At 32.0% G+C, this 72,089-nt stretch overlaps 4 protein-coding genes across 5 annotated transcripts; 2 read left to right on the plus strand and 2 right to left on the minus strand.

The window, feature by feature from the left end:
• The first annotated feature begins 8,245 nt into the window (after nucleotides 1–8,245).
• On the plus strand, nucleotides 8,246–50,587 carry LOC120122255 (WRKY transcription factor 72B-like). Its single transcript, XM_039141431.1, has 10 exons — nucleotides 8,246–8,458; nucleotides 8,609–8,724; nucleotides 21,563–21,626; nucleotides 21,779–21,865; nucleotides 24,128–24,202; nucleotides 24,865–25,449; nucleotides 25,540–26,580; nucleotides 28,096–28,105; nucleotides 48,176–48,187; nucleotides 50,576–50,587. Exons 1-7 carry the CDS (start codon nucleotides 8,246–8,248, stop codon nucleotides 26,575–26,577), a joined length of 2,178 nt encoding a protein of 725 aa, XP_038997362.1. The 3' UTR covers nucleotides 26,578–26,580; nucleotides 28,096–28,105; nucleotides 48,176–48,187; nucleotides 50,576–50,587.
• LOC120122003 (RINT1-like protein MAG2) lies at nucleotides 38,824–52,716 on the plus strand. 2 transcript variants are annotated; one of them, XM_039141266.1, is made up of 5 exons: nucleotides 38,824–39,205; nucleotides 39,315–39,392; nucleotides 40,807–40,910; nucleotides 41,002–42,914; nucleotides 52,678–52,716. In XM_039141266.1, coding segments are annotated over exons 1-5 (2,391 nt in total). In that variant the 5' UTR covers nucleotides 38,824–38,910; the 3' UTR covers nucleotides 52,679–52,716. The 2 variants fall into 2 exon arrangements, with proteins under 2 accessions (XP_038997197.1, XP_038997198.1); XM_039141267.1 differs by lacking the exon at nucleotides 52,678–52,716 and adding an exon at nucleotides 50,600–50,619.
• Nucleotides 52,717–65,301: 12,585 nt separating this feature from the next.
• Nucleotides 65,302–66,919, minus strand: LOC120122256 (HVA22-like protein a). Its single transcript, XM_039141432.1, has 5 exons — nucleotides 66,858–66,919; nucleotides 66,586–66,589; nucleotides 66,343–66,527; nucleotides 65,477–65,720; nucleotides 65,302–65,337 (listed from the first exon to the last, which is right to left on the minus strand). Exons 1-5 carry the CDS (start codon nucleotides 66,917–66,919, stop codon nucleotides 65,302–65,304), a joined length of 531 nt encoding a protein of 176 aa, XP_038997363.1.
• A 1,152-nt stretch (nucleotides 66,920–68,071) lies between these two features.
• LOC120121962 lies at nucleotides 68,072–72,005 on the minus strand. Its single transcript, XM_039141223.1, has 10 exons — nucleotides 71,855–72,005; nucleotides 71,240–71,406; nucleotides 71,099–71,163; nucleotides 70,680–70,720; nucleotides 70,372–70,460; nucleotides 70,174–70,281; nucleotides 69,995–70,072; nucleotides 69,726–69,791; nucleotides 69,233–69,313; nucleotides 68,072–68,340 (listed from the first exon to the last, which is right to left on the minus strand). The coding sequence occupies exons 1-10, from the start codon at nucleotides 71,988–71,990 to the stop codon at nucleotides 68,233–68,235; spliced, it is 939 nt and encodes a 312-aa protein (XP_038997154.1). The 5' UTR covers nucleotides 71,991–72,005; the 3' UTR covers nucleotides 68,072–68,232.
• Nucleotides 72,006–72,089: the final 84 nt, after the last annotated feature.

Below are 72,089 nucleotides of genomic sequence, written 5' to 3' on the forward strand. Positions count from 1 at the left end.
GCATCATTGTATGCCTCCGTTGATGGCACTTCAAAATTATATTTCCGGGAACCCATAACATTGATGTGCTTTTTAATCATTAGGTTTATTAAGGACAACAATGGTGTTCTTCTAGCGAAAGATCATGATATTAAGAGGTTTGGGGTAGTTACTTCTTTGGCTTATTTAATGAGGGTGCCTCTCCCTATAGAGATAGTACCGTTGATGGGTCAGCCGACCATCATACTACGGCAAATGACTGCCCTACAAGTAAGATTGGGTTTGAGGAAGTCAAAATGGCTCTTAGAAAGATGGGAAGGGACAAAGTTGCCGGTCCTGATCAAATTCCTATCACTGTGTGGTTGGCCCTAGGAGAAGAGGGAGTTAAGTGGTTGACCAACATCTTTAATATTATTTTAGAGACTGCCAAGATGCCAGAGGAGTGGAGAGAGTCCACGGTGATACCAATCTATAAGAATAAAGGAGATCCCCAACGTTGTGGTAACTACAGAGGTATTAAACTACTCAGTCATACCATGAAGCTATGGGAAAGGGTGATAGAGGCTAGGTTGAGACAAGTTACTAGGGTTTCGGAAAACCAATTTGGATTTATGTCAGGCAGGTCTACCACGGAGGCGATTCATCTACTTCGACGACTCATGGAGAAATATAGGGAAAAGTCTAGAGATCTTCACATGGCGTTTATTGACCTTGAGAAGGCTTATGATAGCGTTCCCCGAGATACGATTTGGAAGAATTTGGAAACGAGACGGATCCCAACTGCTTATATCCGAGCGATTCGTGATATGTATTGTAGATCTACTACACACGTCAGGACTACAATTGGCGACACCGAGGCTTTCCCGGTGGAAATGGGACTCCACCAGGGGTCGGCTCTTAGTCCTTACATCTTCGCCTTGATTATGGACGACATCTATTGTGCGACACCAGACGGTGTACCATGGTGTATGCTTTTCGCTGACGACATTGTCCTAGTTGCTGAAACAAAATCTGAGTTGAATAATAGACTGACTACCTGGAAGACTGCTTTGGAAGAAAAAGGTCTAAGGATCAATATTGAAAAGACAAAGTATTTATGTTCAAACTTCAGTGGGGACCAAAACGATGAAGATGTAGAAGTATGCATAGAAGGACACGTTCTCCCCTCAAAGGATTGTTTCAAGTACCTAGGGTCTATGATACATAAAGATGGGGGTGTAGATGATGATGTAACACACCGTATAAAGGCGGGATGGCTAAAGTGGAGGGCTGCTACTGGAGTTTTGTGTGACAAAAATGTGCCTCTAAAACTTAAGGGAAAATTTTATAGAATGGCAATAAGACCAGCGTTGTTGTATGGATCAGAATGTTGGGCAACCAAGAAGGATCATGTAAGGAGGATAGAGGCTGCAGAAATGAGAATGCTTCGATGGACATGCGGTAGGACTCTGTGGGATATGACAACAAACTCTACTATTAGGATGTCCTTGGGGGTGGTGCCTGTTTCTGAAAAAATGAGGGAGGGAAGACTACGGTGGTTTGGGCATGTCCTTAGGCGACTACCGTCAGATGCGGTCAGGAGGGTAGAGTCGATTACAGTCGACGGTGCCAGAAGGAGAGGACGACCAAGGCGGAAGTGGGAAGACTGCTTGAGATCTGATTTGATGGATTTAGCCCTTACCGAGGACATGACCTCTGATAGGAAAGTATGGAGACTAAAAAACTAGGGTAGTCGAGTAGTGTGGGTCACATCTCTAGGGTGTATCATCTCTGTCTTCTTTTAATGCCTTTGTAGTAATTTCCATAAATTCTACTTTTTATACATTTCTGGTATTGGTATTTATGAAGGCTTAGAACTGGGCTTGCTATCGTGGACTTCTGTGTAATATTCTCTTCACTTTTAAATTTAGTCGGGTCTTACGTTTCTGTCTATATGCAGAGATTTTTTCGCAAGGATTTATTTGCAGGGATTACTTCCCATTTCAAACGCGCATATAATATTAATGATATTTATGACTGCATATGAATACTGTTCAACTATGTATTTATGTATTTATTTATACATGCTTTGCATTTTATCTATATTTTTAATTTTTTGACTGCCGGAGGTCTTCCACAGAAGCTACTCTCAACCTGGCGTTGGGGGCAGCCTACTACCCTACCTCCCCCTTACCCCATTGAATATGGGAATTGGGTTTTGTTGATGTTGTTGTTGTTGTCTCAAGTGAGAAATAACATATTAACTTTATCATTACATCTTTCAATGTAACATGAAGAAAATAAAACTACCCACTCAAAAGGAAAGAAAAGTACAAATGAATCATATATAAATTATAATCCGGATCTAGTTTATAGTTTAATTATAATTTATAATATTTTTATATTTTTAACAGAACCCTATATTATAATCCGGATCTTATAAAGGGATTCAAACTTAAGGGGGAGTGTAAGCACTATAGCCATTAAACAGAACCCTATATTAAATTATAATTTATAATATTTTTATATGTTATCAGTAAATTGAGTTTTTTCAAAAAAATAAAAATAAAATCTAGATTTTTAAATTTTTAAGCTATATATATATATATAATCATTAAATTAATTTTTAATATAATTAATAATTAATAATTTTAATTTTATTTAATAATTATATAAAAATATATTTAAATATTATTAATTATGTTAAAAAAATTAAAATTATACTTTGATTATATATAGAATAAATCTGGTTTAAAATTTGAATTCAATCTTTGATGAAATTAATTTTTAAATTTAATTTAAAATATTAAATTATTTTTTATACATATTAAATTTAATTTTAAAATAATAAATTAATTATCATTTTAAAATATGAAATGTATATATTTATAAGTTATTAATTAAATTTGCTTATATAGTTTTAGTTCTTACATATTTAATGTTCTCTAGAAAATCAAGGTTTTATTCATTTTATTGTTTTTGTTATAACACAAGCTAAATATAATATGTTGTAAAACAAGAACCAAAATTGATCGTAGATCTAGTGGTAAGAGCATGCATAAACAACTTAGATGACCCAAGTTTGATCCCCTATGGTTGCTTATTTTCCTTTCAATTTGTTTTCTTTATATTTGATGGTCATCAGCGGCAAACAAAATATATAAAATGTTGTAAACTAATACCAAGTGAGGAGCTTAGCCTAGTGGTTTAGATATGCTTAGGAGAACTTTATGGCATTGGTTTGAATTCCCTCATCTATAGACTACACTTTAAAATATTTTGTATAAAATAAGATGGTGACACGTGTCACCACCTTATTGGATACAAAATAAAACAAATTAAATAGTTAATAAATTATATCTTTCAATATGACAGTGACACGTGTCATCGCCTAATTGGGGATTAAAAAAATTAAAATTATGATCAAATTGATAGAATGTATAACTATCGAGGATCAAATTTGTAATTATATCAATTTTATTAACTATCACGTCAGTACTTCCGTTCTATGTTAACGACAAGTGACTTGATTGAAAATATTGAAATAGTTAGGTGACCTAACTGACAAAAATTCAAAAATGATGGTCAAAATAAAGGGAGCTATAGTTAGGTGGTTTGATTGGTATACAAAAATAGTTAAGTGGTCTGGTGGAAAAAATTAGAAGATTGATAATCAAAATGAAAAAGAACAATAATTAAGTGATCATTGATATAATTTAACCGTTCAAAGAATATTGCATCAAGAACTTTAAACGAATTATTTATGATAGGTCTAACATTATGTGGAATGCTTCGACTTGAAGATAATCGAATCCAAAGGAGTGAGTTTTAATGGGAAAATCTATGTGTACTTACTATTTTACTCGTTCCATGTTTCTTTTATTCGAATTTTCATTGTTTTTTTCCCTTTATATTTTATTTTTTTATAAATTCAAAACTTTTATTTTGATCAAAATTTAAAACACAGTCATCTCGTGTATAAAATATATTCTTGCTCTTTCCCTCAGTACATAAAGCATTATCCTTGTAGTATGATCAGAATTGATTAATTTTACTCATGTGAGTAGATTTTTTGTTATAGATTTATCATCCAATATGAAAGATTGTCATTGATTAAGCTTTAGTTTAGGGGGATTATCAGAATAAAAAATGGACACTAAATATTATATATTTTTATGAAGGGAAATTACTCATCATTTCATGCCCGGATATCATCATAGAAGAATTGCCCTCATAGGGATATATGTTTGGAATTAACCATTTTATTTATAAAATTATCTGAAAACTATAATACATAACAATATGATTTTTATGTATTTTTGTATCATCTTTTCATTGTATGTTCCTAATATGCATCCCCTATTTGTAGAGCCGACATACGATACCTCGTTTTGCCTATTTAGCAGGGATGGACGGAAGGGGTGGGTGGAGGAAGTCGTCTCCCTGAAAATTTAAAATTATCATATATTTTAGATTTTTTTCTATATATTTTTAAAGAAAATTTTGTTTTCGCCTCCTCTAGAATTTTAGTTCGCCCCTCAACATGAAATTGTACGTTCGTTCCTGCTATTCATGGAAAATAATTGCATGCTAATGAACATTTACAAGCTATGTGCCTTATGATTTATGTTATAAAAGGTTGTTTTGTATATGCCAGTCGTAACATGAGACAAATATTATATCTTGATCACATATCAAAAGTTTATAAATCTGAACTCAAAAAAGTACATTATTTATTTGATTTTCAAAGAAAAAGACTTTTAAAAATAAATAAAAAATTATTTTTCTAGAGCCTGGAGTACGGTATCCATTTGATTAAAGATAAGAACATGATACAACAAAAGCATTTAAGAATCAAAATCAGACAAAGCAAAATCTTCAATGAAGGGCCAACAAGAATCTAGAAATTTAAAAATGATATTCAAAATTTTAATATTCATTTCTTAAAAATAATGGATATGTAAAAAAGTTTATTTTTCTTATTTTTTTCTTAATATGTTAAACTAAATTTACATTTTCCCCCTAAATATTATGATACACTTGACCTCTTGGGACTTAGTGCATCTGCCCTTAAAGGGCAACAACACTTTCATCACAGATGACGAGTATCATCATTCATGTCTAACATCCATCATTCTAGTTAAGTATTATTATTTTCTTATAATACCCGAATTCATCACAAATCGTCGTTCCTAGTAAAATGAATCATTATTTGTTAAATTTAAAATATCAGTTCAATTAAAAAATTTACTATGTCTTAAAGCCTCACGATTTTGTACAGAGTGACTTAGTCGCCCAAGTGATAATCGCATGTGACATTAATATCATAATCTGTACGATAAAGGGGCTTTCTTGGTTCAAAACGATTTGAAGCTACAAATTTATCATCCATAAACTTCGAGAGCAATTTTGTATATGTCATTTGAGTTTATTAATAGGAACCTTTTATTGTAAGATTTCTGCGTGTACTTGCTACTGGAGTAGGTGTTTAGATGTGAGAGCCTGGTTTAAAAGATGGTGATACATGCTAGTGATAATTTGTGTCAGATAGTAAGGGAAGTATAGCATTGAGGCTGGTAAAAATTTGAGTTGGTTCGGTGGAGCGATCTGTGGCTAAGCACATGGATTTCAGGCCATTTTTCTTTAACAGAAGCAACTTTGATTATTGTATTATTTTGATCTTCCATCTTTTCACTTTTTATGGCATTCTTAATATAAGCTCTCTCGATATCACCACGCTAACAAATTTTTTTGTGGCACTGCCTATCATTTTGTCATAAAAATAGGCTAGGGTGTTGACAAAAGCGACATTTGTTTTCTTCTCGCTGCACATATTCTTTAAAGCTTTCAGTGAGAATGTCCAAATGATGGCAGCCCAATTTAAAGAAGAAACTATTGGGAAGGGACGCAACCTGAAAATGTTATAAAAAGCATAACATTTTCGGTTGGGTGTAACCTAAAATGTTAACTTTTTATTAACATCTTTCGGTTGCACACCTTCTTCATAACATTTTTTGTTTACAACCGAAAATATTACATTATTCATAACATTTTTTGTTGAACCGAAAATGTTAAAATTTAACATTTTAAGTTGTACTCAACTTAAAATGCTATATAATTTTCGGTTGCGTCTATTCCTTGTTGTTCTTTAGCCTTAAATTAGACTTTCGTACATCATAACTTCCCGCTTTATTTTTTCTTTCATATTATGTAATGATAATCAATCGGTGCCATATTTGAAACATAATGTTGGTAATGCTTTAGACACTATCGCACATGGAGGTATTTATAGTGTTCATTCTTCCCTCCCTTGTGAAGTGATAGAAAACAACGGCCCATCTAGTGTAGTTATCTGTTCGGCTCGGCTTAGTTGACTCGTGGCTCGTGGAAATACATGTCTTCGACATGTCCGTGCGTGTTTTATCATTTTAGAGAAAAGTCGTAGGAATTTTCTAAGGAAAAAGAGAAGCATTATTTTCGGAATTCTGTCTTTTCTGAATATATGATGTATATAGATAGTATTTTAGCTATATACAAAATAAATTGGATAGTTGTTATGTTGCTTCAGTTATGAGGGGCTTAAATGTCGGTTAATTAGTTGTTGTAACAGCTATCTCTGAATCATGAACTTGGATAGCTTTGAAACCAGGTACATTCATTTATGACAGGCATAAAATTCAAAAATATTAAAATCAAAATTTAATCTGATTTTTACTTGGATGATTTTGTCCCTCAATCTAACCTATAAATATAGAAGCATTTTCAGCTTCCCAAATCATCCAACAACTAAAAAATTCTCTTAATTCCTCTCTAAGTCTTCTTAAGCTTTCTACATATTTTCCAGTACTACAGAATAGTTGTACCACCGCATCTATTCCGGTTTTTGGTGTACGGATTCTCGAAGCGACTATGTTAACCTCGGGGGATAATTCGTCTATCGCATCGATTACACACATCAGGATGAATTTATTTCTAAGGCAGTGGTTTCATCACGACACGATTTTGGTTTTCATTTTTTGATTTTAAGCAAAAGGGTAACTTTTGCCCCCGTAGTAGACTCAATTTATCACTTTTCCCCCATCATATTTTCGCATCAATTTAAGCCTCGAAGTTTCTCAATTGCATCATTCTATAACCCTACCCTAACTTAAAACCCTAAATCATAACACTATTATATCTAAACACTTAGGGTTTATAAATTAGGGATTTAAGTTAGGGGAAGGACATAGAATGATGCAATTAAATAACTTTGAGAGCTAAATTGATGTTAAAATATGATAGGGGTAAAAATGATAAATTTGGTCTACTATAGGGGCAAAGTTGATATTTAAGCCTTAATTTTATTTTTAATCTATACTGTCAGTCCTAACGGTGTACTTTTGCAGTATTTATTTATAACAATTTAGAAACAAATTCATTTACTGCAAAAAAAATGTCGACATCATTGAGCAAGATTATTCATGATTTGTCCAAGCTTGATACACAAGATGGGTCCAATTAGAGTAGATGGTCCCAACGAATCTTGATTTCTTTGAACAACTTGACTTAGATTATGTGTTGCTGAAGCCATCACCTACCACCCTAACGATGATTTTGTTGTAGAATATGCTACTGCAAATGGTGATAAAGCTCTACTGATGTCGCCATCTCCTTAGTCACATGTAAAACAAGCTCTTCGACATATTTCTTAAGGAAATAAGCGCTAAGACGATATGATACACATTTGAAAAAAGTACGGCTCTAATGATGCAAGTATCAAGAAATATGTCATTGATGAGTGGTTGAGATTCCAGATAACTGATGACAAATCGAATATAGATCAAGTATATTATTACAAAACTATGGTCTCCAATATTTGCTGAAGGAATGCAGATGTGTAAAGTGTTAGAAGACAACGTCCTGATCGAAAAGCTACCCAAGTCCTGGTTGACTACCACAACTCCCTCAAACATAAGAAGTGGGACATTTCACTTGAGGAGCTGATAGGCCACATGAAGATAGAGGAGGCTAATCATTTGAAAGATAAGGTTGCTAACTCATTTGGTTAATTATCCTTTAAAGCTAACTTGGTTGAGTCTGACGCTACCTCAGGATCTAAATTCAAAAAGATCTAAAAAAAAGAAATCAGAACAAAAAGAAAAAACTTCAGAAGGTCACCAACTTCAAAAAACCAAGAAATTCCAAAGTTGAAGGAAAATTCATCAAGTTCTATGTGTGTGGTCAAGTCGGTCACAAAGCATACCAATGTTAAAATCGTTCAGACCATTAGAACGAGAATAAACTACAGATGAATATTACAGGGAATAATGTTAATATCATCGCAGCGGTGGTTTCAAAGGTAAATTTGGTGGAGAAAAATGTTGAATGGGTCGTAGACACCGGTGCTTCAAGACATTTATATGCAAGGTATGAGTTTTTCACCAAGTTCGAGGATGAAGATGAAGGTGAACGTGTGTACATGGGGAACTCTAGCAGCTCTGAAGTGATAGGAAAAGGCAAGGTTTTATTCAAGCTAACTTCCGGAAAAACTTTAGCCTTAAGTAATGTTTTGTGTATACTTGTCTTACGTAAAAATTTAATAAGTGGAGGGATTTTTAATAAGACATGAATTAAGCTAGTTTTTTAGGCAGATAAACTTGTACTTTCACAGAATGGTGATTATATTGAGAAAGGTTTTCTAAATGGGGGTTTATTTGTCATTGAAATTCAGCTTAATGAGAATAAAGCTACCACATCTTCTTACAACGTTAAACCTCTTGATATGTGGCATGCAAGATTAGGACATGTGAATATTCACTCTTTAAAGAAGCTGATTAAAAATGAATATTCTTCCTAAATTAGATGAAACTTGCTTTAGAAAATGTGAAATTTGTGTAGAAGCCAAGCATACTAAACCTCCATTTATGACTGTTTATAAGAGAAATATTGAACTGTTAGAACTTATACATACTAATCTAGCATATACATATTGATCTAACAACTTTAGAAACACTGAGAGCAAAGGAGGAAAATATTATTACATCACTTTTGTAGATGATTATTCGAGATATACAAAAGTATATCTCCTTAGAACTAAAGATGAAGTTAAGAAATTATCTTTATTTATAAGGCAAAAGTTGATAATCAATTAGATATGAGAATTAAACGAGTTAGATCTGACAAAGGTGGTGAATACGAATCAAATTTCTTGAAAGAGGTGTGCGAGAGAAATGACATAATTCACGAAACTTTTTCTCCATATTTTTCTCAACAGAAAAGTATAGCGTAGAGGAAAAATAGAACTTTAAAAGAGATGATGAATTCATTGTTGATAAGTTCTAGATTATCTAATAACATGTGGAGAAGCCATTCTATCGTCAATCATATTTTGAACCGAGTACCTCACAAGAAATTAGATTATACTCCATACGAAATGTGAAAATGATACTCTCCAAATCTACAATACCTAAAAGTGTAGGGGTGTCTGGCTAAAGTGGGCTTTCCGAACTTTAAGAAGTCCACCAACGGTCCTAAATCCATTGATCTAGGGTATGTTGTTTTTCTTTGAAGATATTTTTCCTCTAAAGAAGCCTAGATTAAATATAGAAACACAAATATAAAAAATACCATTCACTTCTTCTAGTGTACTGCTAGGACTTCTCAAGAGATTGAATTTGATTCTAGAAGAAGTACGAGACAAATAGTTGAAATCTCTTTTGGACCAGATTTTAAACTTCCTTTATTTATGAGATAAATGATTTAGACTCCATATCTAATCCTATAGCTCAGATCTTTCTATTAGATGAGGATCCTAAGACTTATGAGGAAGATATAAGATCTATTGATGCTAGTTTCTGGAAAAACGTTAAATGATAAATTAGAATAAATAATGTCCAATCATACTTGGGAATTAGTGAACTTGCCTAGATGATTTAAACCTATCAGCAATAAATAGGTTTTTAAGAAGAAACTCAAACCAAATGGTTCAATCAGAGGTACAAGTCAAGGCTAGTTGCCAAAGGGTTCACTCAAAAATTTGGTTTAGACTTCTTTGATACCTACACTCACATAACGAAAATCTCAATGATTCATGCATTATTTGCACTAGCCTCTATTCATAAGTTGCAAGTACATCAAATGGATGTAAAGACTATATTTTTAATGGAGATCTAGATGAGGAGATCTTTATAGAGCAACCTCCAGGCTTTAAGGCACCTGATATAAAAGAAAAAGTGTGTAAACTTAGAAAGTCTCTTTATGGCCTTAATCAAGCTCCTAAAAAATGGTATGAGAAATTTCACAAAACTATCCTTAGTTTTGGTTTTGTTGTTAAAGGTTCGGATGCATACGCGCATTCGACAATGTTCGGTACCGATTGTGTCATCATAAGTTTATATGTTGATGACATTTTGATTTTCAGTACTAACATTGAGTCCATTAACAATAAAAAAAGGTTTCTTATATACTAAATTTGAGATGATTGATTTTGGAGAAGTCGGTGTAATCTTGGGAGTCAAAGTTGCCAAAATTGAAAAGATATTTTCTTTAAATCAAACATATTATATTGAGAAGGTGTTAAAGAAATTTGACATTTTTGATGTCATCTCTGTTCGAACTCCTTATGACCTAGCATATACCTCTTTGAAAATAAAGGAAGTAGTGTTTCCCAAATAGAATATGCTAAAAGAATTGTAAGCCTAATGTTCTTAATGAACTATACATGGCCTGATATTGTCTACGCATTGAGCAGACTTAGTAGATATACTCATAACCCAAGTAGTGAACATTGGGTTGCTCTTGGACGCTTACTCAAATATCTTAAAGGTACGATGGATTGGAAACTTGAGTTTGTTGGTTATCCTGCGATTTTAGAAGGATATTTTGACACCAACTGGGTTTCTGATAATGATAAGGTAAGCTCTACGAGTGGGTATATTTTACTTTAAGTGGGGCAACGATCTCGTGGAAGTCTGCGAAGCAAACCTGTATTGTTATTTCCACCATGGAGTCAGATTTTATAGTTTTTGACTTAGCTGGACAAGAAGTCTTGTTACTTAAACATTTATTAGTAGAAATTTCGTTGTGGGGACAACTGACTCCTCCAATCTCTTTATTGTGTGATTCATAAGCTTCGATATGTGTGGCTAAGAACCAAGCTTATAATGGTAAAAGAAGGTAAATTTGCATAAGACATGAATCTATTATATATTTAATAAGGAATGAAGTACTCTTTTTAGAGTATGTGAAGTCAGAATAGAACCTAGCAGATCGTCTTACCAAAGGGTTAAGTAGGAAACTGGTCCTAGATTCGTCGAGGGGGATGGGTTTAAAGCCCATTGGTTGAGGAATTCATGGTGGATACACAAATTAGTTATCCAAGTTCAATGTGGTCAAACGAAGCCATGAAAAAACTCATAGTGTACATTTTCCTAATCTATCACTATGACAAATAATGTACATGCACAGGATGAGCTTAATTGCTATTAATAAATTCATAGCCCAAGCTTTTGGTGGTCTTAGTGAGAAAGACTTGATGAATTTACCAACTTTGGCTGAATATATATTCTTCAATAAGTTTATAAGCCAGAGTTGTGTGGGTAGTCCTAATTGCAAAGAACAAAGATGAACATACAGTTAGAGAGGATGATTTTTATTAATACTCTTAATGAATTCAAATCCAATAGTTTGGATGGTCCTAGTGAGAATGACATATTGAATTTACCATTTAATGAGGTTGAATATTTATTCTTAATGACTTCTTATCCAGAGTTTGGGTGGTTTATTTATAATGAACTTGAAGAAAGTCATTATAACTAATTAGAGGTTGATCTATTGTAAAAGCTCTTAATTATTTCATAGCTCAGTTTTAGGGTGGTTTATATTGAGATAAACCAAATGAAATAACATATATAAGCAAGAAAGATTAGCCACCTTCTACGAAAAAACATTAGGCTATTTTTCTAATACACTTACTAAAATCCTGAGGTAATATTGTGAAATATATACTTCTGTATATATATATATATCTTACACATTGAGGACTTCAGTGGATAAAGAGGTTAGTTATGTGTTATGAGTTTACACCTATCTTAGAAGTTCAAGACTAGTTTCACTTATCTATGAGAATGATTGCTCATCATTACTATGTTATGGTTCAAGATACGTTTACTAGTGCTTAATCAACTAATCTCACAATTGGTCTTCTAAAAAGGTTATTTTTCGAGTTTCAGAAGAATTCTTTTGCATTAGTGAGGGAATGTTGGTAATGTTTTAGGCACTATCCCCCATGAAGTGGGAAATACCACTTGCAAGGGTATTTATAGTGTTTATTCTTCTCTCCCTTGTGAAGTGATAGAGAACAAGGGACCATCTCAATCGTCGTCGTCCGTCCGTCTCAACTTGGATCGTGGCAATACGTGTCTTCGACACGTTCCTAGGATTTTTCAAGGAAACAAATATTGTGAAAGAATTTTTCCTCTAAGGTTTATAGGCTAAACAATAAGTTGTTATTTGATTCAAAATTTACAGAGCTGTAACAACTGTATTAGTTGACGTTTTGAATTTTATAAATTAAGTCAGTAACAGTCAATTGTAATTAAGAAGCATTACTTTCATAATCTATCATGTCTGAATATATGATGTATCTGGATAATATTTCAGCTATATACATAATAAATTGGATAGTTGTTATATTGCTTCAGTTACGTGAGCTTTATTATGGTAATTTAGCTGTTATAACAGCTATCTCAAATCATGAACCTCGACAGTTTTGAGATCAGGTTCATTCGTTTATAATAAGCATAAAATCTCAAAATATTAAAATTAGAATTTAATTTATTTTTTTCCTTGGACGATATTGTCCCTGAGTCTAGCCTATAAATAGAGAAGCATTTTCAGCTTTTCAAATCATCCAACAACTCGAAAATTCTCTCAATTCCATTTAAAAGCTTCCTAAGCTTTCTACACATTTTACCAGTGCTACATAAGAGCAATACCACCACAGTCCACTCGGGTTGCAGGTGTACGGATTCTCGGAGATACTGTGTTAACGTCAGTGGATAATCCTCCTATCGTAACGATTACACACATCGGGACAAATTTATTTCCAAGGCAGATGTTTCACCACGACACGATTTTGGTTTTCAGTTGCTGATATTATTTTTAATTTGTCATGTCAGTTCTAACGGTATGCTTTGGGTAAATCCCTTTGTCGATACCTTTTCACCCGGGCAGGGAAAGAACGATACCGACTCGGGGTTTTTCTCTTTTGAAAGGGTTTTTTGAAATGTGAGGAGTCACCACCAATCATTTAAGGTGCGATTGAGACACCATAAAAATCGGGTGATTTTAATAAAACATTTTATTTTTTATCAAAATACCAAGTTTAAGGTCTACGAAAATCCAGAAATCAGGTTCGGGAGTCAGTTACGCGTGGGAAAGGATTAGCACCCCCACAAGCGCCCAAAAATTGGTACCTAGTTGATTACCCTATATTTAATATCTAAAATTTTGAGTTCGATCTTTATTTAATATAAAAATCATTACGGATGCAAAGTTGAAAAGGGTATCGTTTATTAAGACCGATAGCATTCGCTCCCAAGCGTAAATACGGGAGATCAGTTATTGTGCCTAATAACCGAATATTGTCTCGTTTTTAGAAAATCATGATGCGGTCTTTGAAAAGGATGTTGACCTATTTCAAAAATCACCAGTATTCACCCCTGAGCATACTTACGGGAGATATACCATTAATTCTCTAATAAGTGAACATTGCCTTAGGTTTAAAAAAAAAGCAATCAAACAAATTTTATTTAATCCTAATTAAGCTAAGGTAAATTAAAGGCTTTTCTCCAGCTTAAGGTGTCAAATTATGAAAATGAAAGGACCTAAAGGCACAAACCTAGAAGTGTAGGCTCTAATATTAATCCTATTTGATTTTAAACCAATTATTGAATTAAATAACCGAGATGATCCCTCAACCATTTACACGAGGTCCGACTTGAATTATCCCCTAAACAAAAAGACTAGTTTGAAATCTAACCTAAAGTGAGGCTCTACTTAACCTATTTAATTATGTAAAAAATAAAATATTAATCGAAGTTCGGGGACTAAAAGGTCAAATGACTAAAATATCGATTTCTAAAAGACTTAAAAGTTTAAGACCTAAATTGATAATTTCTAAAGTTGGGGGACTAATTAAAATTAATTATTATCTAAATTATTAAAGTTAAATTTTAGAAAATATTAATTATTAATAAATTTTAAAAGTCGAGAAATCGATTCGAGTAATCGGGTATCTTATGCTAAAACTTGACTCAGATTGCTCCCTAATTAAAACTAATGTGAAATCCTAATTTCTAAGCTTGATTCGAATATTAATCTATTTTAAAACTAAATCTAAGAATTAAAACTATGAAATGTCAAAACAATTAATAAACATAATTAAAATAATAAAATAACAATAAAAAATAAAAACTGTAAAAACAAAATAGAATAAAAATAAAATAAACATAAGTGCAAGGACCTAATTGCATAAATTTGAAATTACTAAACTAAAAGGGAACAACTTAAACATAAAAGAGGGCAAAATTAAAACAAATCAAAATTATAAGGCTAAATCGAAATAAAATAAAAAAAAAGAGATTAGGGACCAAAATGTAAAAATATGCGAAAGTTACAGGGACTAAAAGGCAATTTTCCGATTTATTTAAGCCAAAAATAACCTATTAAAATAAAAAGGAAAATTACAAAATCAATCCATAAATTTAAAAAAAATTAAAAGGTCAATACACATAATAAAGTATAAAAAGACGCTTAAATAAGGCGGACTAAACAGATAATAACCAAAAAATTAAAGGTACGTAAGGAAAAGGGAGAATAGCAATTTTGGTCCCTACAGTGACCAAACTGCAAAATCACGTTAAAAGTGGGAGACCTCATCTTGATTTCCCCCAAACTTTCTCTATAAATATCAACATTATTATTTTTATTTCATTTCAGACTTGAGTTTGGAGGAAAAAAAACCAAAAAAACGTTAAAAAGCTCTCCCCTTCCCTCCGGCCGGCCCCAAATCTTTCGACAATGCATGATGGATATAGTAGGAAGGGCAATTGGTACTATCAAATTTTTGTAATTGGGCTGGATGGAAAGACCTCAAAACGAATATATATATAAATTAATATATATTGACTTTCAAGCCCAAATTTTATATATATAATAAATATAACATTAGTAAAAAAAAATCAGCTCGAATAAAATCCAATATCTACAATAACAGTTTCAAGATTTCTTCCAAAGACATTGAGGGTCAATAAAATTTATGAATGATCTAATTGATTTAAGATGTAGGGTTAGCACCCTAATATATATATTAATTTCTCTTATATAAAAGTTATTTTACCACAAAAAAAGTATCATGCGTCGGTAAAAGAAATTCATATAAGACAAGTTGTTAGTAATCAATATTCGCATATAAATATATAACAACTTAACCAAACCAAATAACATAATTTAGAACAAGGTCAAATATTTTTTTATGAATTCTATACATTTCACCTTAACAATTTCCCTATATCTTATGCACAAATACACATAAGCATGGACGAGATGAACTTTTAGCTATAAGATTGTTTGAATAAAAGTTTTCAACGTATACAAATTATATATAAGACAACTGACTTTGTATATAAACTATAATTTCTCATATGTCGAAACTAAGAATTTATATCTGCATACCCCGTTGACTTTTTTTGAATTACATCACATGTCCTAAGAAAATATATACAATATTATATATATATATATATATAATATTCAAGTTGTTTTAGTAGTTTGGGGAAATTAATATCTATTCAAAATATTTCTTAGTTATTAAAAATGCATACACACTACGGACGCAGTTGCTTAGATATAAAATTTCTATAAAAACAATATTTTTATCTCTGATGTCGTTTGATGGATTCATATATTTATATATATTCAAGTTCTTAATTAGAAATAGTCAAATTCTTAACAAATAGATTTTTTTTCTTTCAACGAATATCTAGTGATTAGAACTTGTTTAGAAAGTTGACTTGGTTATAAATAAACAATTAGATAGAGATTATGCAAAATATTATATAAATTACTTAACGGTTGCGTCCATATGCAAAATCTTACTCATAAATGACCTTAGACTTTTATTATTCTCCTTGTTTTGGTTTGTTATGTGAGTTCGTATGTTCCCTGAAAACTTTTTGCATGTATAAACTTTCCTTCATCACACACAATTCACAAGTGCTCTACGTGAAGAGCACTGAAGCCAATAAAAAAATGTCGTTTGTGCAAGCGACAAAACGACCGTAAAGGTATGCAAAAAATGTACCAAAAGCCATAAAGATTGTGCCACGAGAGTAGAGAAAGTGAGTCACAAGATCTGAGACTCTTATTCAAAATTTAAAAAAAAAAACTTAAGAAAAAAAGGAAAACAAATGACATAGTATAAGAGATAAAAGAACTAATAATCACTTGAGGTCGACAACTAATATTAAGATTCTTCTATTTAAGAATTCTTTCGTTTGGAATAGATTAGAAAATATTAAACATTTAAATATATTTAATTATATATCTTCTATACAATATCCTACAATAATATCAATCGAATTAAACTCAATTAAAATGTATTAATAATAATTTGAGATGCAATTTATTACAATATATTTTCATGTTCTATATTCGCGTAGGGTTTTTTTCATGTATTACCCAAAATTACAATATTTTTATCCAATCAAAATACTCGACGTTTCAATGTATGGGTTTTTTAATACATGGTTGAACTACTCCTCCGTACGTATAAATACAGCCCAACGTAAAGGACTAGTATACCTATATTGTTCAACTTTCCAATGTCCCAATAGTTTAAAATTGCTTGTATGACCGCTTGGAAACCAAGTCCCTAACGGTATATTTTATTAAACATAATTCCCCTACGTACGCCATATTATATACTATGTAAGCTAAGTAATTTGACTTGGAAAATAAAATAAAATCCACTTGTTACACATAAAGTAAAGCTTATAAACAATCACAAGCAATAATAAAGAACAAAGCATTGACCTAAGGTTGTTCAAACTTTCAACTAAACCAAAGTGATTCGTATATATGGACGTAAGCGATATTTTATGTTTAAGATAAACTTATAAAATTCTAGCAGAAGCAAAAATAGAATATTAATGGAAAATATAAAGGAAATAATAAAATTATGTAAAGAATTGATTTTTTCGACGCCGGTCCATCCTCACTGATTCCCTCTATTTATCCTTAACTATAAATTATTTAATTCACATCCCTCTTCCTTTATGTATGAAAATAGTTTAATTATACATGTGGGCTATTGGGTGATTTTTTGTATGACCTGTTCCATATACATGCATCTCCTAATATCCCTCTTCCTTCTATGTATGTAAATAGTTTAATTATACATGTGGACTATTATATGCTTGCATATGCACATACGAGCACCATCCTAGTTATTAATAGTTCTAAATTTGTCTCATGATCCATCCACTCCAAAATATCTTTATCTGGTGAAAAATATTATTATCATAATGTATTAAATTTGGAAGTTTTCATGAAGTTGAATTTGACCCAACAAGAAACGTTGAAACTTGAAAAGAACTCCTAAACTTGTAAGAATATGGACGCAAAAGGCTGCTAACAACAGTTCTTCACACGATAATTGCTCCGTCAAACTTTCCTTCGTTACATAAAATTTTCTTGTAAGAACATGAATCGTATATGTCTCAATTTCACTATAGTTGACCGTTTTCTCGAACCAATCATTTTATTCATGAATGAACGTAAGATTTTATATTGATCCCATGGGATTAAAATTATAACTCTTTTGTTTCAAGTACGTGTAGCTTCGGAATTGGTCATATAGTTGTAGCTTCGGGAGTTTAATAATTGATATATATTATGGCGTGTACATATTTATACACAACTTGGAATCACATTAATTATGCAAAGCCTCAAACGGATCTATGATCATTAATTAATAAACAGCTATCAAATCAAAGAACTTTAAAATGTTTTAAATTGCACTAACACGCGTATGAGTTAAGGCTGTTTACTTTTTACTTTATTTCTAATCATAGGTAGAATAGAAAATGAATTTAAAGTCTGAATAAGGGTAATGTAAATGTCATTTTACTTAAAATTCTCGATAAACTAATTACTTTAATATATTGCTATAATATATACATCTATTTCCTTTAATTTAAACTATTATAGAGCTTGAATGGGAAAATTTAATTTACTGTATCTATATTTTTTTAATAGTTTAGGTGATTGTAAAGTAATATTTATTTAAATTTTTTAATTTATAGACAAACATGTACTTGCAAACGTATATAACTATTTCAACTGAATACCTTTAGAGAGAATAATGTTAATAAACATAAAAATAATATAATTACACTATATGATTTTAAATAAGGTTAACAAGATTAACATATATACTATTTCATTTTATAATTTATAGAGTTAATGAATTAAAGGCGTGAAATGTAATTTCCATGTAAAGGATATTTAATTTTTGGCAAATGTCAAAACATTTTTTCAAAAACCGATGCACCATTGCAGAAACCAAGGTTGAAATGATCATTGTAAAGTTATCGGACAAGTTTTTTTAATGAGCAAATTACATCATTACTTATTTAGCTTTATTCTCTTTCATATTTTATTTATTATACTTTTAATTTTTTTAATTTATTCACTTAACTTTCAAATTATTCTGTTTTGATCACTTTGGAATACTTTATTATTATTAAATTTAAAAAGATTTTAAATAATCATCGCCCACCATCAATATCAAAAATAATAATAAAATTCTTTTTCTATTAAATAATAATAAAAATGTCACGTCATATGAAAATAATAATAAAATAATTCATAGTGATCAAATCATAAATAATTTAAAAATTCAGTGAATAAATTAAAAAAATTAAAAGTACAATAAACAAAATTTAAGAAAGAATAAAGTCGAGTGAGAAATTGAACTTAGTTTATGTCAATGCCGTTGTTTTCTTTCTCGAATTCACACTCTACCGTCAAATACTAGCTACCAAACTCATACCTCTAATTTCTCTATCCATTTACAATATACTTGGATTAGATTATTAAAAAAGGAAAGCTAACTAAATCAAAGGAAAGAAGAGTCATTTCTCTCGTTTGGATAATATTTTTTTATTACATAGGGATATGTGGATATTAATTTTAACTTCCTCACTTTCTATATAATATAGTAATATATTCTTTTTAATAGTGTGAGGTGATTATAATATAGTATTTGATCATAATTTTTTTTATTTATTGATAATATATACATATCTTATAAATGCAACACATCTTACAAACGCAACTGTTCAACTTCAGATCTTTTAACGAGAACGACAATATCTTTTATTACTGAAGCTAACTATATTTTCGTATAAAACCCGTATATAATTATTTATAGATTTATTAATCTCAGTAAAACAAAAATTTCATTCCCAATTTATTAAATGCGAGATGATAATTCTTGTGAAATTATGTAGTACAAATAATAATAATAAAGTATGCAAATGGTCATGGTTATACGGTGTTGATTTGTTGAGTCTATTATCAAAAGTTATAAAATGGTCATTTGACTATAAAATGTTACTTTGTTAAGTCTCTTGATTATTAAAAGTTTCAAAATAATCACCCGACTATTCATTATGTTACGAATTCGTTATTTTCTATTAAAAATTTGATAGCAATCTGAGATGTATGTTAATATGTTGTCTGAGATATGATAAAATTTGATCTTAAAATCTCAAAAGACTATCATATCTTAGACAATATATTAACATTCAGCTTAGACTGTCGTTAATTTCTTAACGGAAAAGGATGAGTTTGAAATATAATAAATAGTCATTGACTATTTTGTAACTTTTAATAGTCGAATGACTCAACAAAGTGACATTCTATAGTTGGGTGATCATTTTGTAACTTTTAATAGTAGATAAACTCAACAAAGTGACATCCTATAGTTGGACGATCATTTTGTAACTTTAAATAGTCAATGAACTCAACAAAGTAGTGTCATATAGTCAGGGACCATTTGTGTACTTGATCCTAATAATAATCAATAATGGATCTACCCTTAGTTCAGATTGTGTACGTATCTACCCTAAAATCTAAATTTTTTTCGATTAGTTATTTATTTTATTGACTATGTCGACTCTAAAAATTTATTTGTGTCCCTCTAATATAAAACTTTTATGTTATTAGTGCATGTATACCTTAAAATTTTTCGGATTCACCACGGATAATAACAATAAGCCTTATTTTGATTAATTTTTTAGGAAGTTGTGAATTAAAATATAATCGAACATAATTACTTTTAATTTAAAGATTTTAAAAAAATTATAGATAATTTAAATGTTGATCTTATTATTATTAAACTATTTTAAAAATATATTTAATGGTTAAAAGTTCAAGCGACTATCCATGAATCACATATTTAATTTCTTTCTTTTTCGACCCTCAACAACAGCAAAGAAGAATCAAATACTGCTTATTTTATACCATGTTTGACATCAATCCTAGGGGTGTTAAAAAAAATCTGAAATCGTTAACAAGTATAATTGTTATATTTAATAAGTTAATTAACCGAACAGTTAATACTAAACGATTTCGGTTAACTGAACTGTTAAAAATGATGGTTAACGATTAAGGTTATGGTTAGGAATTTTGATAAACGGTTAACCAACAGCTAACCGTTAATAAATTAAATTTATAATTATATTTTAATTTATTATATTTTTACACAAATAACTTGATATAAGTTTCTATTATTTATAATTTATATATATATATAATAAAATTTGTATACAAATAACTTAATATATATTTTTTATTATTTTTTTAAAAATTTTTTTTCTTTGAAAATATAGAAACATACTTACACCAATATAATTATATGTTTATTGTTAGGTACTAAGATTTTGGGAGATGTACGTACTTACACCGGTGCAAGTATGTCTTAAGTGCTACATGGATGGTCCTATTTAATTAGGATGTACTGGGGTCTTTCGTAGGTAACCAAAAAGAGAAGGGTTGTGATAAAAAAGTTTGACCATGGAAACAATCCAAAAGCCCCATGTACATGGATGGTTCTAGGAAGTGGGTGGGAGCCGACGACATCTTAAAAATCTAAAATTATTATATATTTTAAATTTTTTATATATTTTTATTAAAATTTTATTTTCATCTATTAAAATTTCATAAATTCAAATTTATTCTCTAATGTTTTATAAATTTAAATTTATCCCCTAACCTTAAATCTTACTTCGGTCGCTTCTCCGCACATCTGACATTTTGTAATGAAAAAGTAAGAAAGTTCAACGAATGCTAGCATTGTTTGACATTAGGTGGGGACCGTGTATTGCGGCTCCAGCTCCTCTTTCTTTGTTCTCCTCTGCCCTTAACATGTTATCTAAAAAGAGTTGAACTTCATTTAATTATTTCCTATTTCCATTCTACTCTTCTTTTTATTTAATACAAGTGGATTGGATTTTGTTGACATTTTATTTGTTTTGTGCATGTAACATGATTTATGAAGTCGTTGTTTTATATCTTCTTCTTCTGGTGAAGAAGAATCTGCTGCTGCTGTTGTTCTTCCCAAGGTGAAAAAATACAGCTTTTTTCTATGTTTTAATGGCTGATATATATGGTTTTCTTTAGCAGTTCTGTTATGCTCCTTGTTTGGATAAATAAAATATTTTGGTTTGAAAAAAAGAAGGAAAAGATTAAATTTTGTGTTATTAATTTTGATCAGGTAGGAGATAAACGACCATACTGTGAAAATGATGATATGAAGCCGTCTTCCCCAGGGAAAAAGAATTTAAGCAGCGGCAACAACGAGGTAAACCCCAACTTTACATATAAATATTTTTTTTGACAAAGGAACTTTATATATATATAATTAGTCATTAGAGGCATTTAATAAATAATTTTGCTGGTTGTTTTGCAATTTTGATTAGTGTTTAAGAAAATATGAGTGAATAAAGATAAACATATTGATTAACCGATCAAGTATATTAACTCAATAATCTATTTCACCTTAAATACGAAGAAGGATTATTCTTTATATAAGAAAACCCCTAAATATGAACAACGGACTCTTATTTACTATATATATATATGATAGAATTTTAAAATTATCTTATATTTAGATTTTATCTTTATATTTCTATTAAAAATTTATTTTTATTCTTGAAATTTTATAAATTTAAATTCACCAAGTAAAATTTTATAAGTTCAAAAGACCCAAAATAATGGTTTAACGGGATGATGACACGGCAACGACATGCCATGATGTTGCTGACCTGATTGCCTCATCTATGCCTCATCTATGCCTCATCTAAACGTCATCGTTTTGACGTTACTGTTTTAGTGCTCAAAAGACCCAAAATGACGTTGTTTTGCTTGCTTGAACTCTAATTTTCCTAGGGACTAAACTCAAATTTTCCAATTATATATTTTTATCTCCTCCCTCCTCATCTTCGTCTGCATATCCAGACACCATGGCTCCGGCCGTTTCTGCCATAAACCGGCCACTTTCACGTTATCAATCCAACCCGATCAGCATTTCTCCAAAAGAAACAATAAGTAAATATTCTGCTTTTATCAACACTAAATGGTGATATAAGTTGCCGAAATTTCTACATTCGAAAATTCTGGAACAAACAAGCTCCCGTTTCGTGTTCTCAGTTTCTTGTGTATGCAGCATGGACTGCAAATTGCAATTCTTTGATTGTTCCTGCAAAATTACATTCAGATACTCTAAAAGACTTGCGTTTCTGTCCAATGGTAATCCAACCCAGTCCTGAAATAGCCACATCACTAGCAGGTCAGTGCAAACAACAAATTTAGACGATTAATTATAAACACTAAAGATCTTTATTTGCCGCAAGTTAACCATGACAAGAATTTTGAGAAGAGCTGAAAATCCGTAATTTTCCTTGTATGCATAACAAAAAAAAAACATTTCTTCTGGGATTGGTACTTCGAAATCAGTCAGTCATGTGAACAACCAGATCGTTAAAGAGAGGAACTTGAGGCACAACGATGGAGAGGTGGGTGGTTTCGTTTTATGGAAGAAACGGTCGGAGCTATGGTGCCTGGATATGCAGATGAAGACGAGGAGGAAGATGACAAGAATATATAATTGGAAAATTTGAGTTTAGTCCATAGAAAATTAAGGTTAAAGTAAAACGATATCATTATCGGTTTTTTGAGCACTAAAACAGTAACACCAAAATGACGTCATTTAGATGAGACAATCACGTGAGTAACGTCACTGTATGCCATTGTCATATCATCATCCCGTTAAACTATTAACGGTGGAGTGACATAATTACATTTAAAAGTAAACATTAGAGCTAAAATTCAAAAAATTAAAACATTGGTGGTATAAACAAGTCAATAATATTTGAAGTAATTTACCCTGAATTAGCAACTTTTGTAATGATCAAGTATACATAATTTTTAAAAATTTTGATTTCTCAAATATTTTAGATATTTTTTATTTTTCAAAAATCTCAAAAATTTATCGTTTCTAAAATATTATAAATTTACTCATAACATAAAATCTAGCCTACACCCTTATAGCCAATCAGGATATACATGAATGATTGGGTTTCCATCAATTGCACAAGAAAGAGAGATATTGGACTAATGCATCAACTAGTGGTGAAAGAAAGAAAATAAGGGCAACATTCCAAGTTGGCAACATGGAAATTTCGACGCCCCACAAACATTGACAATCATCGAGATATTGGACTAATGCATCAACTAGTGGTGAAAGAAAGAAAATAAGGGCAACATTCCAAGTTGGCAACATGGAAGACAAATTCGACAGCCCCAACAAACATTGACAATCAATCAAACCTCGTATATTTATTTTTCAACATTTTTAATTTTCGTTAATCCCTTGATTTTCTAAGGTTTTGACCATACTTACATATCTTATTCGTCTAGATGCTGGACTTGAAGTCATCACCCATCCGTTATTCTCACCATTACTTTTCTAATTCATATTTTCCGTCTAGACTTCAAGCTTTGAATTCTTATATGTATAAGAAACATGTTATGTTAACTCAACATATTGTGCAAAACTAAACAGGTTTCTGTAAAATCGAATACTGTAAGAGCAGAAGCCGAGCACTCCATGGCATCTTCTTCCAGTCGAAAGGAGCAGGTTAGATTAATCTCAAATTATACAATATCATTTAGCTATATATAGATATAAGATCTAATTATACAGTGTAATTTTTTTAATTTTATATAAATTTAGCATCGTTGGATGAGTGAAAATAGATAACTGAGATTAACAGTAGTAAATGAGAATATATTCACCGAAAAAAGGAATTAATCTTAATCTTTTATTTTCACTCGTCAAATGATCCTAAATATGTGTAAAACTAAAGTTTTTTTGTTAAACTACGTATTTAGTACCTAAACTATCAGTTTTGGTCCGTTTTAGTACCTAATCTTTCAAAATTTTCAAAATCATAGATAAAGTTTATTTTTTTGTTTCATTTTAGTATACTCCATTAAAACTTAATGCGTTTAGTAACTAAATTATAAGTTTTGGTCCGTTTTAGTACCCAAACTTTCAATTTTTTTCAAAACTTAATGTTAAATTTTGAACGGGTACTAAAATGAAACAAAAACTAAATTTTAGGTATAGTTTAAAAAAATTGAAAGTTTAGGTAACAAAACGGACCAAAACTGATAGTTTAGGTACTAAATGTATAATTTACCCAAACCTTTTTTACAGCGTATAAGATCCTAACTCACATAGGTATGTATATCCATCTTAAATTAGATAATCAATGAATATTTTGTGTATGGAAATAGGATGATGAACTTGAATCAGCCAAGGCTGAGATGGGAGAGGTGAAAGAAGAAAACAAAAGGCTAAAGATGTACCTAAATCGGATAACGAAGGATTACCAGAAGCTACAAATGCAATTCTACGACATCGTTGGACAAGATTCAAAGAGATCTCAAGCACCACCAAACGATGAACACCAAGTAGTACAACAGATCGAAGAAGAAGAAGAAAAAGAAAAAGAAAAAGAAAAACAAGAATCCGAGCTTGTTTCCCTTACACTCGGAAGATTTTCCAGTGACTCGAAAAGGGAAGATAAGGGCAAAGCATCTGGCAGCAGCAGCCATCGAAAAGAGGAGGAGATCAGAGGCAGTGAAGGTTTATCTCTTGCTTTGGATTACAAATTCGAAGCTTCTAAGTCCGAGGTAGACGATGAACCGTTGCCGAATCCGAGCCCCGTGAACAGTTCTCAAGAACACAAGGAAGAAGAAACATGGCCGCCGAGAAAAGTTGTCAAGACAACCGAAAGTGGAGGAGACGATGAAGTCTTGCAGCAAAACCCTGCCAAGAAAGCTAGGGTTTGCGTCAGAACCAGATGTGATACTCCCACGGTACGTGCATATATACCGTAGACGCACGCAACTGTTCACATTTTTTGCACGTGTTATTCATGTTTATAACAAGGTCCTTTATGATTATAGATGAATGATGGATGTCAATGGAGGAAATATGGACAGAAGATTGCTAAAGGAAATCCTTGTCCTAGAGCGTATTATCGTTGCACAGTTGCGCCTTCTTGCCCCGTGAGAAAACAGGTTCAAAGATGTGCCGAAGACATGTCCATCTTAATCACAACATACGAAGGAACTCACAATCATCCACTTCCAATGTCGGCCACCGCAATGGCTTCCACCACTTGTGCGGCGGCTTCCATGCTATTGACCGGTTCGACATCCTCGGCCGGCTCCAGTGTTCCATCATCGATTTCCTCCCACCCTGCTCTTCATGGACTCAACGTTTACCTGTCCGATAACTCGAAATCGAAGTTCTACTTGCCCAACACTTCACTACCGTCGGCCTCTTCCCACCCTACCATCACTCTCGACCTTACTTCAACACCATCATCGTCGTCATCGTCGTTTCCTTTCAATAGATTCTCTTCGGCTTACCCCACGGCATCGAGATACAACACTTCAACGAGTCTCAATTTCGGTTCATCGGAATCCAACACCGTGTCATGGGGAAATGGGCTCTTCACCTATGGCGGAAGTACTCAACAACAGCCCTACATGAAATCCCATATCGGAGCTCTCAACATTAACGGAAGAGCACCGCCGTCGACTGTGGAGAATAACATTTATCAATCTTTCATGCAAAAGAATCATCAAGGTCATCCTCAACCGCCATTACCAGATACTATCGCTGCAGCAACCAAAGCGATCACGACAGACCCGAACTTCCAATCTGCATTGGCAGCGGCTCTCACGTCGATCATCGGCGCCGGAAATAATGGTGGAAGCGGTGGTGGTGCGGCGGAGAGTTTGGCACAAAAGTTGAAATGGGGAGAGCAATCATTTGCAGTGAATGGAAATGGATGTGGGTCGAGCTTCTTCAACAAATCGACTTCCAGTGGTTCGCAGCCTGGGAGTTCAATATTTCTACAACCTAATGCTTTGCCATTTTCAACTCCCAAGAGTGCTTCAACTTCTCCAAGTGATACTGGAAATCACAGCAATTGATTTGTAATTAAGGATTTGGTTTAGTCTTAATTGGCATGTAAAATAATATGAAGTTTTCAAGAAATTTTCCTAAGACAAGGATGGGAGACATGGAAATTTTGAATAATGTTTGGTTTTTCCTCAAATTTATTTGGTCATGGTCAACACAATTCCACTATCAAACCCTAGCAATCAAGTATTAGATACAATATTGAAAACTTTTAGTTATTATAAACGAAAAAAAATGTAATATTTTTCAACTAATATTTATATAATTAAATTATGGGTAAACTACATGTTTAATACCTAAACTATTAAATTTTTTTCGTTTTAATTCTTACACTTTTATTTGTTTCAAAAGCATACCTAACGTTTTTTTTGTTATGTTTTGGAATCGTTAAAAATGTAGCCGAGCTGTTACAATACGATACTTTTTTATGTGTAAATCACTTTTATTTATCACTCAACTATCTTCTCACTTCAATTTTGGTCATTAGAATTTAATTTTTTTAATTTAATTACTTAATTTTCATATTACTTCTAATTTAATCACTCTAACTTTCAATCTTTTTTATTTTAACTATATATTAATATGATAATAAAAAATATCATGTCTCAAAAATTATTAATAAACTAAATTAGAGTGATTAAAACATGAGTAATTTGAAAGTGGAGTAGTTAAATTGAAATTTTTTAAACTTTAGTAACCGAAATAAAAGTAAGAAAATAGTTAAGTGATGAATGATATAATTTATCCATAAAAATGTCACGTGTAATAGTTCTACGAATACTAAAATAAAACAAAAAAATAAACGTTAGGTATAATTTTAAAACAAATAAAAATTTAAATACTAAAATAAAATAAATAATTTAGATACTAATTGTAGTTTACTCTTAAAATTATAACTGTTCACAAAGGCATGACCACACAAAAATGGGCGGAGCCACTATGTAATGAGGTATAGAAAATATATTTTCTATATAAAAATATATAAAACAATAAAAATGACATCACTGTTAAAAAAAGCTTGACCCCCTTAAAAATTATTTTTATTTTTTCAAAATAATTTTATAAAATATTTAATAATAATAAATCTAAAATAGTAAATAAATTTATTTGTGAACACAATAAACCAAACACATATTTATTTATGTTCGTTCATTTATTAAACTAACATAAATTTTTATTTAATAAACAAACATAAACGAATGTAATGTTTTATCAACAATCCATCAAATGTTCTGATTTGATATTTTTATATTCATATTTTGGATTAATATTTACGTTCTAATTTGATATTTTTAGTCTTTGTGTTCCATAATTATTTTTTTATATAATGTCTAAATTACTCAAACCTCTTTCCACTTGTAAATTACGATATATTATATTATAAACGATAGTTTTGACTTTCCCTTTTTAACCTAGTTCTTTCATTAATATTGTTATGTCACTTTTCTCTTTATCGTTAATTTTTGTTTAGACGACAATATCAATTTTAATTTTGGTTATTGAATACTGGTGATTATTAGTTCTCTTAGTTTTTTTTATGTTATATCATTTATTCTTTTTTATTGATTTTTTTTATTTTGAATAAGAATTCTTGTGGCAAACGTTTTCTCTGCTTTTTTACATGATCCTTATGGTTTTTGGTATTTTTTGCATACCTTTGCAGTCATCTTGGTGCTCGTACAAAAATTATCACAATATTTAATTTTTGATTGGTTTATCGGTAGTCATGTATAGCCAGAACAACTCTTTGGTAAAAAGTTGTTTGTTAATATAATCAAAATTATGTAGTGAAGTAACCTGCCATATAGTTTGATTTGCTCACCACTCCTTTAATCACTTCGTAAAACATATCATTCGATGAAGACATGAGTTTTTATTAAGGTTACTAGGTTCTTTTACTGTTGATCGTCATTCTTAACAGAAGGTTTAAATTTTTTTTTCATATTATTGGGTTTAATATTTTTATTTTTGTATGAGTATTTAGTGACAATTATCTCTAATATTCTCTATATTTGGATGTGTTGTAATTCTCATTGCTTATAGTATTATTTTTATTAACGAAATCTACTTGTAAGTATTAAAAAATTAAATTAAGAGATATTATATGTTTAAGTGTACTTGAATTGGCGTCTTAATGTATGTTTCAATAATACTTTGAACTGATATCAAATTCAATTCAAAAAAAAATTTGGTTGCCCTCTAGTTCCAAGGTTTTGCCTTGACTAATTCGGACCAACCCGCGTCGCACACCTAGCTTTGGTGGGTGAATCTTCCAGCAAAGATTTTTTACACAAGGACTCGAACTTGAGTTCTTGCTTTAACAATATCAAGCTACTTACCACTTGAACCAAACCCTGTAACCCCCTCAAACTGATACGGATAATCCAATCCGATCTGAAGTGTCACATTAGGGCCACCGGAGTGACCCGTCATAAAAATTAGGAAAAATTAAAACTTTTATTAACCCTTTTCAAACCGTAAAACAATTTAGAAATAAAAACAAAACTTCAGAAAAATCATTCACATATTAAAATAGAATTCAATAGTGTCCCATGTCAAAATAAGATACATACTCAATATTAAACAAATGTAACCTATATGCCCCTAATTACACATGTATCGTACCCTCAAGAAGCGCTAAAAGAACTCCCATATTGTTGTCGATAATCGAGTGTGATTGATTCCTTTGACTGAATAGTAAGTAACAAAGTGAGCTTTGGAAGCTCAGTAATAGTACAACCAAAAGATGAAAGGCCACAAATGTAACCTATATGCCCCTAATTACACATGTATCGTACTCTCAAGAAGCGCTAAAAGAACTCCCATATTGTTGTCGATAATCGAGTGTGATTGATTCCTTTGACCTGAAATAGTAAGTAACAAAGTGAGCTTTGGGAAGCTCAGTAATACAGTACAACCAAAAGATGCAAAGGCCATGTAGATATATGGTGCAACATGAAGATTCCCTTAGCTACCTAGGCATAAACAAGTCATAGTGATGATTTGAGGTTTCACTGATTAATTCTTCATATAATAATGAGGAAGCTTATAGTTCAGAGGAAACGTTCAAAGGAACAAATTCAGGAGATTGAAAACGGATGTCTAGTGTTTTCCCACAAAACCATAAATCAATGTAAATACAACTTAGAAATAGTAGTATTTTATTATAATAAAACAAAATTTTAAAATCATTGTAACACCTTCTATTCGAACACCAATATGCAGTTCTCAAAACTGCATCAATAAGGACTTAACCTAGGCGCTGGAGCCAACCTAAAGGAATACCTTGGGGCCTCGGAGCCTACCCAATGAATACCTTGGGGCCTCAGAGCTTACCCAAGGGAGTACCTTGGGGCCTCAGAGCCTACCCAAATGAACATCTCGAGTCCTTAGAGCCTACCCAAATGTCACCATAGGTCCGTAAGTATTTACCAACTTAATCATAGTTGAACCTCTATACTCCATAATCCCACCTGGATGATATCCCAATAAAAAATTAGGTTGAGCAACAAACTATAATATCAAAATCATAAGCTAGTAGAATATCGTAAAAGTGACAATGAATTTTATTTAAATCACATATCTATCATCCACCCGTTCACCAAAATACAATATCATGATTTACCTAAGGGAGTTCCTTGGGGCCTTAGAGTTTACCCAAGGAAGTACCTCGAGGCCTAAGAGCCTACCCAAGGGTCACCTTAGGTCTGTAAGGATTTACCAGTTTGATCAGAGTTAAACCTTCATACTCCAAATCTTACCCAAAAAATATCTTAATAAAACAATTTAGGTAGTAAACAGTAGTTCCATGATCCATAAATCAGACATATTACATTTTCCAGTAAAACAAGTAACCACATAGCATATATCAGGTAGCCATAGTTTATCCAGTAAATAAAAAAAATCAATTACTTAAAATATTCATAAATCATCCAGATAACAAATCGTTTTCTATGATAGATAAAATAGTCATATAACATACATGGAACACATTAGATGATCCATATATTTTTCAGAATGACTTCATAATTATTAGGAAGGAAAAACATATAACTTCTGTAGATTGTTCGGACTCCAGAATCGAGGTCCCTATAAAAGTGTTCGTTCATTAATAGATCTAATCAACATTAAGAAATTTTCCTAAGACAAGGATGGGAGACATGGAAAATTTGAACAATGTTTGGTTTTTCCTCAAATTTATTTGGTCATGGTCAACACAATTCCACTATCAAACCCTAGCAATCAAGTATTAGATTCAAGATTGAAAACTTTTAGTTATTATAAACGAAAAAAATGTGTAATATTTTTCAACTAATATTTATATAATTAAATTATGGGTAAACTATATGTTTAATACCTAAACTATCAATTTTGTTTCGTTTTAATTCCTACACTTTTATTTGTTTCAAAAGCATACCTAACTTTTTTTTGTTACGTTTTGGTATCCTTAAAAATGTAGCCGAGTTGTTACAATATGACACTTTTTATGGGTAAATCACGTCATTTATTACTCAACTATCTTCTCACTTCAATTTTGGTCATTAGAATTTATTTTTTTAATTGAATTACTTAAATTTCAAATTACTCCTAATTTAATCACTCTAACTTTCAATTTTTTTTTATTTTAACTATATAATAATATAATAAAAAATTTCATGTCTAAAAATTATTAATAAACTAAATTAGAGTGATTAAAACATGAGTAATTTGAAAGTTGAGTAGTTAAATTGAAATTTTTTAAACTTTATTGACCAAAATAAAAGTAAGAAAATAGTTAAGTAATGAATGATATAATTTATCCATAAAAATATCACGTGTAGTAGTTCTGACGAGTACTAAAATGAAACAAAAAGTAAATATAATTTTGAAACAAATAAAAATTTAAATATTAAAATAAAATAAAACTAATAATTTAGATACTAAATGTAGTTTACCCTTAAAATTATAACCGTTAACAAAGACATGACCACCCAAACATGGGCGGAGCCACTATGTAATGAGGTATAGAAAATATATTTTTCTATATAAAAAATATATAAAAAAATAAAAATGACACCACTGTTAAAAAAAGCTTGACCCCTTGAAAATTATTTTTATTTTTTCAAAAATATTTTATAAAATATTTAATAATAATAAATCTAAAATTCCATTTCAATGACATGTATCTTCCCAAAGTTTTATTACATTATTATTACCAATATATTCACCAATGTTGTATAAAAATATTTATTAAAAATAAATTTATAGAAGTACCACTATTTAAAATATAAAATCATTTCACAAAGCTAATCATATGATAAACTTTTAATTTTTTAGTAACAATATAATTTAAAAATTAAATAGATTGATGATCAAATTAAGTGTAAAAATATTATTTTTATAAGAAAATATCATTATTAAATAAACGAGTAAATAAATGAAATTATAAAGAAATAATAAATAAATTTGTTTGTGAACACAAACGAACCAAACACATATTTATTCATGTTCGTTCATTTATTAAACGAACATAAATTTTTATTTAATAAACAAACATAAACAGATGTTATATTTCTTGAACAATCCATCAAATGTTCTAATTTGATATTTTTATATTCATATTTTGGATTAATATTTATGTTCTAATTTGATATTCTTAGTCTTTGTGTTCCATAATTATTTTTTGATATAATGTCTAAATTACTCAAACCTATTTCCACTCATAAATTAAGAGATATTATATTATAAATAATAGTTTTTAACCTAGTTCTTTCATTAATATTTTTGTGTCACTATTCTCTTTTTCATTAATTTTTGTTTAGCTGACGACAATATCAATTTTAATTTTGGTTACTGATTGTTGGTGATTATTAGTTTTTTTATGTTATATCCTTTATTTTCTTTTTTTGTTGAATTTTTTTATTTTGAATAAAAATCCTTGTGGTAAACGTTTTCCCTGCTCTTTTTGCACGATCCTTATGGATTTTGGTATTTTTTGCATACCTTTCCAATCGTCTTGGTGGTCGTACAAAAACTATCACAATATTTATTTTCTGATTGGTTTGTCAGTAGTCATGTATAGTCAGAACACCTCTTTGGTAAAAGGTTGTTTGCTGATATAATCAAAATTATATAGTGAAGTAACCTGCCAGATAGTTTGGTTTGCTCACCACTCCTTTAATCACTTCCTAAAACATCTCATTCAATGAAGACATGAGTTTTTATTAAAGTTACTAGGTTCTTTTACTGTTGGTCGTCATTTTCAATGAAAGGTTTCATTTTTTTCTTCATATTATTGGGTTTAATTTTTATTTTTTATTTTTGTTTGAGTATTTAGTGACTATTATCTCTAATATTCTCTATAATTGGATGTGTTGTAATTCTCATTTCTTATAGTATTATTTTTATTAACGAAATCTACTTGTAAGTATTAAAAAAAATTAAATTAAGAGATATTATATGTTTAAGTGTACTTAAATTGACGTCTTAATGTATGTTTCAATAATACTTTGAACTGATATCAAATTTAAATAAAAAATTTGGTTGCCCTCTGGTTCTAAGGTTTTGCCTTGACTAATTCGAACCAACTCGCGTCCCACACTTGGCTTTGGTTGGTAAGTCTTCTAGCATAGATTTTCTGCATACACAAGAACTCGAACCTGAGACCTTGAATGAACAATATCAAATTGCTTACCATTTGAACCAAACCCTTAACCCTCTCATATTGATACGGATAACTCGATCCGATCCGAGGTGTTACATTAAGGCTATTGGAGCGACTCGCCATAAAAATCGAAAAAATTAAAACTTTTATTAACCCTTTTCAAATAGTAAAACAATTTAGAAATAAAAACAAAACTTCAGAAAAATCATTCACATATTAAAATAGAATCCAATAGTGTCACATGTCAAAATAAGATGCAAACTCAATATAAAACAAATGTGACATACATGCCCCTAATTACACCTGTATTGTATTCTTAAGCAGCGCCAAAGAAACTCCCATACTGTTATCGATAATCGAGCGTGATTGATTCCTTTGACCTGAAATAGTAAGTAACAGAGTGCGCTTTGGGAAGCTCAGTAATACAATACTGCCAAAAGACGCTAAACACCAATTATATATATGGTGCAACATGAAGATTCCCTTATCTACCTAGGCATAAATAAGTCATAGTGATGATTTGAGGTTTTACTGATTAATTCTTCATCTAATAGTGAGGAAGCTTACAGTTCAGAGGAGACATTCAGAAGAACAAATTCAGGAGACTGAAAACAAATGTCTAGTAGGTTCCCACAAACCCAGAAATGAATGTAAACATGGTTTAGAAATAGTGTTATTTTATTATAGTAAAACAAATTTTTAAATTCACTGTAACACCCTCTATTCGAACACCGATATGCAGTTCCCCAAACCTGCATCTATAAGGACTTACCCTAGGCCCATTGGGCGTATGAACCAACATAAGAGAATACCTTAGGGCCTCAAAGCCTACCCAATGAATATATTGGGGCCTCAGAGCTTACCCAAAGGAGTACCTTAGCGCCTGAAAGCCTACCCAAATGAACATCTCGAGGCCTAAGAGTCTATCCAAATGTCATCATAGGTCCATAAGGATTTACTACCTTGATCAGAGCTGAACCTTCATATTTCATAATCTCACCCGGATGATAATGAATATCGTAAAAGTGACAATGAATTTTATTTAAATCACATATCTGTCCTCTACCCGTACACCAAAATGTAGTCCCATGATTTACCCAAGTGAGTGCCTTGGGGCCTTAGAGCCTACCCAAGGGAGTACCTCGGGCCTAAGAGCCTACCCAAGGGTCACCTTAGGTCTGTAAGGATTTATTAGTTTGATCAGAGCTGAACCTCCATATTCTAGATCTTACCCAAAGAGTATCTCAATAAAACAGTTTAGGTAGTAAACAATAGTTTCATGATCCATAAATAAGGGATATTACATTTTCCAGTAAAACATGTAACCACTGAGCATTTATTGGGTAGCCATAGTTTATCACGGTAAATCAAAAAATCAATTAGTTAAAATATTCATAAATCATCCAGATAACAAATCGTATTCTATGATAGATAAAATAGTCATGTAACATACATAGAACGCACTAGATGATCCATATATTTTTTAGAAGGACTTCATAATTATCAGGAAGGGAAAACATAAAACTTATGTAGATTGTTCGGATTCTAGAATCGAGGTCCTTATAAAAGGGTTCGTTCATTAACAGATCTAATCAACATTAAGAAATTGATGCTTCGAGACTTTTAAGATTTAAGAGTATCAAGAAGGTATTCATGAACCTTTACATCATAAATATTTAAGATTCGAATATAACAAATGTGATTCTATCATTCAGGTTATCAGGGTCATTTCAGATATTTTGATTTCTGGAGGATTCTTAGTAACTTAATCCAATAAGGGTAAAATGATAATTTACTGAATTCAATATTTATATTGATTTATCAGGATATCAAGTCAACTCGAACTGAACAATTCCCAATACTACGATGCCTGCCAATCATTCGGATCGAGATATTTTACGAATATTTACTACTTAATACTGATAACATTAGCTGAACATGTATTTCGATGATATTATTTATTTCTATATTGCAACTGTATCTAGAATGATCGACGTGCTAGGGTCATGCTCCAAAACCTTTAAGGGTGGTATAACACTTAAGTTTATTGGTGTTTCCAAGGTTTATCCAATGACATCCTCTTATTTTACGTATTGAGGGTATTTAGGTCATTTTAGTACTCATTATTATTTCAGTCAATTTGGAGTTAAAGGTATTTTATCTTTTATGGGGTTTAAGGGCATTTTGGCCATTTCAATACTCAAGGGTATTTGGGTCATTCTCTTTCGACTCACTCTTTACGTCATTTCGAACCATTCAAATGTAGATGATACTTTCAGTGATTTAGTCTTCGACGCTTGCTCAGGAATCAGAAATTCCAAGCGTGTTTTTCCATCTCAGAGTTAAAAATTGATTATCAGGGTTTCTCTAAACAAATATGGTATTTGACAGGGGAAATGGTAGCTCTTTCGGGTTAAGTATGACTTTTCAAGTTATTTTAGTTAATACGAATCTTGAGGTCAATATGATTTATTGATTAATCACTGAACTATTATTATTTTATCAGTCTTCCAATTTTTTATTCTAGTCCCTCGAGTGTTATACAATTTACTAAACTTTTACCAAATTTTGTTCGAGTCCAGTAATGATTAAGTATATAAATTGTCCAATAATATTCATTCATATAATAACCAATATCAATGTGATCTGTAAAGCATGCAAATAGTAATAATGTATTACCTTGATTTTTGGCCACATCGGTTAACAATTAAACTCTATTCAAATGCCCTTAAACTTTAATTCCACGTCCCATAATGTCTAAAATAAATGGCAAAACCAATTACATTAGAAACATAAGTTAAACGTGAAAATTCGTATTGAATCAGACAATAAAATACTGAAAAAATAGTTTACCAGATTCGAATTTGACAAAACAAACTTTAGATTCGAACTCAAACGTCGAAAAACGTAACATATGACTTTTCGAAAAAAATTGACTTTTTATCAAAGTCAACCCTATTCAAAATCAAATTTAACGGTCATATCAAATATCATGACTCAATTAAAGTCAAATGTTTGAGTTGACTCGATGAGTAGATTTAGGGGACTAGTTCAAGTTCAAACTGGTTTATCCTAAGTAGGCCGGTTCAACCTGATCTAGTGCATCTAGACCGGATTTGGAAATTTCTATCGGTGGGCAAACACCACGTGCGACAGTGGCACGTGCGATAACAACGGGGACGGTTGAGGGTGGTTGATTACCCCACGACACTCCTCTCATTGTTTTCAACTCCAATCAGTATAATGAAATAACCAAAAACATGGTAAAGTAATTGAAAAAGGGATCAAAAGCTTACCCAATGGCGAACGGTGGAAGAGCAACGGCGAGACATCGGACCTGATTGGATTTTGAACGGAAATTCAAGAGGATCCTAACTATGAAGGCTGTGAGATGAACGGAGGCCTAATGTGGTCGAAAATCATGAAAAACCGAATAGGAGCTTGGGTTTCCGTCGAACCTTCAACGATCTCTCCACGACGAATGACGACGAGGCTCAGCAAATGGGTCATTAAGCTATGAACGAACAAGGGAGGCGCTTCAATGGGTAAGGGCGGTGACTTTCAACGATGAACGTTCGACGGACATTAGAGTTAGATCCACGAACTGGCTTTCTGTATTTTACATAGAATAATGACGGGTTTGGGCGATTAATGGCTAGGATTGGGGTCGTGAGACGGCAGCTTTACAGCTGGAGGTGGCGGTGTACTCCACTGCTGGTCGGAGGCGACTGAACAGCGTTGGGCGACAATTTGGGTTTCCTGTTAAGTTTGTTTCAAATGGGGAGAGTTTTCCCCTGAGCAAAATAAATTAAAATGGGCTTTCTAGAAACCAAACAACACTGTTCATGAGATTTTTCTCCCATTTCCCATTAGCTACAACAACTCAGTTTAGATTGCATCGATAAATAAATCATAAAAGGGAATTAAAATATTAAAAGATCACAGAGAATTGTAGATTAGATTCAAACGTCGTGAGAAACTATCCACAAACGCAAAATCACGTATCCAAATTCAATCTAAATGTTCATAGCAGGGAAGATCAACAAGATTTCGAATAAGCGCCATCTTAATTAGTCATAGTATCGTCAAATCCAACTCTAAAAAAATATAAATAAAAGAATAGACAAACGACTAAGATTTTTTTTTTGAAAAAACGTGTCATAAAGACAGAGATAAATGTGCAACACAAACATAATTATTTTTATTAAAAAAATAAAATAAAAAACAAAGAGAAAAGAGAACCGTCAGTCGACAATCAACATCAAAGATGGTGCCATCGCTGGCTAAAGAAAATTAAAGAATAAAAAGTTGATATGATTTATAAAAAATCGATACAATCTCAAAGGAAGAAAAAAAAAGAAGACAAAGGAGGAGAGAGCGACTAAGGAAAGGGTCAGCGACACAGATTATATTTTTTCTCAATCTTATATTAATCGTTTGTATTTTAGACTCCTTATATTAATCGATTGTATTTTAGACTCCTTATATTAATCATTTGTATTCGAGTTTAGTTTTATTGGTGCAAATAAAATAATTTTTCAGTATATAAATTAATGCAGAATAATATTTATTTGAAGGTAGTGCAAACTGTCAGAATATGAAATTTTGATAAATTGTGTATTAAAAGTAGTGGAAGGAAAATGATTTAAATCTAAAGTTTAGTGAGATTTATATTTTGATTTAAAAATAAATAAAGTGTTAAAGTGAGTGCAGTTTATTTATTTTATTATTTTAGTTGATGACGACTTGAAATAAATCAACCTCATTTTATTTTTTAGTATGATTTATAAATTTTCATTGTGAAATATTTCTATAAATTTTTTCATCAAGTTTTATGAATGATTTTGGGTATGAGCCGTCCAAGTATGATATTTATGATGATGAATTCTAAATGTTTACAATTATCAGATGATTTTCAGTTATCAGATATTTACATATATCAGCTGATTACAGTTATAAGATATTTACAGTTATCAGATGATTATAGTTATCAAATATTTAAAGATATTAGAGGATTACAATTTTTAGATATTTACAGATATAAGATGTTTTACAGTTATTAGTTACAAATTAATAAATGATTCTATGATGATACATATAAGCCTATTGTATGTTGCATTGAGAGCCATTCGTACATTTGGCATGCCATGTAGTTAGTATTTTTCAGTTATTAATTATCAGTTCAGTTTTGGTACATTCGTGTTTAATAATTTAATGAGTCTAGCGTGGTTAAAAAATAATTAGTTAACTGAATCAACCGAATTTTTATACCGATGTGATGAAATTTAATAGAAAATTATATTTTATTAAAATTCATTACCTCGACGTAACAAGTTTAAATAAAAAATATTATTTAGGCAAACTCGTCACCATAACTGATTATTTTTAAATATAATAATAAATATAGTAGATATCAAAATAAATTTTTGTATGTCATATTTGGCTAATTAATAAAACAATTTGTCTTATTAGGAAGAAAATCAATTAATTAAGATAGTGATGGCCCCGTTAGGTCAAATCCCAAAGCCCACTTTAAAGTTAATCCAGATTTGGGTTGACCCGATACCAATTCGAATCCGACTCGCTTCATTCTTCTGCTAAGAGTCGACTCGGTCAGAATCTCCTCAGTGGAAGCATCGAAATTCCTCATTTCCCTAATCACCTTTATCTTCCATGGCTTGATACGGAAAATCCGACTCAGATGGACTCTCTGCAAAGTCTACCTCCACTATCGACTCTATCCACCTCGGTTGCCTCCGCCCTCAACGCTAAACTCGGCACCAACGAGGACCTAACTCAAGCACCGAGTTTCGTAGCCGAGTTTCTGACTCAGTGCGATGATCTGGAACGGAACCTACTTCATCTCAACAGCACCCTCGAATCAAGCCTTGCATCTTACGCTTTCTTCTCCAATCGTATCGGCGACCTCTTCAGCCTTGCAAATTCAAAATTAGCCGATCTCGGTTCCTCCGTTTGTTCTAGGAGCTCCGTTTCAGGTTCGCATAAATGCAAAGTTTTTATTTTGATATTTGTTTTTCCTCTTCTTTTGTTGGTTTTTTTTTGAGTTTGTGCATGAAGAGCAAGGATAGAATTTGTGTATTCTAGATGGAGAAGGGTTGGGAGAGGAGTTGCCGTCGTTGGCCAAGGAGGTGGCCAGATTGGAAGCGATCCGAGCATATGCAGGTGAGGGTTCTAGAAGATCATGGTTATTGGAATTCTAAAATTCTTATTTAATCTAAAAAAAGACATCTAGTTTTTGCTCAGATGAGTTAGGAAGAATTGTTACTTTGTATTAATCTGGGATTTCAGTTGTCGTGTTTCCATATGCAAAGAAGGGTTGTTTTGTTATATTCATATTTGTTTATACATTGGAAAAAAAGTTATCTGGATAGAGAGATCTTCACAGAATTCATAGTTTACCAAGCCACAATGTTCAAGTAGTTCAAGTTACTGGATTCACATCTTGATTCAATCACTACGGGTTTGCCTTTGCTGTGATATGAGTCTCAATTGTTTCTAAAATGATTTGCTAATCTGATCTAACTATTGTATCTCCAATATTTACGTTATGTGTTTGATATTTTAAAGAAGTTGTTTTTTTTTTTACAATTTATAGAACTTATCTTAATCAAACAAAATACAATTAATGAAATACAAAAAAGGAGGCAACGGATGATTCATATCCAGCTTCTTTAGAATCTAACATTGGTGGTCTGTTAGTCACTGGTGGCACATTTGCTTGTACCTATCTTGCTGCAAAATTTTGCAATTTGGTGTAATGGGCAAATTTAGCAATTGGGTATGATGGGTAGAATTTTTATTCGGTAGCTTAGTTTGTAGTAACATTTGTACAGTTTTAATGTAATCAAATATGATAGACCAAGAATTAGGCTGCTGTTAGTGCATACATGTCATAAGTGTGCCTTTTGCTGCTATGGGCTTGGCTAGGTTGGTTTTGTAATACAGATATCATTATTGTTGCTGCTAATTGGAATATGCCGATTCCTTTTTAAGATTTATTTCATCGATTGTATGTGAACCTATCAGCTATTTCTTAATGTTCAGTTTCAAATCAATTATATAAAGGTGTTTCTGTGGGCTACATCAACCTGTACTTTGATTTGGCAGTTTTGTTGTTGATTAACAGTGTATTAGGCATCAATTGCGGAGTAAACATATGTAACACCCACGTCTTGTCCATTCTTGGTTTATGTTTCCATGCTTTGTGATATGATTTATTCAGAAATGGTCAAAATACACTTTTGAGATTTGAGAACCATGACGTGGCACATTATGTTTGGTTCAGTGAAACTAATATCTTCCTTGTTCCTACTAAGATTTTCTTCCTGCTAGAGATCAATTTCAATTATTCTTAGGCGAAAGACATTGACTGTAACTTCTCAATAATGGATAAAGATAATGCTTTGATTGGAATAGAAACTAATTAGCAAGATTTTCAGAATAATGCAGTTCTCTTGTATTTTTAATTTTAATTAGTTTTTCATTTTTGTTGTTTCCTTCCTTTGCCTCTGCATACAATTGTGGTCTAATGCTCTCAGCCATCTTTTTGTACCTTGAAAACTATCTTTTCTACCAGAGGTTGCATCAAAGCTTGATAATTTAATTGGTGATATTGAAGATGCTATCTCTTCTACGATGAACAAAAATTTGAGAAAGGATTCTTCAGCACGAAACCCAGAAGTAAGCTTTAGAAACATACAAAGACATACACACACACTCATGGAAGCTATTCTTTTTCTTGCATAAACCTGTTCCTTTCTTGATGTTGCAGGAAACCCGCCTGGTTGCTATTAAAACACTCAAACAGACAGAAGACTTGTTAACCTCAGTGACAAAGGCACGGCCTCAATGGGCACGTCTAGTCTCAGCTGTTGATCACAGGGTAGATCGAGCTCTAGCAATATTAAGACCCCAGGCAATCGCTGATCACCGAGCCCTTCTCACGTCCTTTGGATGGCCACCGGCACTTTCCAATTTGACTTCCTCAAATATGGATACACAGACTTCAAGTGAAGTCACAAATCCTCTTTTTACAATGCATGGTGATCTCAAGCACAGGTATTGTGAGAACTTTCTTGCCCTGTGCCGCCTGCAGGAGTTGCAGAGACAAAGAAAATCTCGGCAACTTGAGGGCCATAATCGAGAGGTTGCCCTTCATCAACCACTTTGGGCCGTTGAAGAGCTTGTCAATCCTGTATCTATTGCATGCCAACGCCACTTTTCAAAGTGGATTGATAAACCAGAATTCATTTTTGCTCTGGTATATAAAATTACAAGGGATTATGTTGATTCAATGGATGAGTTATTGCAACCATTGGTCGATGAGTCACTGCTGACTGGGTACAGTTGTAGAGAAGAATGGATTTCATCAATGGTAACATCCTTATCAACATATTTGGCGAAAGAGATATTCCCTATTTATATTAGGCAACTGGAGGAAGAGAGTGCGACTGATTTAAAGTCTCAGGCTAGGACATCTTGGCTTAATCTTATTGACTTGATGGTCAATTTTGATAAACGTATAAAGTCTCTCATAGAACAATCCGGGATCTTGCTTTCCCTTCAGGAAGATGGGACCCCATGTAAGATTTCATCTCTATCTGTCTTCTGTGATCGACCTGACTGGCTCGATATATGGGCAAAAATAGATCTAGATGACGCAATTGAAAAACTAAAACCAGAAATAGACGACGAAAGAAACTGGATTAAGAAGGTTCAAGGGGCAGACCTCTCTAATTCTGATGATTATAAATCCCCTGCAGTTTCCAGCATTACTTTTAAGTGTTTATCATCTTTGATTGAACGATGTCTATCATTGCCTACAGTTTCTTTGAGATCAAGGTTTTTGAGATTAACTGGTATACCAGTCATAAATTTTCTTTTGGATTGCTTACTTCTCAGATGCCAAGAAGCTGAAGGATTGACTGCCTTAACAGATGATGACGCTCTAATCAAAGTTTCGAACTCCATTAATGCAGCTCACTATTCCGAATCTATTTTAAAAGAATGGTGTGAAGATGTTTTTTTCCTTGAGATGGCATTGGATCAAGGTGATCATCTTGGAGGGTCTGTTGCTGAATATAGTGGTAGTGAGGGTCCGATTGAGGAGTATGGAAATGGTATTTTCCATGAGGAGATTGTTACGATCGAGGATTTCAGAACACAGTGGGTTGAGAAGGTAACTGTAGTTATTTTAAGAGGATTTGAATCTCTATGCAGGGATTACATAAAGAACAGAAGACAATGGCAGGAAACGAGCGAAGAAGGGTGGACTGTATCGAAAACATTGGTGGGTGCCCTGGATTATTTGCAGGCAAAAATGTCGGTAATAGAAGAAAATTTGAACAGACTAGACTTCCCTGGAATATGGAGAAGCCTGGCTTCTCGGGTGGATCGGTTGATTTTCAATGGCATTCTTATCAGCAATGCGAAGTTCCATGACGACGGAGTGGAGAGATTCGGGTATGATATGGAGGTTTTGTTTGGGGTATTCAGGGCATGGTGTCTGAGGCCCCAAGGTTTCTTCCCCAAAGTGGGCGACGGCTTGAAGTTGTTGAAGATGGAAAAGGAGCAACTTCAAGACGGCCTGAAAGGGGGACAGAAATGGATCAAGGAGAACGGAATTAGGCATTTGAGTGCAGCTGAGGTGGAAAAGATTGGGAAAAACAGAGTATATACAAAATAAATAAAAGGCTTTTGAATTTTGGTTTCCCTTTATTATTGTAGCTGAATTAATGGAGGTAAGGTCTCTGTTTGTATTGGGCTCTTCATCTCTTTGATTAAAACGATTCATTTCAGAAAAACACTGGACCAATAAACAATGAAAATTGTTCTGTTCTTCTCTTCGGCATCTTTTTGAAGCCAATATATTCATCAAATATGTTCTTTTAGGAAAAAAAATGTAACATTATAAATATATTATATATGTTTAGATGATATTCAATTTATTAAATAATTTTAGAAATCTTACTTATATATACAAAAATAATATGGAAAATATATATGTATGTCGTATATGATCAGAGAGGAATTTAAATTAAAATTAGTTAATATCATAATATTATAAATAATCGTAAATAAATATAGATAAAAAAACTCATATAAGTATATTCAATTTGATTTTTAAAAATTAATTAAAATTATATTTTCCAATTCGATTAACTCGATTTTTTCTACTTGATTCAAACTCTATTGAATATGCAATCAATTTTAAGATAAAATATGATCATTAAATTAATGGACAAAATTAATAATTTTAAAATTCCATTTTACATAAAATATATCTTTAGCACATGATTGAAGTATATTTATATATGTATAAAATACTATTTTAGAAATTCGAACATAGGTTCTAAAACTAGATGAAAAATAGTATATTAGAATATATTGATAAATTTGAAATGATACATTGAATATATATGAACAAAAAGCATACAATGATAATGTTTACTCTTATAAACATTAACAGACAAATGGGTTGGAAAGTTTCTGGTGTTTCTTATCTATCCAAGTAAATCATTGTTGAATCAGCGGTCAATGTCCCAGTCATTTTACTTACGGTTTTCACCTTTACTTTATTATTTATTTACAAGGATTTGGAATCTTATGATGCACTCTCCAGTTTCGTCTATCGTCTTCTTCTTCACAGCACAGGGTAAGCAAAGTCATATTCACGCAAATCGTTCTGTTGTTTCTGGACTCTGCTTGACTATCATTTTATTTATATCACTACAACAAAAATAAGTTTATTGTGGTATTTTTAGCTGCGTTTTTTTTTTGAATAAATACTTTTAAAAACTCGTATTTTATACAAACATCACTATAAATTTGTATTTTAGTGGTCTTTTAATATAAATACTGTTAAAGATTTATACTTTATACGCTACTATATACTCATATTTTGTGCGTCCATAAACAAAAATTTCAATTTTAACCCTTTTTCATTTTTATTATGGCTATTTACAATTTTAGTGCCTAAATCGGAGACTGAAGAAAATCTCTTTTCACCAAATTTCAATCCTCCCCCAGCAAAACAAAACAGTGAGAAAAAATCTCATCGTTTTAAGAATCTCATGGACGGATCAAGCGTTATGACGGCCACAGTTATCGACCAGTTATACGAGTTCTCGACACGATGTTTCTTTGATTTCATGAAAGGAGAATCGGAAGATGAAGCACGCAATGGTTCGAAACCGCCTTGAGCTACGCTCCTTCCCGTATGTATTCTCTTTTTCTCTCTCCTACTATTTTCTCTGTAATAGTATCGTTTTGATCCGTGATTCTTGGTTTTTCTTGGTATTTTAGGGTTTTGATTTAATCATTACTTTACTTTGGATTTTAACCTGATTGATTTTAATTGTTTGTTATTGAACTATATTCCAAAAATTCTGGGGCTCGTGGTTCTCTTAATTGTAAACACACTTAGGTTTGGCTTCTAGAAATTCGTACATTTTATGATCTGCAGTGGCCTCTAGGCACAATGGCACTTCTCTCTTGTTTTGTTTGCATTCATGATGCTTTCTATCATATTTCTATCTTTTAGATGCAACTTGGTTTCATTCTAGGTTTATTTGGCCACATTAGCTCTCTGCAACCTCACTGGTTCTAGGCATTCTTTTTTTTCTTTTTAAAGACGTTCTGGGTATTCTGATATAATTCACAAGCGCTTCTTTAATCAGCCCATACCTCATATAATATAACATCTTAGCTCATAATTAACAGGTGGGGGTCAAATGTGGCTTCAGAGCTCAGATTTGTTGCATGTCTGAATAAGAGGAGAAATACAATCGCAACTTATATCAGTTTGTTTGGTTCCATATAATGAACTTTTCACCTTCTTTACCTTTACTAGCTTTAAGATTTTAGGTGATATTGCTACCTGTTTTCAGTTAGTGCCATATTTGCTTTCCACATATCTCCCTTCCCCTCCAAGTCTGTATGCACACACTCACATTTTCTGCAGTTGGTACAAAACAGGTTTTTAGCGACGTGTTTTCAATCATTAGCGGTGTTTTTAAGTTGCGTTTGTCATTCACAAAAGTCACTAAGGAGGTGATTGGATGGAGGATTTTAGGATTCCTAGTAGGAATATTTTTTTCCTGACTAATGATACCCATGTTTGGTTGGGTATTCTTTCCCAAGTGAGGGTAATATTTCTTTCCCAATAGTAAATATTCCTGGGAATTTATTCCCTCACACTCCTTAGGTATTCATTTATTCCCGTGTTTTAAAGGCTAAAATACCCTTCTTTTTTGTTTGCCTCTGCGATATCTTCTTCTCCCAGCGACGTTGTTTTTGCCTTCGCGCTCTCTCTCAATGGAGAGCCGATGCCTTCTTTAACAGTGTCAAGAAACTTCAACGAAGAGAAATCTGCTCTAAGCCACACCGTGCTTTCTCCATTAGCGACGCCCAGGAGCGCTTCCGTAACATCGATTGCAGGTTCTTTTTTTCACTTACTTGCCCTAACTTTGCCCTAACTTTTAATTCTTTTTTATCATTGCGCTAATTTCCTTCTGCATTTTTAAGTTTTTATTCTTTTTTTCTCCATTTCCTCTGATTTTTTGTTGTTCAAATTGCTCGAGAATTCTTCTTTATTATGATATACAGATTTAGTTGAGGTATCTTACTCGTCCAAACCTTAGCTTAACGCCTCGTCCTTTTCCTTTTCTTTTTCGAAATTGCGATAGAAATTTGAACATTTTAGCCCTAGTTGCGAATTTATAGAACAACGGCTCTTAGCTCTGCATCTTTAATGTTAAAATTGATTTGATACATATTATCCGTTTAATAGTTTCTACTCCAAGTTTTGCATTGGTTTATAATAAACAACTGAAATGGATGGAGCGCCTACAATTTTCAATTTCATCTTTACGAGGTACTGGTGCAAGCCTCGTGTACTTCCGTTGTTCAAACTTTGCTCTTTTTTTCTTTTTTTTTTTGGTTGAAATCTTTAATGCTGTTAACTATAAAAGAAAAACATTTAAAAGGGTGGGACTTTTGTGTCTTCCTGACGTTAAATGAAAAGTTCCTGAATGATAGCTAATAAAGCTTTATTTGAGAAATGAGTAAGAAATGTCGGAGAATACCTTGGCTGATTTTGAAATTTAGATGCTTTATTTCCATTTGCTGGTGTTCCGGTAAACATGTTATATTGCTGCTATTTAAATCAGTTTACCTTTTGTTGAATAGTAATATATTAATTGAGTAGGAGATACAGGACATCCTTTCCTCTCATTTACTTGGAAGTCTATCAGCTAAAAGTTTTGAACGTCAATGGGTGATATGGTACCTGTTTAGCCTCTACGTATTACTGTTCTTATTGAGGTTGCTTATTATATTTGGTGATATGTTGTGTAATATGCAGGAGAAATATGATACTCATGATCCAAAAGGACATTGCTTGATGGTATTACCGTGTCTGAGGAAGAGATCAAAGATTATAGAGATCGTTGCTGCACAAGACATTGTTTTTTCTCTTGCCCAGTCTGGTGTATGTGCAACATTTAGTTGAGGTAGGAACCTTGTTTTCGCACTTATAAAATTATTTGGACGGGCATTTCTATTTCTGTTTGTGTCAAAATTTAGAATAGGATAAAAATTATACGATGTTATACAAGGTATTTGACCTAAAAAATTATACGATGTTATACACCATATCGGATAAAAATGTTCAAGAGATACTCCTTTTCATGATGGTAATTCTTGCTACAAAAATAAAAATTCATTAAATGCTGATTTTTTTTGTCGTTCTATTTCTATCAATATTTGATAGTTTGGATTCCTTTTGGTTGTTCCTTGTACAACTTGCTTTCTACTTCCTAAAAAGTGAAATCAAATGATAGATAGCAAAAATTGATACCAAATGAGATTAAAACAAAACACTGATTGTAAAACTTTCTGTTTTATCATCCAGAAGAATTACAGTATTGTATTGTGATAATATACAAGTATCGTTTAGTCCAGACAAGTTTTCATCTTTCTCATGGAAGCAAATGTACTAATTAACAATCAAATGGTAGCTTGTTTTCCTATAAAAAAAATGGTAGCTTGTTTACTTGGAGTCACTGTTTAGCTATTGACTTTGTTTCATCATATCTTTCTTGACAGATTGAACCAGTTCAATCGAGAATCGGTTGGTCTGGGGGTTCATCTGTCTAAAATTGAAAATTTGAAGAATTGTTGTGAGCAACTTCAAAACCAAAACCAAACATTGAAATAGGAAAAACCGGATGAGTAAGTTCTTTTTAGGTTCTTTGTTAATAGGGTTTTTAATTCGATCGATCAATCGAACCAATTCAATTGAGAGTCGGCTGATCTAGTGGTTATAAAATTGGAAATCCGAAGAATTGTACTTAAAACCAAAAATTGAAATAAAAAAGACGGATGAACAAGTTATTTTATGGCTTTTGAATTTCTATTTAGGTTCCTTGATAATATGGTCTTTAATCGAACCAATTCAATCGAGAATCGATTAATGTAGTGGTTGTAAATCATTCATAAATATAAACAAATATAAGAGCATATTTTATTCCATTAAAAAACATATTAATTCAAAATCGTTTAAAAACATTAAACTATTAGTATTTTTAAACTTTAAATAAGTGATATAAAAATATTTATCCGAAACGGTGAATGCCAAGGGCTTATGTAATGAGCTTCCTATTATCTTGAGTGATAATAGTAGAAGAAATAGAGAAAAGATGATAAAATATAAAAGAAATATTTGAATTATATTTTCTTACTTATTTGAATTATGTTTTTGTAATATAAATTAATGAGATAAATAATAATGATAAAGTATGCAAAATTAAGTATAAATATAAAAGATAAATAAATAAATTATTGTATATAGAAGATATAATAAATATTATATCTTAGATAACAAATAGTTTATATTTTTATTATTATGAATATCTATGAAGAATTTCCATAATGTAAACATTTAGTTAAATGTTGATGTAAAATTTTAATATATTTTTACATAAATTATGTAAAATTTAATATTAATTAAAATTAAAATAATATGATATATTTAAATACTTAAGTAATATATTATCAACAAATAGAATTTTTATATAAATAATTTTTATTTAAATATTTAGAATTTCAATTGTTAAAAAACAAATATAGAACAATGACAATTTGGTAAAATATATATTCTAGTAATCTTTTATTTCTTCAACTAAACACTGTCATCTTACATTCCTGCCAAACCAACCAAACACAGTAATGTATCATTCCCAGTAATCATATTCACTGGTAATCTTTTATTCCCACGGATAATCTTACATTCTATAAATCAAACACATTCTAAAAGTTATTTTTGATTAACATTGGTATTGTCGAATTTGATTAAAAGAAAAGTAATAATCTTTAAAAAATTAAAAAAGAAATACTTGTCAATCGTCACTAGATTAAACAATACATTTCATATAATGACAAAGTTTGGCTCTCTCCAATCACAACCGACACTTTTTGTGTTCCTTGTTCTGGAATTATCTTGACTCCATTTAATATCTCATAATTTCAAGGATGCCATTGATTCGGTTTGAACTAAATGTTAAATCCGATTTCAAATCACTTCTTACCTTTCCCTTTAAACATCCAAATCTAACCACAGTGAGCTCCAAGATTCCAGATAACTTCAATGTCAGACTTAAAACAGTTGGGTGCAGAAATATTTATATTATTTGCAGTAAAGTTTTTGATAATTTAACTGGAAAAAGTCCAACCGAATCAGTAAAAGATATCATATTCAAAGAGAAAAAGAGTTGTTGGGGGTCGAAACAATAATTTCACGAACCTCAAAGCTTGACCATTGAAAAACATGGCACTGCATGGGGCATGCAGTGTTCCAGGAGTCCACTCTTTGAACGTTATCCAAAGTACGCTCTGTCGTACCATTGTTTCTCTCTCTCTTTTTTATAGTGAAATTATTTCTCTTATTTTAGTATCGTTATGAGGTAGATCCAGATATTTAAAATTTACATTTAAAATTTTGATATTTTTTTATTAAAAATAATATCTTTTTTTCTTTCATTTTTTATCCATTACATTAAATTTAATCATTTTTTTCAAAATAATGGGGATCCATTTGGCCCCAGGGGACTTAATGCATCCATCCTTGATATTTTGATATTATGATACTATATATATTTTTCAAAGTATTTTCAAATATTTTTACAGTCTAAATTCCAATTTATTAATAATACATAAACTGATTAATCTATTATCTACGGATAATATTAATCTGGGTTGTTTATAAAAGACTAACGCATCTAAATGACTAAAACACCTTTAGATTTGATTTGATAAAAATAAAAATAATAAATGTGTAAACACCTTTGGATTCTAATTAATGGAATATATATATATCAGAAACAAATAAAAACAAAAACACTGGTAATTGGCAAATTCCAGTTTTGAACAGAAGACTAATTTTATGTAAAGCCGTTAAAATGGTTAACCGTTTTAGGAGAGAAAAAGGCAAGAGTGATCTTCACCCCCAAAATGCTTTAATTGGCTGCTACTCGTTACAAAAATAATAAATTTTAAATTGATATAAGGGTAAAAAAAAATGTCTTCTGAGTCCCTCCAAATTATGCAATTCAACTTTGGGCCCTCTTAAACTAATTTCTCACCGCGACTGACTATACGTTTTGATGGAGTTTTAAGTCGAGATTAATTCTATCAAATTATGTACTATCATAAATTATTTAATGTTTTTATTCGAACATAGTTGCCTTAATGATTAAAGAGATAATTGTTATCTATAAAAATTACATGAGTGTTTAAGCATTTATTATAAAATGGTTTAGAATATTTTTAATAGCGGTAGAACTTATTAAGTGAACTCAATAATAAAAAGCATGGCCAGCTCTAAGGGGAACACCCTGAGCAACCACTTAGGCCCCCTAATTTTTTGTATTTATAATTATGTCTCCCAATTTTTTATATTTATAATTAAGTCTCTAATTTTTATAATCTCATAAATTTTAGTTTTTGATCCTATTTTTTCATTTCTCTTACCAATTTTGAATTAAATTTAACCGATTTTTATATTTATAATTAGGCCCCTGATTTTTATAAATTCATAAAATGTTTAATTTTTTACCATTTTTCCATTTCTCTTATTTATTCATTTATTCAATTTTGAATTAAATTTAATCATATTTTTCTCTCTCTTTTTTCAAATCTTAGCCTCCAATTTATCAAATATTCTTTTATTTTTAGTCTTATTCATTCTCAATCTAACAATAAAATAATGTACAATTCTTTTTATTTATTTATTATTCAAAATCAAGCTATGTATCATACATGCATTTGATTTTTTTATCCTCTTTTAGTTGTATTTAAGGTGTTTTCTTAATAAAATAATAAAAATAATAATTTTTCACAAAATTTAATCATTTTTCTATGATTTATTTATATATTATTGAATTAATTATTTAAAGTAATGAAATATACTTTCATTTTATAAAAGCATATTTTTGAGTTTTCGCTTAAGGCTCCGAAAATGTCAATGACGACTTTAATAAAAATAGAATGTTTTTCCTATCTAGAAATTTCAAACTAAAGTAAATACATAACAATGTGTGTACATTATCAATGACCAGAACAAATTCAACTCGCAAGCGATACATGAGACATAACCAACCGCCACCCCTGCTTTGCCAATAGAGCCATATTAAATTTAGCCAAATCCCAAAACCCTAAGGCTCCATTCTCCTTCAAATAACACAAAGATTTCCATATGTACCAGTGGATCCCTTTCTTCATCATTGTTTTCCTCCACCAAAACTAAGCCATTAGTCCTTCCAACTCATCACAAATACACTTTGGAAGTAAAAAGTAAGTCATAATGTAAACGGGGAACGCTTGAAGCACAAACTTGATAATAAACTTCTTTCCCTCCGTGAGAGATAAACCGAACGCTCCAGGCATCAATACGGGACAAGAGTCTATCCTTAAAATAAGCGAACGCTTGACTTTTATTGCGACCCACCAACGCCGGCAAGCCCAAGTATTTCTCAGGATTGGAGGAGCTATCAACTTCAAGAATTCGTCTCACATCAGCCCTATTTTCCTCGATTACATTGGAACTAAAAAACAGATCAGATTCTCAAAATTTATCAGCTGACCAGAACTGTTGCCATAAATCCTGAGAATATCTTTAAGTTCACTTGCCACCCTCGCATTAGCCTCCCTAAAAATTAAAGAATCGTCCACAAACAGAAGGTGAGAAACCACGGGTGCATACCTGTTGATTCGAACACCCTGTAGCCTCTCCGATGCAATCGGTTGCCGGAAAAGGAAGGATAATCCTTCGCTGCAAATTAAAAACAGATACGGGCTGAGCGGGTCCCCTTTACGAAGACCCTGCTGCGGATAGAGCGTATCCCTAGTTATTCCATTGATCCCAATAGCATATATAAGAAACCGAGCAAACACACATTTTCAGAAATTGGATCCAGTCAGAGTGAAACCCCATACATGCCATAACTTCCCAAATCAATCTCCACTCCACCATATAGTACGCATTGCTCAAATCAACCTTTAGGGGAGTTTGGTTCAAAGAGTGTGGGATTCCACATTCTCATGTTTGGTTGGCCGGAAATCTCATTCCCGGAAATGTTTTGTTACTAATAGTAGATTTTTTGGGCTATATACCGGGAATGCCATTACATCCCTTTCCTTAGGTATTGTAACATTACCAGCGTTTTGGACTAAAATGCTTTTAAATTTTTATTTTTTTTAAATATCCTTCTTCTGTCATTGAATAATAAAAATTCTACGAAGGTTAAATTACAAATTTATCCTTAAATTATTTTAGATTTACAAAAAAAAGTCTATAATTAAAATTTTATATGAAGTTCAGAGATTAAAATTTTTTTTACCCTTTCATTAAACCTTTTTTATATTTTTAATTTTGTAAAAAAATTATATAAATATTATGAATTTAATTTTTTAAAGAAAATATATAAATATTTTACAATTTGTAATATTATACAAATGTATAATAAGGACAATTTGGTCAAATATATATTTCAATAATCTTTTATTCCTTTAACCAAATACGGTAATCTTACATTCCTGCTAAACCAACCAAACACAAAATACAACATTCCCAGTAATCATATTCCCTGGTAATCTTTTATTCCCACTGGTAGTCTTACATTCCGTGAACCAAACGCACCCTTAGGGCAAAGAAACCAGAACGACCCATACATTTCTTGACAAAAGAGTGAAGAGTTTCATAAGCCGCCATTATTTTGTCTGTAAAATATAAAAAATATTTAACTATTCATAAAATTAAATATTAAAATTAAAGGCTCTTGAACTTAAAATTTAATATTATTAATAGCATTAGTTATATTGTATTATTGTTATCCAAACACATAATAATATTTGACTAATGAACTTTTAAAAATGATTATATTAATTAGATATAAAAATATTAAAAATAAAAACTAAAGGCTCTTGTGTTGAAAGCATGCACTTTCTGTGCATGAAGTGTTGAAAAATAAAAGAATGAAATTTTCAACAATGGTAGGCACCAAAAATTAGGCAGCAATTTTTGATGACTTTTGGTATAGAAAAATTGTAAAATCCCTTTACTTTAGGATATTTACAAGATTAATCCTTAAGCTTAAACTATAAATAGCCTAACCCATTTAGCTTCAAAACCATCCCAAATCTGTAACATCCTCAATACCGGGTTAGTGACCAAATTGTAAAGTTTTAGAAATTGGTGATTAAAGTAAGATAATTGAATAGTTCAATGATTTATTGGAAATATGATGAAGGTTATTTAGTAATTATGGAATGAATTAAAGGGTAAAATGGTCAATTGACAAGTAAGATTTTTATATTTCTTTTATAAGATAAGGAACCACGTGGAAAAGGAGAATTATCCAGAGTTTTCTTTCTTCTTCTTCCTCCTCCCGTATCTCCAAGCTCAAAGGTGAGTTTCTTTGTTTATGGATTAATTGTTGATTTTCAGGTTAGGTTTTGATTATTATATGATAACTAAGCTTAAGGAAAGCTTAAGTTATCTTAAAATCAAAGTATGATGGAGTTAGGAGGGATTAAAGATTTGGGGTTCTTGGGTGAAATCTTCAAATAGAGTTCATTACTCAAATTGGAAGATAAATTTGACTTGTTAAGGGTTAAATTAAGAGATATGAAGTTATAAAATGAGTTTTGAAACATGTTGGAAATCTAGTATAATTCTTGAAGTTAATAAAGAGGAGAGGATATTAAGGTTCAAGACGAGATAAATGAGTTTGAATAGGAGTAAGTTAAGAATACGAAATGGAATGATATATGAAGTAATTAAGTTGAAAAGAGGGGATTTTCGGTCATAAATTGGATTTCTGGGCTATGTGCATCGATGCACATTCAAGGTGCACCGATGCATCAAGGGTAAATTTCCAGAAATTGTTCAGTGTGTATCGATGCACAGGAAGTGCATCGATGCACCCTTAAAAATGGAAACATCAAATGCAATTTATGCATCGATGCATAAGGAATGCATCGATGCACTTCAAGGGAAATAGAATTATACCTTTCTTTTGGTCTACGAAATGATAGATTGGAGTATATCAATTGGATACTGATATGTATCAATGTATGATCATATAGATATCGAGCACGAACAAGTCCCGGAACGATTATCAAGTCAAGATTCAATCGAAAGAGATGAAAGCATAAAAGTGGATTGGAACTTAGTGAGGCTCAGGTGAGTGCATACAAGTTAGTTTATGATGTTTAATGGAAATAAGACTTGCGACGAGTCTATTTCCTATATTAGAATGCATTAATTTATGATCATAGGCATATGTTTGATTTGGGTATATGTGATATATATATTACAATATGTTTTAAATGATTGTGTGAATACATGTATTGTGATAAGTATAGGAATTAATATGAATGGTCTATATGATTGCATGGGAATGTGAAATAGGTTATATGATAGGTGACCATACATGTTAATAGTATACGTGATCAATTATAAGAATCAATATAATAGATTTATATGACTATATGAGAAAGGTGATGAGTTAAATAAGATTAGACTATAGAGTAATATGAGAATAATATATTAGTGAAGGGAATTGAGTATAAATGATGATACCAAACCATAAGATAAGTATTTACTTATAGGATAATATGATATTATATGAATATAAAATATAACCTTATGAGGAAGAATTGGGTGGTATATGATTTAAGTATGAAAATGATCTATGTGTAAGTAAATTACGTGATTATGTGACTATGTGTGAAATAGAGTAAACTAGGTAAGTATAAGGTATGTAAATATATGGTTATGGAACAAAGTATGTAATAATACAATGTTATTTGAGTTATTTAACAATAAGTCATAAGATTACATGCATATGTAACGTAAGTTATAAGATAAGAAAATATGGGCTTACATGTATTTGTGGATATATATATATGAATAAGGTATGATATATGTTTATGTAAAACCATGCAAAGTGATAGGAGAAGGGAACTACATGATTATGTGATAATATGAGAATGAAATAAAGAGCCATGAGATATATGAAAGAAAAAGTATATGTGATAAGTGAAAGTGAATCATATGATTTTATAAAGATGTTCTACGTGCAAGTGATCTACGTGTATGTGTGATTTATATGGAAATGAACTACTTGACTACGTGTGATCTTATAAAAATGTAATAAAAAAACTATGTGTATATGTGAATGTGTGATAACATAAAGATTAATGCCCATGTTATGTGTCATGAGAGCTAGAGGTATAGTTGGCATGCCAAGAGTCGAGGGTCTACGCGGTCCTTCGGGACATATATGTATTCTTCGGAACATGTGTGAGGTCTTTTGAGACACATACTTGATCCTTGGTATATGTATATGATTCTTAATGAATGATATGTGGTCCTTAGGGACAACCTTATATGGCACTTTGGTGCATTTATACGCGGCACTACGGTACAATTCTACGTGGCACTTCGGTGCATTTATACGAGCTGTGGTGACAGCATTAGTGCACAACCTCTATAAACTCACATATCTATAGTTCTCAAAAATGTACATGAGCTAGACAAAGATATAACAATAAATATATTACATGTGAAAAATATGCTTTTGTGATATATGTTGATATGTGTATTGCACGAGTCATATGATGATATGTGCATTGTTTGGTTACACGAAGCATATGTTGGTTAACAAGGTTAAGTTCAAGAGGATATGATCAACACATATAAATGATAGTAATATGGATAGTGAAATAAGGCTAATGATAGAAATGATGAGTGAGGAATATATATGTGTATATGTTTTTATATGTAATGATATATATATTGCATGTGTTACAGGGATTTGTTACATGAATAAGGGTATGAGTGATAGTAGTAATGGTTCATACATGATTACAAGCTATAGTTTATATTTTATGTTTATTGCCTCACTAAGTCATCGACTTAGCGTGTGATTGTTTCACACGTAGGTTACCAAAGTGAGAAGAGTAAAGAGCAATGTGGAGCAAGACAGGTCAGTTCTTCTTACCAAAGGTCAGATCAGAAGAAATGTGAATAATATGTATTTTAATACATAAATTTCTAGTTGGCATGTATTCAAGATAATATATTGTATAAGCTCTGAATAGTTCGATAAAGGTTTTGAATAAGTTATATGTAATAATAAATTTTAAATTACTCACTATTTTATACAAGTAAAGGTTTTTGAAAAGTCAATGTGACACTTCAGACTCGGATCCGGGTCGGATACGGGTTGGGGTGTTACAAAATCATTCTAGCTTTATCCCAATACTAGAGAATTTAAAGAGTTTTCTTAAGAGTTGTTTTCTCCTTTTTATCAAGAGAGAATTATTATTGTTATCTCCTTATTAGATCGAGAGAAGTTGTAATTCTTATTTTCTCATAGTGAAATTCTTCTACCTTTGCTCGTGATTTTTACCTTATATTATTTAAGGGTTTTTCACGTAAAATTTGTGTATTCTTTACCTTCATTTTTATTTTCTCAAATTATTGGTTGCAATTTTTCTCTATCCGATAGTCGTATTCCGCAACAATTGGTATTAGAGCCATATTTGAGTGCGTAATATCTACTTATTTTCTTTGTGGTTGCCACCAAAAGGTGGATCCACAAACATAAGAAAGTAAGAAGTTATTACCCATTCTTTGAAGTTCCAGAGAACTATTCACGATAGTGAAATAGTGGGAACTATCCGTAATAGAAGGTATGAAAACGAAATTTGATATTGAAAAGTTTAATGGGAGAAATTTCTCATTGTAGAAATTGGAGATGAATGCCATCCCGAGGAAAGACGGTTGTCTAGCAGCTATCAGTGAAAGGCTGGTAGATTTCACAGATGATAACAAATGGATCGAAATGGACGAGAATGTTATGTCAAACTTTTATCTAGCATTAGCAGATGAAGTATTGTCAAGCATCGAGGAGAAGAAGACAACTAAGGAGATATGGGATCACCTCACCAAACTGTACGAGGCCACATCGTTACACAATAAAATTTTCCTTATGAGGAAATTGTACACTCTCCGTATACCAAAATCTACTTCAGTGACGGAGCACTTAAACACACTGAACACTTTATTTTCTCAGCTTACATCCTTAAGATGTTCAATAGGAGAACAAGAACATGCTGAACTTCTACTTCAAAGTCTATCGGATTCGTATGATCAACTCATCATCAACTTGGCAAACAGTAATGTCACCAGTCTAGTCTTCGATGACGTTGCAGCTGCTGTTCTACAAGAAGAAAATCGGCGCAAGAACAAGGAAGATAGACAAGTAAACCTGCAACAAGAAGAAGCATTGACAACGATGAGAGGGAGATCAACAGAACGTGGCCAAAGCAGCAGTCACAAACATAGTAGATCAACGAAGAAGAATTTAAAGTGCTACAACTGTGGAAAGAATGGTCACTTGAAGAAGGATTGTTGGAGTCTAGGTAAAAACTCTAATCCACAAGGCAATACCGCAAACACTTCAAATGATGGAGATGCTCTATGTTATGAAGCGTCAACCACCGTGGAAGGTAGAAAGAGTTTTGCAGATATATGACTCATTGATTCGGGAGCAATATATCACATGACCTCAAGAAGAAAATGGTTCCATCATTATGAACCTGTCTCAGGAGGATCTGTGTATAGTTGCAATGATTATGCCTTAGAGATCGTTGGCATGGGAACCATCAAATTGAAGATGTATGATGGAACAATTAAAGTTGTTCGAGATGTGCAACACATGAAAGGCTTGAAGAAAAATTTATTATCCTACGGATTCTTGGATAATAATACAAGCAAGATTAAAACACGGAAAGGAATCATGAAGGTGTTCTGTGGAGCGCTTGTGGCGATGAAAGGTGAAAAGATAGCAACAAACTTGTACATGATGAAGGGAGAGACTTTGCTAGAAACAGAAGCCTTTTTTGCCTCATGTACTTCAGATTCTGTAATGCTATGGCATTAGAAACTTCGACACATGTCAGAAAAAGGAATAAAAGTCCTTGTGAAGCAAAAGCTACTTCCAGGCTTAACAAAGGCATCACTTACTTTGTGTAAGCATTGCATAACAAGTAAGCAACACCGGTTAAAATTTAACACGTCAAATTCTAGAGGCAAAAATGTTCTAGAATTGGTTCATTCTGACGTATGGCAAGCACCAGATACATCCCTAGGTGGAGCAAAATACTTTGTCTCATTTATTGATGATTACTCCAGGAGATGTTAGGTGTACCCTATTAAGAAGAAGTCAGATGTGTTTTCAACTTTCAAAAACTTCAAAGCATGGGTGAAACTTGATTCTGGAAATAAGATCAAGTTTTTCAGAATAGATAATGGAGGAGAATACACAAGTGAAGAATTTGATGACTTTTGTGGGAAAGAATGCATCAAAAGATAGTTCACAGTGGCGAACACTCCTCAACAAAATAGAGTCGCAGAGCAGATGAACATAAGAACAATGTTGAGGGCTGCAAGCCTAGAAAATTCATTTTGGACAGAAGCAGTCAATACCGCCTGTTATTTGGTGAATCGAGCTCTATTAACTGCAATAGAGCTGAAGACACCAATGGAGATATGGACTAGTAAACCAGCTGATTATTCAAACCTCCATGTATTTGGAAGTATTGTGTACGTGATGTACAGCTCCTAAGAAATTTCAAAGCTAGATCCAAAATCCAGGAAATATAAATTCTTGGGGTATGTTGATGGTGTAAAGGGGTATCATTTGTGAGATCCTACTGCCCGCAAAGTGATCATCAGCATGGATGTTATCTTTGTTGTGGATAAACTACAAGGAAAAGAAGAAGATAGTAGCGCTGAAAAGTCAAAGACTACACAGATACATGTGGAAAAGGAGTTTGAACAAGGATATTTTTCTGAAGCATAATCAATACATGATGAACAAGAACAGAGAGTTCTGAAGCTCCAATAACTCGTCAATCAGATCATGTGAGAAGATGTCCCAATTGGTACTCATATTATGTTATAGAAGGAAATATTACATATTGCCTTTTAACAGAGGACATTGAGCCATCAATATACCAGGAGGCAATAAACATCTCAGATGCTTCACTGTGGATGATGGCGATACAAGAAGAAATTGAAGCCCTTCATAAAAATAATACATAAGACCTTGTGCCACTACCACAATGAAGAAAGCCAATTGGTAACAAATGGGTCTTCAAAATCAAGTGAAATGGTAACGATCAAGTAGAGAGGTATCGTGCAAAATTGGTGGTCAAAGGATATGCTCAAAAAGAAGGTATTGATTTCAATGAAATATTTTCTCCTGTGGTTCGACTAATAACATTTCGAGTAGTCTTGGCAATATGTGCTACATTGAACTTACATCTAGAGCAGCTAGATGTTAAAACAATTTTTCTTCATATAAATCTTGAAGAAGAGATTTACATGCTCTAGCCTGAAGGTTTTGAAGAAAAAGAAAAGAATAACTTGGTTTACAGGTTGAAAAAATATCTATACGGTCTAAAACAGACACCGAGGTGTTGGTATAAGAGATTTGATTCCTATATTATGTGCCTTGGATACAACAGACTTAATGCAGACCCTTGTTCTTATTTTAAGAGGTTTGGTGATAATACTTTTGTTATATTGTTGTTGTATGTGGATGCCATGTTGTTTGCAGGACCCAACAAAGATCATATTGAAGAATTGAAGGCACAACTAGCTAGGGAATTTGAAATGAAGGACTTGAGATCAACAAACAAGATTCTGGGGATGCAAATTCATCGAGACAGAAGTAATAGGAAGATTTGGCTTTCACAAAAGAATTACTTGAATAAGATTTTGTCACAATTCAACATGCAAGATTATAAGCCAATTTCTACCTCTCTTCCTATTAACTTCAAATTATCCTCCAGTATGAGTCATAGTATTGAAAAAGAGAGGATGAAGATGTCTCGAGTACCGTATGCATCGGCAGTGGGAATTTTAATGTTCGCTATGATATTTACAAGACCAGACATTGCACAAGCAGTGAGAGTGGTTAGTCGGTACATGGTGAATCCAGCCAAAGAGAATTGGAATACAATAAAGAGGATTTTGAGATACATCAAAGGGATCTCAAATGTTGCATTATGTTATGGATGATCAAACTTATTTATCAATGGGTATGTCGATTCTGACTATGCAGGGGATTTGGATAAAAACAAATCTACTACAACATATGTGTTCAAAGTGTTGGTGGAGCTGTAAGCTGGGTTTCAAAATTGCAGTCAGTTGTGGCTACATCCACAATAGAGGCATAATATGTAGAAGCTACACAAGCCAGTAAAGAAGCAATTTGGTTGAAGATGCTATTGGAGGAGCTTGGGCACAATCAAGAGTATGCCTCTCTATTTTGTGACAGTCAAAGCGCCTTGCATCTAGCAAGGAATCCAACATTTCATTCAAGTACAAAGCACATACGAGTTCAGTACCATTTTATTTGTGAAAAGGTGGAAGAAGAGACGATAAATATGCAAAAGATCATACCAAAGACAACATAGCAGATTTTATGACGAAGGAGATCAATGTTAATAAATTTACTTGGTGTCAATCCTCTTATGGTCTGTCAGAGACGTAAGCAACATGATGGTACAAGGTAGAAAGAATGGTGTGAAGATATGATTGTTCCAATCAAATCTTCAAGGGGAGATTGTTGAAAGCATGCACTTTCGGTACATGAATTGTTGAAAAATAAAATAATGAAATTTTCAACAATGATAGGCACCGAAAATTAGACAGCAGTTTTTATGACTTTTGGCATGGGAAAATTGCAAAATTAGTCCATGTACTTTAGGTTATTTACAAGATTAATCCTTAAGCTTCAACTATAAATACCCTAACCCATTTAGCTTCAAAACCATCCCAAATCATTCTAGCTTTATCCCAATACTAGAAAATTTAGAGAGTTTTCTTGAGAGTTTTTTTCCCTTTTTATCAAGAGAGAATTGTTATTGTTTTCTCCTTATTAGATCGAGAGAAGTTGTAATTCCTATTTTCTCATAGTGAAATTCTTCTACCTTTGCTCGTGGTTTTTACCCTATATTATTTAGGGGGTTTCACGTAAAATTTGTGTCTTCTTTACCTTCATTTTTATTTTCTCAAATTATCAATTGCGATTTTGCTCTATCCGATAGTCGTATTCCGCAACATCTTTAACAACAATAACAACGACAAAGTGTAATTAATTGATAAAATGTTGTCACTGATATAGGAATGTCAAAATCAATACATGAGTATGTGTAGGGGTATTCACTTTTCGATTTTAAACAAATTAATCGATCAAACCAAATTGATTCGGTCAAAATGGTCTCCGTCGAATTAGTTCGGTTGAGAAAAAGTTAATTTTGTAATATTCGATTTACGGTTAATTTGGTTTAAAATCGATTATTTTGAATTAATCAAATTAACTAAAAATATTAAATTTATTAAATTTATTTTATGTTCAAACTCATTAAGAATTAAGATTCAATTATTTTTTAACCACACTAAACCCATTAAATTATCACGGCCTAATTAAATTTTAACCCAAATAAAAAATATCTCTATTAAACTCAAATTAATCTATATCTATATCTATATATATTAAATTTGGTTAATTCAATCACTGACTGAATTAATCAACCTTTGTTAGATTCGATTATTATTTCAAAAAAAAAGTGTGGTTAATAGTTAAAAAAATTTGATTAATGAAAATTTGATTCAATCAGTGGTCGAATTAACTATTTGAACACCCTTAAATATGTGTTAGAGAACAACATATTGGTTCAACCTGCTATGAGTTTGTTTCTTGAATTATTATGGAATAGTCTCAACATTATTCATAATGATAATTATGTATATGATCATCACACTTGGGATCATCATCATCACAACATCGTAAGTTATATATTTTGATACAGTCAAACCTCTACTATAACTAATTGTACCATAAAGATTGATGTTTGATATACCACAATCCTTGTAGTAGAATATGGTTGATCAATATAAGATTTGTCCCTCCTAAATAATAAGGGCAATATCTTAAGTCACTTGATTGAGTGAAACTAAGAGTACATGATGATATTCAAATAAGTTGCTATGAGATATCATACTTATTCGTTTATTGTAGTGTATTCACGATATCAAGAAATATTAAATAGACAATACAAATGTAACTATTCAATAACTTGTGTTCATTTTAAATGTAAAAAGGCAAAATGATTAGGCACATGACAAATTAATCACATAAAAGGTTATGTCAAATAAAGAATTCATACAACTTAGGTAACAATGATGCATTGTTAGATATCGCTCATTATCTGTAATATTAGAATTGTTCTAATATTACTATTAACATTATATGAACCTACAAATATCACATTATATAGTTGGCTGAAACGAACAATCATTATTTCAATTATATATGTATAAATATATCATATACCAAAAAAATTAATATATATATAATTTTAATTATATCAAAATTATTATAATTATAAATTATCGGTTAACTGTTAAAGGAGAAAAATCATTGTAATTATAATTAAAAATTTATACAAAACCAAAATTAGTTATAGCATTACATATTTCTAAAAGGTTAAATGTGTAATTTTAATATTCATAACCAATCAAACTAGATAATATCCATCACCCCTCTGTATTATTCTTATGGAATAAGCATTACACATTCCCATTCTTCTCTATCCTGTTAAATTAAACATGGCATTAGCTGATTTGACATTAACACCCGCAGGTTGATGTAATCCATTGCTTCATCGTAGTAATAAATTGCGGCCGCAACACAATCTAATAGCTGCATTATAACCTTTTCAAAATCATCGTGACATTATAAATTGTATATGTAACATAAAATTTTAGTTATATTTAAGAAATAAATCATGTTGTAACCGTAATATCTGCAACCACGATACTATGGCTGCAACCATAATCGTAACCGAGATCGCAATTTAGTACTACTAAGTTTGATCTAACCGTAATTATCATTTTGTTCCTATAATTAGTCTTAAGAAAAAAGCAAGTGTTGCAATCTCTGAACAGTTGTCTAGATCCTACCATATCTATATCAGATTTTTATGGGCCAAGCGGCTGAGATTTTTAAGAAACCAAAAAACAAAATTAGAAGTTTAAATTAATTAATTAGTATTTTTTTTTCATTCTGTTACCATCGATTTAACTATATTTTCACCTTTAGTAATATATCGATCAACACCCAGCATTAGGTTTCACTCAGTCGAGAGCTCAAGTTCATGCAAACAAATGCTCCAATGTTGGAATTAGAACAGTTCAGTTAAATTATAAGAAATTGGATTATTATAAAATGTATTTATATATAAAAGAGACAAAGTATTAATTAATTTGTGGCCACAATATAAAAAAATGATATTATTCTTTTTAAAGATATCAAATTCGAATAATTATATCTATAAATATATACGCGTTGTTTTGAATAAGGTATGATCAGTTTGATAAAGGACAAAAATTATATTTTCTAATTTACACTCTCCATTTAAAAAAATTATACTAATAATTCGTGTATCTTTATTGTGTTTATATTATTTTATATAATACTTTTTTTCGAATGGAATTTTATATAATATTTAAATTATAGGTTAAACTGTACAGGAATAATATTTAATAATTCATAATTAAGTAAAATATTAGCAAAAACTGAATTATGCATGGACCTAGATAGTTGTGGGCCAATATAATGCAGAAATATGTGACATGTTTGATAATTATATTTTTATTTTATTATGTTTTTATCAACTACCATATTCTTCCAATCTCATCCTCCAAACTCCCTTTATAAACTGCCTATCTCCTCCAATTTCAAACTCATCACTATTAATTACAAGTGGATAGCAATAAGAAAACTAGGGTTCTTCATGTCTAGCCAAGGATCAAGTGCTTCAAACAAAATCACCGACGACGACCTCAATGCTGTCGTCCTAAAACTTCAAGCATTGCCGCCTCAGCTCCATCGTGGCCGCCATGGCGGGGTACAACCTTCATTTCCTCGTCACACTCTCATATTTCTTGTTTTATTTCGTCGAATTATCCGACCGCGATGTATTGGAAACGACCGGATTTTGATATTATGTTTGTTGCAATCCACTTGGCATTTGACAGCTCTTCATTAATCTCGGAGTTCATTGCAATGATCAAATTCAGACATTTTGAAAGACAATGAGGACACATTATATGATTTAATGTTATGAGTAGAAAGATCTTTTTTCATGGCTATGATTTATTTTTTTTATGACGCGTGTAGGTATCATCATCAACAACGAGAGTATTGAAGGAGACATGCAGTTATATAAGAAGATTACAGAAAGAAGTAGATGATTTGAGCGAGAGGCTGTCTAAACGTCTAGATTCCATGGATATAAGTAGCTCTGATGTCGTTCCTTACAAATTTGCTTAACCAGTAAAGGCTTGTCCCCTTTTCTTCCTCAATTTGTCTCATGTTTCCACGACAGACAAATATATGTCTTTTCAAATGTTCAATTTATATATTTTTCTTTTCATAACCATCTACATTCGAATGATTGGAGAAGTTCAATTTTCCCAAGAGATGTAGAAATGCAAATTAACAATGGAATTTAGAGGAGTGATTGAGAATGACTCCTTAAATACATCCTAAAACACCATTAATTCATAAGATGGTGCCAAAAGCTCAACCAACTAATAGACTATTCAACAACCATTATCATCGCCAACAGACAATACATGAATTTACAAAACCCGATTGGTTCATACCTCTCTTCTTAAAATTCGAGATTTGGAACTCTTCCTAAAGTCAATTTGGTACAAATAACTGTAAAATTTTAAATATCTGTCTGAGTTGTACAAAATAATGTGGGGGATAGTTTTACGTAAGGTTCGAGTATTCGATCGAGAGTTGAGCAGAAAAATTTTGAGTTTACAAGTATTATTTTATTATTCAAATTTTATTTAGAACTTGTAGAATCAAGCTTTGTAAAAAGTTGATGAGAGTATAAATAAGTCAAGAACTTGGGGGAAAATTTACAAAAAGTTGTAACTAGAGGACCAAACTGATTAAAATACAGAGTTGAGGAATTAAATTAAAAAATTCAATTTATTATCAAAAAGAGTAAATGAAGTTACATAAGTATTCTATTGTGATAGAGGAACATGTAGTTCAAATTTACCAGAAATAGACGTAAAGTGGGGTTAGTCCGTCCATTGTTTTTATACCACTTTGGAAATAAGCGATTCAGCAATAGTAACCCCAACAATCTGAAATACTCTGATAATCATTTTCACATAACTAAAGAGGAAATCAAGTTAATTATATCCAAGTACGTCAAATATTAAAAACAATACTTAGGATTAGGAACTTGCTCTATCTACCATACAACAGTTCCAAGCTAAAACAAAAATGCAACCTAAGAGCATCCATAGTTCTTGACATTGACAAAAAGAAGTCTCTTCCGGTTACTACCGGGACGCGGTACGCCAGTACGGCAAACTATACGGTCGCTATTAGAGCTATAAGTATCAATATCGGTAGGCACTACTCCTCGACTTGTCAGCCTGCAAAACCACAGGTGGAATAATAATGCATTATTACAAGAACAAACCAATGGATGAAACATATTGAAGATCCTTGTTTGAACGGCAGCTCTCGAAAGCATGCAAATGAAAGAGAATCCGATTACGATCAATGGCATACCCTATGAACGAGCTTCTCAAATGCTTCAGTTCCATTCTCCTCAATGTACCTCTCCGCAGCAGTTGAAATATCGTCCGGTTTACTGAAGAAGTCCTTCCTCGGAACATACCAGATGTTAATTGTCTGTTGCGGGTTGATAAAGAAAGGTCTCAAATAATGCTCGTAAACGTAGGAAGCACCGCTGAAGTACGGGATGACCAGCCAACAGGTGAAAATCAGCTTCGCGAAAGACCAGATTGGAATCCTGTATTCGACTTCTAAAAGGCTTCAGCAAGGAACAGGCAAATGCAGCTTCTAAACGTGCATAATTACGATAAGAAGGCTTTAGCATATAACTGTCCTTTTCAAATCATACATAGAGCCATCGACATGATTAAGTACCGAAGACTAGTCTTATATATTTACCTATAGACTAGACATCCCTTCTTTAAACCAATCAAAGCAATACAAAGACAAGTATTTAATACACCGGTCAAGCGTCAATAATAACCGAGTCGGATCTAAATCACAATGGTTTCCACTTTTTGATGGAATCAGTATGTTGTGATAAAGCTGGTTGAAACCCTTAGAAGGTATCAGTAGCCACATTAAAAATGGGTTCTCTTCTAGTGGATGAGAAGCTAACTAAAGAATACAACAGGTTTGGTAACCTAAATTGCCAACTGTATGAGCACAATAACCATTTTTCCTTGAGTTGGCCAACCAGAATCAATATTTTTCATCAAACAAATTAGCGGACCGCCCTCTCTAGTGCACGCCGAAACGAAAGCGAAAAGTTAAGTCAGATTCTAGGGATAGTGTTGGAACCACAAATGTTGTATCGACAAGCAATACAAACTTGATAATTCAAGAGGAAACAGATTTACCATTCAATGACTCTGGCAAAGGAGAGTTCCAGCAACGTCAACATGGAATACAGAACCCAATATGTAAGCCATTCACGGTCATCGGCACGAGACTCGGATTCAATCGCCCTAACCGAGGCATAACTTGTTTGAGAATTCAACAACAGAGAACAATTAACCCAATTCAAGTCAAGACAAGATCTCAACTATACCAAGAAAAAAGGGGGGAAATGAAACACACAGAGGGTACAGAAGACTAATGACTGGCCTGCAAAATCAACCCAAAAACCAAATTAACAAATACATTATAAAAAATACCCAGAAAAAAACACAACACAACTTGGAAATGTCAGACTAATTACTTCAAAAACAAAATACCGTGAGGTTAAAGTAGACTATAAAGCCTAAAGAACTGTTTCTTTTCTCTTGGTTGTTGTTATAGTATTTCTCTTTGCAGTCTTAAACCAGCAATGGCATACATACATTCATACATACCCAAAAAAGGAAACAAAAGATATGGTGCAAGAGGAAAATACCCAGCAAGAGCATAGAAGTTCTTAAGAAGAACCTTAAGGAAACTTGCAGTCCCAGATCCCATCTTCAATTTCCAATGCAAATTTTTTGTTGATCTTTGTACTGTTTTTCTTCTGAAACCTCTGATCTCCAGAAATTGAAAAACACTAATTGAGTTTGGCTTTGCTTTTGTTGCTGTTGGTGGTAGGGTTTAAGTGACGTAGGTGTTCATGTGTAAAGCAGAGCTGCTAAAGATGCCAAAGTAAAAACTAGCTTTGTAAGACAAATTGCTGGTAGGTTCGGTGGTGCGATACTGTGATCTACTGCTGATTAAAATAGACAGTCGAGGATTAGAGGTGTTAATGAATCAAACTTAAACATTAAGATTGTATTTGTATTTGAGTTGTTTGTTTATTTTTGAGATGTTTATGTTTTGTTTCGGTTAGTTCAAATTATTAATATTATGTTTATTTATTTATTTATTTTTATATATGTTCATTTTTATTCGTCTAGGTTTCGCAAATATATTTATTTATATTTGTGAAGGTATTCACATTCGTTCGTATTTTCATAAACATTTTTGTTAAATGGTGAATTTTCACCGTTAGTTCTTAAATTTCTTATACTTCATACTTTAAACTCTAATATTCACTATCTGGTTAGTTTAGTCCCTACCTTCATTAATATTTTAATATAAAAAATAAAAATTAAAGGAGAATAGAGGAAACGAGATTATAAACAAAATCAATAAATGAACTTTCAAACGAGTTTGTGCATGACATAAATGAATCGAATATAATGTCATTTGTGTTCGCTTGTTTATTAAATAAACACAAAAAAGTTATTCACATTCGTTTATTTAACTTAATAAATGAGTATTATACAAACGATTTACAAACAATTCATTCAGTACTCTAACCATGGAATTACAATTTTATAGATCGATGGTTATGAAAGGGTTTTTTTTTTAACGAGACCTCCATTTCCTATTAAAAAAACTGTTCCAAGCACAGCGGGTAAAAGTGGTTTTCTTTTAATTTCGCCTCTATATTAATTTTATCTTTCTATTTCAATACTTAAAAATTGTCTTATTTTACTACTTAAACCGTTATTTTCATCTTATTTTTATTTTTTTTAAAAATTCAAGAGAAGAATATCAAGTATAACATCCTCATTAATAACGTCTTATATATATATATATATATATCAAAATCAAACTCACTGATAACATCCCAGATTGAGTAGTAAGAAGATTGTAAGCTAGAATATTGAATAAAGCCATGAACTGTACAATGAAGCCTGCCATCAGCTAAATCCTCCGGGAGAAGTGGAGTTATAATTAAGGGAAGTTCAAAATATGCTCAAAATATGCTCAAAATAGCATCTGAATTTGGAAGTTCAGCCTCTTGTGCAACCCATTTGGAACCTGCGCACCTTCATTTTTCCGTTTAAGGCAAGGGCCAACACATCATATTCCTCTACATACCACAGTTCTGACACCGTCGCCTGAATCATATGTACAAATATCAGACACAAACAAATCTTATAGATATGTATATGCGTGTGTAATATATAATTGTTGAAGTGCACGAAAACATAGATTACAAAGATAAGAATGCATTTCCATTCAACCATGTGCTAGCCGGTAGAATAATGCTATGCCTAGTACAAGAGGGTTCGTGTTTTCAATATTCATGTTATTTGACTATGTATCAAACAGCTTCGATGCTTAAGTACTTCCTAAGATATGACGGGGAAGAATTGATAAATCGGATACCATTCCGTAGGCGTTCGTCCACGAAATGAGCTTGAAAGTTCCTCGGAGCCATGTTTAGTACAGGTTGCGAGGTTCCACAGTTCAACATTAAAGAACTTAGATATTGAAGAACATACAATGTCCAATGTATAGTCATTTGTATGTTCTTCATTATGTAAGTTCTTTAAGAACTTAAATTAATTGTCATTGAAGGACATACAATGTACAATTGTTCTTAAAGGACATTAAAATATCATACCGATCCAAAGCAATTCCGGATCAGGTTAGCTCAACTATTTATGGTATTTGATTCAAAAACCAGAATACTGCATATAACCAGCAAATCTTCTCTAAAACAGAACTGCATCTATCACTCGTATGTGAAAGAATTTCATGTTGCTGTTGCATGATTGTCAATAGGGACAAAGACAAGTTGTGAAGTTGCAGAGTTCTTTATTATTTTTTTTTTTGTGATTCAGAGATTTAGAATATGAATTTTAAGAAATGTGGAAGAGAAGGGGGGTTATAAAGTGATTAACTGAAAAATAAGGATCATGCACATGTGAGATTTCTATGCATAGGCAGCTATTCAAACAATGCAAATGCATATGACAAATGATGATACAAAGTATACCAACTTGCCTTAAATCCGCGGATTTTATTGTTGAGTAGAGAGACCAGCTTATGGAACAGTTCGATCTGGTTTGAAGTATTGTCGGTGTCCTGCATAAGACATGCATTATATGCATATATGTAAGAATACGAGCTTGAAGCCGATGACATGATTCATGATAACGTTTATTTCCCATTAGACCTAAACGATGAAACTATATATAAAAAGATTTGGCAGCCATTTCTTTTCCCTGAGTAGCATAAAGTTACAGTTCACTCGTACAAGAGTTAAGGGAACCTTATTATGTTCAAGTTCGCAAATTGGCTTTCACAAAATTGCAACAGTGATTGCCTTTTTGTAATTCAAGGTTCAACCATCATGGCAATATGAAAAGGATTGTTACTTCTCTCAATGTTCATTCATGTATGTTATATCATAAAATTAAGAAAATAAAAAGAAAATTACTGTAACTAAATAGAACTTCAAAAATTATCGTAACTAAATAGAACATCAAAACAATACCATGATTGAAGCTCCAGGGTGACTCAGAAGCCTGGCAAAAGATGTGTGAAGAATAGCAGCATCATACTGCAAAAGTAAGCAGATAAGTACTCGTTATATTCTTATTTTTGTCCAAAAATACGGACAGATCCCGACAACTATGCCAAAACCATTAAATAAGAATTAAGAAGACAAGACATTGCCATAAAAAACACAGCCCTTAAATTCACAACATTGCCATTTGAATATTACTAGTTTGACCAAAATTAAGATTTTCATAAGAATCTTACAAGTTGCTTCTCTGGAGCTTTTGGAAGTGCCGTTCTCAATTTAGCACGAATGTCTGCAGGATCTGTTCCAGAAATTACCTAGAGAGGAAAGAGATTGCGTTTATCAGTGCACTAAAAAGTACAAATCCTTTTTTTGACAGGTCAGCAGGAAAAAAACAGACTATAATTGAAGAAGAAACCTGCCAGCAACCAAGGAGCACGCCGGTTGAAGTTAAAACTACCCTGTCTAAGACAATTTCTAAAGGGCATAGCCCCTCCACAACGGCTTTAACAGCAGCTGCTTCAATCTGAAAAAAGAAAAGAGGCTTAAAAAATCAAACCCAACGACTAACAAGCTGAAAAGAAGGGCGCCAAAGTAGCTCCAACAGGCAGTATACCTCAACTTCAGAGGCAGGAACAGGTACAATATGATGCGAGGCGTGGAACATACTGAAATGGTACAAACTAGAGTTCTGAAACCAGATAGCTAACCAAAATATATACAAGCAAATAAACACATGAGAATAAATACACAAAAAGCAGAAGTTGTCAAATAACTGAAGGAATAATTATATAAAGTTATCTAAACTACTCTTGTTATTAAAAAAGTATCAAATAAATTAAAGCCAACGAATTATCTAAATAACGAAAGGAAATATGTGGAAGAAACAGTAGCATAAACACATGCTTCTTTATAAGAGATTACCTTTGTCAAAGTATGGATCAAATACTTGCTTTACAGCCTCTCTGCGACAAGAAAAGCATGCATCAAACTACCATGTAAGGACACCCCCCCCCCAAAAAAAACTCTCAATCCACGAAAAGAGCTTAGCATATAATGGAAATACTAAATATAAGTCCCCATTAATTATCTCAAAGTCCTATAAACCATAGAAACCTGTTTCAACTCTAACCAGAAAGCCGAGTTCTTAATTGGTACAACTAAAGTAGATGTTCTAATTTATACTTTGCTGAAGTGGCATGATGGGAAATCACACATAACTAAGATCAAAAGTCACTAGCACAGGCATTTTACTTATAGGGTCAATGTTCCGTTAATAAGCTAGTAGTTCATAAATTTAATAAAAAAAACTGAAAACACATTCTGATGGAAACAAAATTTACGAAATGAGAGCAGCGTATTTTGCGCTCATATACAAAACGTTGGCTCGTACAGGAGGATCTGCAGCCTGCAACGAGGAGGAAAGCCGTTACTAACCACTAGTCTGGAAGGATTGATTACAGCTCAGCTGACGCATGTATTACCTTAAGCACAGGTGTAACAGATCCATCTTTCAAAGTAAAAAGATCTGAAAGTGCCAGTGACTGCGAAGTTTCACCATGTTTTAGAAAAGCTGCTCCATGTTCATCCAAACTCCTTTCCATTTTATCATACAACTCTGATCTTCTATTGCTATATGAAGCGAAAGAATCTGATACAAAAAACCCTAACAAAATTAACATACTCAAGTCTAAGTTCAGTAATATGTTGATCAATAATTTTATAAAAGAAAACTATAAGATAGGAGTTTTTAATGACTAAGGCAAACATGATGAATTAACACCACGAATACACAACTGGCAACATAATGTTCTAGTGCCTAAAACCATCAAAATTAAGTAGTGTCAAACCCCAAAAAGGAAACATGAAGTTCAATGAAATCCCAGCAACAAAAAGTCATAAACCCAGGACAACTTTAAATCTCACATGAAGAATTAGGATCGCATGATGAACAACTAAGCTGCCCACTAATTATTTTAAAGCTAAAATGCTATTAGATCCTAAAAGATTAAACTAGGATCTCATGATAAAAGATAAGAAATCAATGAAACGAATATGAAAGAAGAAGAAGAAAAACATGGTAGAGGAAGAGAAAATACCTGGAGAAGAAGGAGAAGTTGAATTGTGGAGAGCCATTCGGAAGAGAAAGTAAAACAAAGCAAGAGAGGAAAACCAGATTAAAGCAACAGTTTTTGAATGGCTCCACCAATTTCTATCTCTACCCATCAACGCCATTCCCTGGCTTCTTCTTCTTCTTAACTTCCCTTCTTAAAATAGCAGGTGGGAATGGTGATTTTACGGACGGGCGGACATTTGCCTGCCCCGGCTTCGATC

This window comes from Hibiscus syriacus, unplaced genomic scaffold (genome assembly GCF_006381635.1).
Source record: "Hibiscus syriacus cultivar Baekdansim isolate YM2019G1 unplaced genomic scaffold, ASM638163v2 tig00110384_pilon, whole genome shotgun sequence".
NCBI lineage: Eukaryota > Viridiplantae > Streptophyta > Magnoliopsida > Malvales > Malvaceae > Hibiscus > Hibiscus syriacus.

Bases quoted from the DNA above. Each gene is read 5' to 3' on its own strand.
- LOC120122255 (XM_039141431.1), top strand. From the start codon at position 8,246: ATGAATATTACAGGGAATAATGTTAATATCATCGCAGCGGTGGTTTCA. The intron at 8,459-8,608 runs GTTTTATTCAAG...GTACTTTCACAG, and splicing joins AAGTGATAGGAAAAGGCAAG to AATGGTGATTATATTGAGAA. The intron at 8,725-21,562 runs GCATGCAAGATT...TGATTTATGAAG, and splicing joins GTTAAACCTCTTGATATGTG to TCGTTGTTTTATATCTTCTT.
- LOC120122003 (XM_039141266.1), top strand. From the start codon at position 38,911: ATGGACTCTCTGCAAAGTCTACCTCCACTATCGACTCTATCCACCTCG. The intron at 39,206-39,314 runs GTTCGCATAAAT...TGTGTATTCTAG, and splicing joins TTCTAGGAGCTCCGTTTCAG to ATGGAGAAGGGTTGGGAGAG. The intron at 40,911-41,001 runs GTAAGCTTTAGA...TTGATGTTGCAG, and splicing joins CTTCAGCACGAAACCCAGAA to GAAACCCGCCTGGTTGCTAT.
- LOC120122256 (XM_039141432.1), bottom strand. From the start codon at position 66,919: ATGGGATCTGGGACTGCAAGTTTCCTTAAGGTTCTTCTTAAGAACTTC. The intron at 65,721-66,342 runs GTAAATCTGTTT...AGTCGAATACAG, and splicing joins TTTGCCAGAGTCATTGAATG to GATTCCAATCTGGTCTTTCG. The intron at 65,338-65,476 runs GTATGCCATTGA...GTGGTTTTGCAG, and splicing joins TTGAGAAGCTCGTTCATAGG to GCTGACAAGTCGAGGAGTAG.
- LOC120121962 (XM_039141223.1), bottom strand. From the start codon at position 71,990: ATGGCGTTGATGGGTAGAGATAGAAATTGGTGGAGCCATTCAAAAACT. The intron at 71,164-71,239 runs GTAATACATGCG...TCCTCGTTGCAG, and splicing joins CTGTTACACCTGTGCTTAAG to GCTGCAGATCCTCCTGTACG. The intron at 69,792-69,994 runs GTAAGATTCTTA...TTACTTTTGCAG, and splicing joins AAGCTCCAGAGAAGCAACTT to TATGATGCTGCTATTCTTCA.